Source organism: Mytilus californianus, unplaced genomic scaffold (genome assembly GCF_021869535.1).
Source record: "Mytilus californianus isolate M0D057914Y unplaced genomic scaffold, xbMytCali1.0.p SCAF_8, whole genome shotgun sequence".
Taxonomy (NCBI): Eukaryota; Metazoa; Mollusca; class Bivalvia; order Mytilida; family Mytilidae; genus Mytilus; species Mytilus californianus.
In genome coordinates, this window is record NW_026262734.1 from 30,850,652 (window position 1) to 30,922,740 (window position 72,089).

Genomic DNA, 72,089 nt, shown 5'->3' on the forward strand with positions numbered 1-72,089 from the left:
GTTAATGATGAATCAAAGTTGAAAAAACGGGTATTTTTTTTTAAATGAGCTTACCATAAAGACACAAATACTGTTACTTCTGTATCTCGGCAAGATAAAAGACAGGTATATTTGGCCCTTAGAGACTCGTTATTCTAAGCAGGAGGAATCTTATCAATTTTGCAAGAAAATAAACAACAGTTATTTCATGTGGCAAATACAACTTCTCATACTTATGCAACTAGTGTATTACAATATAATTTCATTTCAAACCTGACCATGGTAATATGATTGCATAAATTTGAATAAGAGTAAAATGTCTTTTCTAGTTGTTTTGGTTTTAAGTGAATCTCTCAATTGTGGTGGAGAAAATGTGTGCCATGCATACTTTCCATCCCGTCTCCACAAACAAATTAGCTTCGCAAGTTCTTCCTTTATCTTTTCTTTTTTCTTTACAATCTTCATTATTATATAGAAGGTAGATATAGTCCATGTTAATGTTATGCAATCTTGATCTAAGTTGTCCTTGGTAATATAAATGACTTTACATTTGACCAATAGGAGTTTATGTTAAGTGGTATCCTAGAAATTTCACTTCAACTGGAGATGTTTACGTTTGTTTCATTGTGATGATATTTTAATGCCTTCATCTTTTGATTTTTCCATTGTTTATTTGTTTTGAGTCTTTGGCCAAAGTAGACACCTTTAAAAGCTAAAGAAGATAAAGGTTTGCCACGTGAGTTACTTTTTAGGATTTATCTGATATTTGTTATTTTTTCTTTCTTCTATCTATTTCTGTTATGATCTTAAGAAAGTATCTATACGTGTGCATTTTACATAATTGCACTCACAAACTGTCAATATTTTATGATTTGCTTTTATCTGCTGCAGCATAGATGATTCTGTATATTTCTACTAGGGATGATGTTGCCTTTGGTATTCTTCATATGCTACTTGTAGCTATAGAAGAGTGTATGTAATTTCCCAAAAGCGTTATGTCCAAAGGTAGAAGCGACGTACACACTTTTTTTCTTTTTACAAATAATTACTAGTACACTGAACTGATGCAGTATTTTCTTCATCCTTTTTTTTAAGTATTTCCTTTTCTGGTTTCTAAAAGGTTCTTGAATTCCTAACTACTGGTTCTATTTTGGAAAATACCACTTAGTTGAAAATATAACATGATCAGATGAGAGTTACGAAATACCAAATAGAAAAATCATTATCTGTTAGTCAACAGCTTTTGTAAGTCGAAATAACTGATTTTTTTTTTTTTTTGGGGGGGGGGGGGGATGTAAGCATCAATTTTCACATTCGTTACTAGATAGCCATTGATATGAGAAACTGAACGACGGAAATATAAAATGAAACAGTAAAACAGATGAATTTTATGCAATGGATGCTATGCTTATATGCAAAACACGATTTCAAAGTAACAGGAAAAGGTTTGTAACTGCATATAAAAGAGAAACCGCAATATACTGATTATACATAAACACCAATACTTTGGTTAATTCAATAAACTAAGTGTACTGTAGATGGAAAGACCCAGTTTAAACATTGTGGGAAAAAATTGATCGTTTCAGTCACAGTTCAAAACGATAGGCGTGCATAGACGACATGTACTGAATGCACTTCCATTCGAATAACAATCGGTCGTAATGGTTATACAAGACAACTTATCCGTTACAAACAAATATTTTTCTTGCATTTTCACTTGATTGGGAATGGAAAATAAAGTATTTTGTGGTGGCTCCGTCTCAATTAATCTTTCATTTCGCTTATTACGTACAATGCATCAGTTAAAAGAAGCATCACTGGACCGCGAAAAGGTTGGTCGTGGATCTCTTGTTGATGGGCGCAATGCGTGATGGGAAATAAAACGTGTCACTGTTAATACTCGATAAAGTGTTGAAGTCATACGTTCACGAATACCAGATTTCTATACTATAGCAAATCACTTTTGAATTAGGGAGTGAAAGAGGGAGGAGAATCATTGTGTTTTTTCAATGAGTTTGTGGACGATCGCACAGTCGAATTGCCATGACATAGTCTATTCAAACCAGCGGGAGTCCATGATATGGAAAGGTTTAACAACCAGTGAAAAGAATACGTTTGTTTACTCATTTCGTAGCAATATGTTCCTTGGTTCATCAATTCTTATCAAAATGATCGGTCGTCATCTATTTAAAGTAAGCAAAGGTGACTAAATGAACTTTCAATTGTTGTATAATTGAGTCTAAAGGATTAGGGTTGACAACTTCGGATTACTTCTTGACGAATTAATAAAAGATACTGTAATAGGATTTTCTGTGGTGGAATTTGTTACTTAAATATTGAATCTTCAAGTAAAATTAGCACATTAATCATACAAGGAAAACAAAAATACACTGACACAAATAAAGGTTTTGCAGTATTTCCATTAATGATTTCTAATAACATACATCTTGAGTCTTTTGTAGACGAAACGCGCGTCTGGCGCTAATACAAAATTTCAACCCTGGTATCTATGATGAGTTAATACACTATTTTCGAATTCAAGCCACTAACGATTCAACGTTACCTCATCTTAGATCGTTAACTGTTGATAGAACATGAGAATGTGTTTGTATTTTTTTTTTAATTACCTATGGTAATAATCGCATGATTTCGAGCCAGTTGATACTGCCTTAAAGTGATTGAAGTTTCATCTCATGTCTTTGTGAAAATTTGTCTTACTCTCTAAATTCCACTTTGTACTTTTATTTCTAGATATATTTGCTAATTATTATGAAGGTATACAGTCAAACCTTTCAACTCATGTTTTTAAATCCATCATAAGAAATTTCAAGAACTCACAGATTAGTACTTTTCAGTGAAATGTTTAAATGACCATTTCTCATATGTTTTTATTCATAAATAATTTACTCCGTTTGTTATTTCAAACTACGCAAAACAGGAATTGTATACAAGGCCAAAGTGTTCAAAACATTAGGTTAATACCAAAAGTTGTAGAGACATCGGTTGTAAAAAGATCTGGCATTATTTTTAATATTCTTCTATTTAAATCATCTGTGATATGTTTACCACTTTTCCATAAAAAAAAATGAAAATAACACTTTATAAATTTCATGCGTCCGAATAAATTATTAAAAAAGACCAATTACGATGCAAACCGTCCGTCTCAGACACCGTGAACTTCTATATAGCAATGGTGCTGTTGGCAAATAGTTGCATTGTGTGCTTGATTGAAGGCTTTTGACAATTGTAATATTTTAATGAAAAACAACACAAAATAAATAGTAAAATCACAAAAATACTGAACTCCGACGAAAATTCAAAACGGAAAGTCCCTAATCAAATGGCAAAATCAAATATACAAATCCACAGAACAAGTAGGTTAACCATGTCTTTATTGCCAACAAACATGTATGGTTAATCTGCCAAAACGTAGATATTGCTTTCATAAAACAGTTCTTTTTTCTATATTTCAACAAGACATTTTCCATTTAAATATTTCAACAAAAAAGGTTTCTGAGATAGAATTGGAGTTATCTTCATGGATATTTGATGGTTTATATGAAGCTAACTTAATGTGATTGCCTTTGGATGTGAATTACAAAGAACAATGTACGGGAAACTCAGTGAACCAAATAATGTCCATTTGGAAAAAATCATTTTCATCGAAATAAAATATTATGTGACTCCATGAAGCCTCTACGAAGCACAACGCGTTACCCTTGCTTTAACAAAAATAAATATAGTAAATGTCATTATTTATTCGGGTACAAGTTTACTACGAAACTAAGGTGACAACTCTCTCAGGCAAAGAGGCTATTCTTTAAGATCCCTTTTGGTCTGACATTTTCTAACGTTTCTACATATTCGTATGTTCATGACTTTAAAATGTTTGGTTTTGAGTTTTCCTAATGAAGGTCAATCCAGAAGAGCGCTTTGGACACATGAAATTTTTAAAGTATATTTTGCATTTACTAGCACAGGGTAGATACCACTACTGGTGGACTGTTAGTCTTCGAGGGTATCATCAGCTCAGTACTCATTTCTGTGGTTCTGACATAATTTATATCATACTTTTCTTAAATCCCCCGTTGATTAAAGAGAGACGAACGATGCCAAAGGGACATCCAAACTCATAAGTCAAAAATAAACTGACAATGCCATGACAAAAAAAGAGAAATACCAAAAGACAAACAACAGTATACAAAACACAACATAGAAAACTAACCACTGAGCAACAAGAACCCCACCAACAAACCAGTGAAAATTATTAATTACTAAGAAACCAAGTTTCCAATTCTTTCAGGCAGAATGAAGGTAAATTCAGAAAAGCACTTCGGACACACGTGTTATTTTTATTGAACAGCGCGATATCGGTATTTTTTGGTACTTCATCTGTGATTCGAAAATTTAACATACTGCACAAGCATCTATATTAAACTTGAAGCACCTTTTTTTTATCGTATTTAACAACTTTATTGCATAACTGATATATGTTTCCTGGAAATTGATCCAAACAATAACATACGTCATTTATTAACATGTAAACAAAATTTAAAAAGATTGAAAGTCAATAGACCATGACTGAGGGAAAGGGGCAAAACAATCTACATGGAAATGAGTATATTAATACAACTGATTATCAAATATCATTGACCTACCACTAAAGGCTCCGCTCAAACTGACCTAATCACAAGTTAATACATTGTTGACGTCGCATCCGCTATATATAGAAACATTACTGCAAACTTTTTGTGGTTTCGACTTCTTGATGAGAGATCAAAAAACAACCGAGAAAATCTAGTAAAGCTTTTAAGTTATCTACATATTAAAGAGTATATTCTTAGTTTTTAAAATCAATTATTTATTTGTATATTTTTCATAATTTATTCCATGACGTTGTTATTTTTTTCTCAAATATAACAGCGTCTGATAATACCAGTACTATCTCAAATCTTTTCTTGTAAAATGTTGAATTGTCCAACTGTGTACTTTTATATCAATAGAACATTAACTCTTGCAGTGTTGAAACATTGGTAATACACTTAATAACATAACTTTGGTTGGGTCATTGATAATATCCACAAAAAATCATCGAATATACCAGGCTTGTAATTTTGTACACCAGACGGACGTTTTGTTTTCAAAAGACTCATCAGTGACAATCGAATCAAAAACATTACAAGGCCAAAAAAGTACGAAGTTTAAGAGCATTCAGGATCCAAAATTCTAAAAGGTATAGGCAAAAACTGGTAATGTATTCTATTCCTGTGGTAGAAAATCGTTAGTATTTAAGAAACGTTAGTATTGGTCTGATGTTTGTCTTTCACGTATACCGAACATATTCGTTGTTTTCACTCTTTTTTTACAAACTCTATACTTTACCTCCTGCATAAATGTCAGGTTTTTTTTGTTTATTATTGGAGAAATTACATGTCAATACATTCCGGAATTCAAAATGTCGGCTTCCTTAGTTACAGTTCTCAGGGAGATAGAGAATTTTACGCTTACTGTCATCCAATCAGAACCATTGATACAGAATAATTGCATTAGAATACAGGTTGATGTGCATCATTTTCCATTACGAGCATTTGGTTAGCATCGTATAGTAATAAATTCTAACTTACATTTACAATTACAACAGTGGCTACATATAAACTATTTCTTTTCAAATTGAAACACGTTTATTTATTATTGAATCTTAAAATGGTACGTCTAATTGCTTTAAAATAAATAAAAACATTATTTCTGGCTAAGAAGATGTTAATTTTGTTTGATTCAAAAGTTAAAGAATGCAGTATGGATAAAAATAATATAACACATGTTCAAAAATAAATCGTAAATTAAACATTCTCATTTTAAAAGCATTTAATGAATGAAACATTCGATTAGATACATGCAGTTAAGAAACAAAACGTCAAACCAAATGTGTTTCATATCTCAAAATGTCGGGATTATAGTAAAATAGAAAATTTGATTATTAAGAATGAAATTGAAAACTGCAAACTAAACAATTTTAACATAAAATGATTCCATACTTAAATATTAGTACACAAGGTATTGTTCCAAACAATACAACTATCAAATCAAGACAAAATAAGGCGAGAAAGTAAATATTCCCAAACATCTCAGCTTTACCTTGCTGCCAAGGCTCACTACGTTGTGTTAGACATAAAAAGTCCTGGTAAACCGTTTTTCAATGAAAAGACGACCAACGGCCATATTTTAGTATTAAAAAAAACGAATACCCTTGGCCCCTATGTTGAACAATGCGACCAGTTACATATTCATACCGGATGGAAACAAAATTCAATTCAAAACACAAAAGCTCAGTGTCTTTTTAACGTCCTCTCTCTGAAAGAGTAAAAATAAGTATAAATGTAAAAATAATGTTACCTAAAATGAGAGTAATGCTTTGATACAGAAATACCGCTATATACGAGTCCTATTAAATATGTAATGAAATATTACATGAAACAATATAAATGATGTACTATTAACAGTATTTAAAATGATTACACCATCTTAAAAGAGAGGCGAAAGATACCAGAGGGACATTTAAACTCACAAGTCGAAAATAAACTGACAACGCCATTGCTAAAAAAGAAAAAGACCAACAGACAAAAAATAGTACACAAAACACAACATAGAAAACTAAAGACTGAGCAACAGGAACCCCGACTAACAGGGGGTGATCTCAGGTGCTCCGGAAGGGTAAACAGATCCTGCTCCAAATGTGGCACCCGTCGTGTTGCTCACATTAGTACAAACCCGGTAATAAGTCTAATTCGGTTGGTCACATTCGTGAAAAGGGGACGGGATTGTAGTTACGACATTCCTAAGATTAAATGACATATTTTGGGACAAAATCACGTATCATATTTACATCCGAAAAGAAAAGACATGAGCATTGAAACAAACTGTAAAAATTAACGGAATAGGATTTAACTCATCAGATTGATACCTCGACAAATCCATTCTGAACAAAATGACAGTTTTGTAAACAGATCGAAGTCTACCAAACATAAAACACAGAAAACTAAGTGAGGTATATCTCTCCTGCTTTGTAATGTTTTATAAGAACGAGATGTTGAATAGACTGCAACCCAATAACAAAAGTAAACCAAAGTAGATATTAATAGACAGCAATATGGCTTTCAACAACAGACAAGCGCATATGGCAAACTCTAAACATATGTTTGTTTTATATTCCTTAACGGTAGTCATAGCACCTGTCAATACAACAGCAATGCATTGACTTGATGCTGATTTACACCAAAGTTTATACGGTTTACTCTAATTGGGAAAGCATGTACATACTGAGAACTTTATGATTTTGAGTTGCAGTGTCAAATTGCGAAGCAGCTATGAAAATATGTGCATCTACGGTCCTACTCTCTGTTGCAATTGTAAGACAAATACAAGTTCAACTATTTTGCAGTTTATATTACCTTGGTGTAGTGCTGTCTTTGGTTATTTGCTATTTAGTATTTTCAGCATGTTAAACTTATTTCAAAACTGGATAAGGATTTAAATCCAAATTGAACCATTTAATTTAATTATGAAAACATCTTGTCTTTATCTATATTTAACCCCGTGTTTTGAGACGGTTTTTGGTGGGCTCGTGGGGCTCAGTCTTTAGTTTTGTATGTTGTGTGTTATATATTGTTATTTATCTTCTGGTCGATTTTTTGGTTTTTTGTTTTTGCCATTGTGTTGTCAGTTTGTTTTGGACAGTTTCAATGTCCCTTTGGTATTTTACTGTCTCATTAAAGTTTAAGATTGGAGATATATTTACCTTTTTTCGGGAAATAGATACTAGTATACTAGTGACCTTTATGAATTGATAATATAACGGTCTTCTGTACAATATTCTAAATTTCTGTGCGTTAGAATTTGATTAAATATATATGGTCATATTGCATTCTATATAACGTTATAAGCAGATAAAATAAGGATATAATAACGAGCATTGGTTTTTTTTTTAATTTACTTTTAAATCAGATCTAAAGATAAAAAAAAGATAATTTGCTCTAGTTTCCTTCGCTGTATATGATGTGCTGCAAAATCTTTTGTCAATTGTCGCAGAGTGCGAAAATTTAAAGCCTGGTATCTTTGATGGGTTTACTTAAAAACAACAGAGTGTTGATCGAATAAAAGACTGACTAATGTATGTAAATTAAAGTATAGATAAAGAAAGGCAACAGTAGTATACCACTGTTCAATAGTCATAATTCGATTAAGCAAAAACAAATCCGGGTAACAAACTTAAACCGAGGGAAACACACCAACTATAAGAGGAAAACAACGGAACACCAGAAACACTGAACTACAACAAAAGCAAACGCCAACATACATAGAAACGGACTGTTGATAACAACTGCCATATTCCAGGCTTGGTACAGGACATTTTAAGAAAAAAATGGTTGGTTGAACCTGGTTTTATAGACCAAACAAGATTACATAGATAAACGAGACAAATCACTGAGATACGTGTAACAAACAAACAAACAAAAGCACACACACGAACAGCCAACACTCAAAATTTAAACAAGGAGTGATATAAGATAAACAGAAGGGTAAGCATATCGTGAAACTGATTCAATTGTAATGTAGTGCTGATTCTTTCTTCATCGGCACTTTATAGTAACCGTGATTATATAGTTTTTACTACGTTGTATACCATTACCAAAATAATACTTTATAAATTTTGTGTGTCCGAAGCTCTGTTTGGGATTTACCTTCCAAAGGAACTGTCAAACCAAACATTTGAAAGTCAAGGATATAAAACTACCTCAAAACGTGAGGAGCTAAATGAGCAAAAATGAACTTAAAATGTATAGTCAAATTCATCTAGGGTCAACTTTACATGAGATGGTTGGAACCTTAGTTTCTTAATACATTTTTGTAATTTGTTTATTTATCAACGAGGAATTTTCCAAATGTATGTTCTAAATCATGTCAGTATAGAAGCATGCATGTATAAACATTAGAAAAAAAGACACAAATAAATCTATCATTTTGTCAATGAAAACAAAAATTGAAGGTATGAGAAGCATTTATTGGCCCTTGAAATTGCAAAAAAGGAAAAATTATGTTAATTAAATTATTAAATGAGTAAGGTGGTAAAGTTTCATTTTGATGTTTAAAAAAATATATGGATATTGACATATTTTACTTAGAATGGCAATTTTACACATAGGTTTCGGACAAATTAAATATGACCCAAGTCCTTATCCAAAAATACACATTAACCTCCTTGAACAAGATAACCTATAGTATATGTCTTGGGTAAAGCCTTCGTTCTTATCTAGATAGTCACGACAAGATCTCAAAGTGAGACTATTTTGTATGTTGTTGTTGGTTTCCTTTTAATTTAAGAAGTATGAAGCCAAAAATTAAATATGTAAGAAAAAATTACAAAATACAAATACTGATATTCGACAATATATATGTCTTATAAACTTGTGCATGATGGCATTTCATAGATTTATTATACTTCTTGATTTTCGAATTCAAGGGGCAAAAAGACCATTACCTTACTTCTTAACTATATTTTTTTTAGAGGAAGAAACATGTCTGGAAAGTAATTACCTGTAAAATTATTCATTATGACTTTTTGACTGATGTAAATAGTACTTGTATTAAATGTTTGTCAAATAATGTCATTAATGTGATATTTTAATAACAGCCATTATGAACAAAGGGTGATAATATTTCAGGGTGAAACCTTCGATTTCCTCTATTTCACATTTAGACTCATGCTGAAGTCCTTTACATTATATTGCAGTTTAACTGTCGTTAGCCTAAGTGCAAATTCTATGACGATGGTGCCATTTCACAAGTGCATAATGATTACAATTCTGATGACAGTATTCCTGGTAAGTACCTCAAAAGACAACAGATAAGGGTGCCTTTTATTGTTACGCAATTGAATTGGCATATTATAATAACATTATGCAATAACATTAGATGCTGTTCCCTGTAAGAATCGAGCAATGTATCGAACTCTTAAAAATTACCGAATATGACTTATCATCGGTTATTACATACTTAACGCGACTGTTGTCACATACTCATTTCAAAAGTACCTGATTTTTAGTTTGGATAGTGTTGTGCAGTCTTGGCGTTCTGTATAGTGTTTTGTAGACGATTTTTTCTGCTTTCCTTTAGGCATTGAGTTGATTGTTCTTTATTGATTGATTGGTTGCCTCCATGTAACATTTTTGACGGTCGTGGTAACATCTGAAACTTTAAATCTATCATTAATAACTAATTAAGTATCAAGCACTAAGAAAATAAGGACTAAGACATGTTCACACTTCAAATTATGATCTGATATAGTTTTTAGATAAATCTAAAATTATGCCGTTTACATTATAATATTGTGGGCGCATAACATTATCTTGTTGTATGGGGAAAATAGCAAAGCACAAAAAATATCAATGAAATTTGGCGTCATAATTGCATTCCGACCGATAAAGAACCAAGGACATGAAGACGTTTATGAAAATGTTACTGACTGTTCTCAAAAGGTTTAAACAAGCAAAGAATAAAAAGTGGTTGTGCAATAATGTAAATATCAATACTGAAAACTGAAACAAATCTAAACATTCGTTATATCACAGTCTGCTTCTTAAAACGACTGTTACCTTCCTTTTTGTAAATGGAAATAACACTTTCTAAATGTTGAGCGTCCGACGCCCTTTTTTATTAACCTTCATCGAGAAGACTCAACCCCAAAATAGTCATAGCCAAGAAGGTATAAATATATGAAAACGCACATGGAATGAAAAAGAATATACAGATTCAACTTTGCTTGATAGAATTGGAAACTTAATAATTTGTTACTTTTTCAATGGGGATTTTTTTTAAAGTTGTGTTTTATTTAAGCTACTGCCAAAGCATTGACTACTGAGCTGACGATACCCTTGGAAACTTACAGTTCACCAGCAGTGGTATCGACCCAGTGCTAGTAAATGAAAATAACACTATATTATAAATTTCGTGCTGCATTCGAAGCGCTTTTTGGATTTACCTTCATCAAACTATATTATATCGGATAATTTCACTATTTAATTCATATTTTCAAAGAATAATAATTTGCATAAGAGACAATAACAACAAACTGAGCTTTCTTTAACTTAAAATCCTGGAGTTATGCCTGTGTGTTTGAGAGTGAAGTAAGAGTGTAAGGTTTTAATTTGAAGAGTAAAAACCTTAATTTAAATGTTCACTTCTTCGTTTTTCATAGATGATACAATCGTGATTAGTAGGATCAAAAATAGGAATGCATCACACGAACTATACAAGAAGGAAGACGATGTCCAGGGGGTCAAAACCCATTCATTTGTTGAAAAAAGACGACAAACGGACAAACAACTGTCGACAAAACAATACACAGAAAACTAAAGAATGTGCAACATTTCCCATAAAAGTGTGTAACCTCAGGTGATCCGGAAGTGTAAGCAGTTCTTGCTTCACTAGTTGCATCCTTTGTGCTGCTTATGGCAAGGAGAAATCCGAAGAGTCACTTTCGGTAATGCAATGTACGAAAAAAGATGGTCAGGACTGTGACCACTCCAAGTGGTAAATATCCGTGGCCATATGTGACACAGATTTCCCATAACGGTCAATTAAATTATGATGGCACCCGCACTCAAACTAAAAAAAAATAACTTCAACTTTACTAATAAGAACCTTTCGATCAATAGTTTTCATGTAAGTAGCAATTTTCTATCAAGGAAATCATGATAGTAACACAAGCCCTGCCAATCTTATCAGCAACTGAGAGATACAATTCAAACACAGGTTATTCTGGAACGTTATTATATACAAATGGAAAAATAGAGGCGAAAGATACCAAAGTCGAAAATAAACTGACAACGCCATGGCTAAACAGAAAAAAAGACAAACAGACAAACAACAGTACACAAAACACAACATAGAAAACTAAAGACTGAGCAACACGAACCCAATCAAAAACTGGATGTTCACAGAAGTTCACAATCGGAAAACTGAAATAAACTTTTGGCGATAAGTGAAGTTCCCAACCGAACCTGTCATTTTCAGGGATGTAAAGCAGACCTAACTGTCTCTGTAGTGTTTACAATGGAATATTTGCAATGAAAGTTGGCACAAAACTTTTAGTCATTCAATGTGCCGAGAATGTCATTTTTATTCTGGAACGTTAAGTACTCTTGGAAGCCCTGTATGAAGTCATCATACGTATCTCCAAATCAAACTCTACATGCCAGATATGTCGTCAAAAGGATACACGTATACGGACAGAGAACATTGACGGCATTACCTCAAAATGTACTAAAGAGGTATATAGATATCAATGGATTTAGGGTTATAACTAGAAGTCGATTACCAGGCAACATTGTATGATTAAAGGAAAAAGACCAACAGTAAGGTGCAATTCACTAAACAAAAACCTAGACATTAAGTAACACGAATTCCACTAAATAAGGGGTTTGCTAATTTTTAAATTCATGATAGTTCTATTAATGCAATTGTCATTTGCTTTTCTAATTGGTACTTTAAAGATTTGTATTGGTCAAATTGTTTTATTTTACAATTTGTCATTTGTATGTAAGTGTTTTAACAATTTGAAATTTTACAGATATGTTATACAAGTTAATGTAACGATATAAATTAAGATTAAGATCAATTTGTTTTTTTTTTTATTAAATCGGCATATGCCATCGTATAGGGAAATTGAATATAAATTTTCTGTTTCTCCTAACAGAATATTATGAAAATGTACTATAAATTAAAAATTCAGAAACAATTTTTTTTTTACTATTTTGAATTTTGAATAGTGAAATGTTCTGCACATTTGTGTTCCATATTTGAAAATAAAAACAAACATATAGATGCAATTTGTTTTTAAAGAAAATCGTTCCGTGTCTCATAATTCCATTAACGGTGCAGAATGTTGTTGTTACGATGTTCTTATATTGAAATTGAATGTGTGTATATTCTCTGTTTCTCCTGACAGATTATTAGAAAGATGTACTTTAAATTGAAAATTCAAAAACAAGTTATTTTCCATCAATTCGTGATGTATTCCTAAAGGGCACATCTGGTACCAGCTGTCAGCAGGTCAATAGTCATCTAAATACTGATATTGCAGGAGATTATCCTAATGAAGTAAGCTTCTGAAGTATGGGAAAAAACAAATTCATGATAAATGTATATTGGAATTTTTTTAATTGAAATTTATCTTAAATCAACCAATTTATTATGGTGATTCATATCTTGTTTATGATTTCATTGTTTACATTTTCTGGAGCACAGCTTTGTTAATGGAGGAATATCCTTAAAATAGTTTTTCATGTATTCGGGAAATATAATATAGCCTTTGTTTTCAAATCATTTATTTTACTTAAACGTGTCTTAAAGTCATTATTCACGAATGGTATTTAAGTTCTATCAATTGTAAGCATGTTTTTTTTTACTAAGATGGTAATGTTTTAAAAATTATTTATCAATTTATAAATTGTCATATTTTGATCATACATAAGTTTGACTTATTACACAAAATGCGATTATAGTTGCACAATCTTATCTTTTTTTCAGTCTGAGATTTGTTCCTTCATTTTCGCAATTATTACCTAACAATGAAGTAACTTGGATTGTAGGATATTTTCATATAGGAAAGAAGCGCAGGATGATTAAGTTAAAGTTCATGTACTGGTTACCTCTACTGGAGCAATACATTGTACCCTGCTCTGTCTGTTTGGTTTTTTTGTGTTTTGTTTGGAAGATCGTGGAGCGGACTGCTTTGTTTTCATCAATTTATTTATGTATTTATCTTTATAAATAGTAAAATAACAAAAATACCGAACTCCAAGGAAAAAATCAAAACGGAAAGTCTATTATCAAATGGCAAAATCAAAAGCTCGAACACATTAAACGAATGACAAACAACTGTCATATTCCTGACTTGGTACAGGCATTTTCTTATGTAGAAAATGGTGGATTAAACCTGTATATTGTTGCAAATCCAATGGTGTCCCCTAGATGTCCCCTTGGTTTGATTGTATTGGTTGGTTGCTGTGTCATTGACGTTACATCCCAACATATCTTGTAAGTGTCAGACTTATAATACTGCGTAAACTTTAGAGGGTTTATCTTCAACATAGTCTACTGTGTAAACTAATGGGGAATTGTTTGCTTTAATGGTTAAGACCACATTCATGCGATTCTTTTAGTCCTTATATACATCATGAGCCAAGTATTGATCCCTCTAATGTGCTTAGAAATGTTGTCCTTTAATATGCTGTAGAATAGTATGTACGGTAAGTGTCTTGTTTGGCCCCAAATATTAAAGCCATTATTTCAAAATTAAGAATGTTTCAAATGATGCATGCACATGTTCCAAGATTTCATAGAACAATATTTGTCAAACTTTCTTTATAGCGTTGACATTTACACCCCCAGACGTTCAAAAAAAGAGATTTTGGTGAAATATTTTGCTCATAGCTTCATAAGAGTGCAGGGTTCGACAAAGTAAATACTCAAGACAGATAAGCTTTTCATTTAAACACATATTAAAAGATCTTTTTATCGATGAATGCAACAAAATGCTATGTTTCCAATTCTAAGTTCCAGTGGTAATTACTTTATGATAATGTTGACGCCATAAAAAAAAATTTAAAGAAATAAAAAGGACCTGTTTCCTATCTAGTCTTTGTTTAAACTTTGTGACAATGGCCATTAAATCCTAATGCAAAATTTTATTTCCAAATATTGACCCCAATTATTAGTGTTTTTTTCGAATCTGCTCCTTTTGGTGGTTTTCTTTGGGTTATGGATGAACATCACTCATAACATGACTGTTTATGTTGACAGATCTTGCAGTCATGACAACAAACGGAGGAGTGAAATAAATCCCACAAGTTGGCTCGAAGGTTTACAATGAAGTAATTTACAAAGATATGAGAGAGGTCATAGTTGTATGTTTATTCTAATTTGAATAGATTTTTCTTGCATTAAATTGCAGATGGTGCCGAGTTTATATCAGAATCAAGATCTCCATTTGCCTCATCAGGAAACAGTTGTGGTTATTTACTCCTACTAATTCTTGTCATTTTTAATTTCAAATGAAAGACGAATTACAGATCAACAACATACTAAATCAATCGGTGTGTTTTGGCTTAAAGTACAACAAAATCTTTAGCATATTTGGAAGTTTTGCCTAGACTATTGTTGCCTTAAGATTTCCATTTTGTCCCTAGTTTTAATGTTAGAAAATAATGATAACCCCTTTTGAAAACACTGAAATTAGAAAGTTTTGCAAAATTTCATAGTTCAAGCCATTTTCTGTATATAAGATATCTTGGTAATTCAAAAATAAACAAAACTGCCTAAAAATAAAACCTTGAAAATGCATGTATTCAGAAGAGATAAAAGGAAAGTCTAAAAGTTTTGATTCTTATTTTTTCATAGGTATATCCATTTTCGGTACATTTGATCTGTTGAATCTGGTAGAAAAATGAAATTAAAGTTAATTTTGACATAAAAAAAAAAATAACGTAATTTTAAAGACTGAAGAATGATTCCTTATCTAGTCTTCGTTTAAACTATGATATAGACATTGTGATAACAGCCATTAAATCCTAATTTTAACTTTTAGTTTGAAATACGAGCCATATTTGGGCCATATCGAACCTACTCCTTTGAGTTATTTGAGAAAGATCCGTGGGGGATCTCAACATAGGATTTATGTACAGACGTGCAGGTGGGGGTTCAAAAACACTCCTAACTCTTATATTGAAGTCTTGTGAAAATCACAACCGATAAATACATTTCCTATTAAAATCACAGCCGATAAATGTATTTCATGGCAAAATCAATTCATATATTTCTCAGTTATCATTAATACAATGTTTGTCAAATTTAATTTGATTTAAAAGGTTAAAACAGCATAAAAAGTACAGATATATAATCAACAGATGAGAATTATTGACCACATTCACATTTAACCTTTGTCAAATTCCAACCTATTGGTATATTTAACATGTCAAAAAAGAGACCCATTCCACTGCAGTCGCACGTCTGTATATTTCTTCATATAGGAAGAGACACCTCACCAATTACGGTGTGAAGATCGCTCATACATTACATAACTGGGTAGGGTGACAAATCTTGTAGTAATTGCAACAAACGGAGGAGAGACATTAACTCCACAAGTTGGCCCAAGGTTTTAAAATGAAGTAATTTACTAAGATATATAATAATATTCAAGTAGTACTCTTTTCTAATCTAAATAGATTTTTTCTTACATAAGAGTGCAGATGAAGCTCAGTTTTTATCAGGTTCAAGGCCCTAATGTGCATCAGAAAAAAATTGTGATTATTTTACTCCTACAAGTTCTTGTCATTTTCAATTTCAGATGAAAGACGAATTACCGACCAACAACATACTAAATCAAACAGTGTGCTTTGTTCGATCTAACAGTACAACAACATATATTTGCGTAGTTGAAGATTATGCTGCAGACAGTTGTTCCCTACAAATTCTCTCTAGCTCTAACTGTTAGAAAATAATCAAAACCACTTTTAAAAACTGAAAATGAAAAAAAAAAATCATTACTGATATTATTATTATAATATCGTTGTGAATAATAAATAATTTAAACATATCTGCATGGCTTTCATTGTTGAACGTATGGGGAAATCTAATCTTATAAATATTATGAACAACCGTGTGTGTGGGGTGTATTTATTGAAGGACGGAGGAAATTTTCATTAATGCATATCTTCATCATGACAGAAATCCAATCAGAATAAGTCTAACGGGAGAATGATGTATTCTGGGAAATTAACGCAATGTGGAAGTATCTCTCTTTCACTTTTTAACATGTGGTAGCAAGAACACTTGTGCATGTTACATGTCACTTCGCACATTTTTTTCTGTAAATGTCATACTTCACATGTTTTCTACTATGTAAATGTAACATGTCATAAAGTTGTATTGACATTCCTGCAAACAAATAGCTCTTCCAAGAGAAGATAAAATAAGTATATGCAGCAGACACTAGACAATGACATGACGAATATGTTACATCTACCCTCTTTTTCAAGTCTTGAATATTTGGAGAGATGTTTCATTTTCAGAGTTTTTAAAAGTGGTTTTAATTATTTTCTAACAATTAGAAGAGAGAAGTGGAAAGTTTTAGGGAACAATAGTTTACAGCATAATCTCCAACTACGCAAAATATGATGTTGTACTTTTAGATCGAACAAAACACACTGTTTGATTTAGTATGTTTTGGTCAGTGATTCGTCAAGCATCTGAAATTTAAGATAACAAGAACTTGCAGGAGTAAAATAATATTACCCAGAATGCATTGTACTCTGAAAAGGTGCATGGATTTGTCATTTTAGTCATATATTGTGTCAAAGCGGTTATACATGTATCTGTAAGAACCAAAAGCTTGCAGAAACAATAACAAACAAAACCATATATAAATGAGTAAAAACATTATCTGGCCGACAGGGAAATTGTATTCATCTGTGTTGATATTTGTATTTAAAAAAAATCAAAGCAACAATGTGTCATGCAAATACTTAAAGTGATGGTCTCTAAGATAAGCTGAGACAATCTACTGCTTGCCAATGTATGTTATTTTTTATCAAAACATCTACCCACTCGTCCCTTTATTTTATGTTTGTTTTTAAAAAAGAATTGAGGAAGTTTGTGGACAACTAGAAATGCCGGGTTGATGATTATTAAATAGCAACCCAAATAAATACGATACCTAAAATTACATCATGTGTTATCGCTAGATAGTTTTGTTACACTTAAGTCATGTATCAATCTAATTAGGATGAGCAAATATCTCTCTCTGGCATATTTGTCGTCTAATATCATTTACCAATTTTCTCTCACCAAATTCAAAACTTGACAATTCAACCTTTTAAACTCTATTAAATGCTTTTTTGGATTATTCCCGGACTTCTTTTTTTTTTTGGCAATGCATTTATTATCGACTGTTGACTTAAGCTCAATTTTGAAATTGCTATGTTCCTTATCTCTACAACAGGTACCGTTTATAAGTATATATGTAAGCGTGAAAGGGTTTTTTGAATTAAGATTTAAACTAAATAGTAATCCTTATTTGAAATATTTCTTATCTTAATCGTCGATTTTACCATCAAAATACATTTTTTTAACCTACAATTATATTTTTTAAAATCAATTGGATGTCAAGAATGAGTTTAGAGAACACAACACTCATGAGAACACACACACACACTATTATATATATTAATTTACCGTCTGTTTTGATATGTTGATTAGTATCAATAATTATTATTGCATGTGTATAATTGATATGTGCTTATAACAAATTAATTGTCAGAAAACAATTTCCATGTGATAACAGACGTATATTTTGTAATTGGTATATTTGTAGTATTTCTTGTATGTATGTGCTTACGCATTTCTTGTTTATTGAGACAAAAGTACACTCCTGAAGTTTTATTGTATTTGTTTAATTATATGTGAACAAACTAAAACATTTATGTAAATAAAGATAAAACAATCGATCGTGTTCATCGTTTTAGATTTTATAACAACAAGAGCGAACTATAACAATGGTCTGGAATAGTTTGCTGTCACATTAATTTATGGTAGAAAAATGTCTATTGTAGTGAAATAAGAAATGTGTTAGTTTTGAAGTCTTTAGCATGACTAACGATTGTATATAACACGAATAAAGTAAAAGCAATGGAAAATGAAAATAGAGAAATGCAAATAATGTTGGTATGGGTTTACTCAATGTTGAAGGTCGTATGGTGACAATAGTTGCTTAAATCCTAGTCATGTGGACTCATGTAGAGTCATGTTGGGTTGTTGTCTCATAGCTAATCATACCACATCTCTTTATTCTATTTTGAAGACCCAGTTCGTGAGTTACTGTTTTTAAACTATGGAAAAAAGGATAACAAAAATACTGTACTCCAAGTAGAAAGACCACTTGAAAATAGCAGTAAAATTAAGCGCCAATTTCCATACTTGATACTCCAAAAAGTGCCAATTTCCATACCAGATACATCGAAGCCGTTCCGACATTTTGCAGACATGAATCGTTTTGACACAATTTCCGTTTAGAAATCTTTCCAATGCAAAATGTTAATTGCCTATTAGGAACTTGTTTTAGAAGTTCGGAACTGACGCGATAAAGTTGGATTCCGGAGGCCAAAACCATAATCGCTGCCGGTAAATTCGTTTTATTTCATCATTCCACACGATGCAGACGAACGTTGAAAAACGAGATTGGATAATGCTTATCTTCTCGATCAATTTAAGGAGATCTCGTTATCATAATTAGAAAGAGAAAATGGACGTTTAAGCTATTGAATGGTAATCAAACTCTTTCTTTGATGGTATTCTATTGATCAAAATCTCGTTGTATTATTGTACTAGAGTGGGAGTGTCGCATGTCAGCTAGAGGTTATTTTTTGTAATTATTGCTATTTCAGAGGTATAAAAAACAATAGTGAATTTCCATGAATTAATTAATAATTGATTCCTTTTGTTGACATTTATTTTTCTGTTTTCTTCTATTTGTTTAATAGGAATAAAAAAAGTGTTTCCGGTTTGGACTGATTGCCAACTGATTTGGCATAAACGTTGAGTCTTTAGTTTACATTTTTTACATTTTTTAGCTGATGAATGTTGTTCGACAAGCGCGTGTTGTGTGCGCACTGAAATCTGTACCATAACCTTTGAATCAGACTTTCCCGTGAAAACGCGCAAAATCTGTTAATTGAGGGTCTTCAGGAGTACCTGAGTTCACCCCTGGTTATTTGTTGTTGTTACTCAGTCTTTAGTTTTCTGGGTAATGTTTTTTATCGTAGTTTTAAAGAATTACCCAAGGATAAAAAATATTTCTGGCTGTTCACAAATGAGCATTTACCAACTTTTATGTGCCTAGGCAATTATATTATTAAGTGTAAGAAATAAGATCCAGGTGGATACAAAATATATAAAATAATATTTAATTATTATGAAATTATTGTTATAGTTATGTAAGACACATGATGTGTTAGGCTCTGATCCTGTCCATTATATGATAGTATTATATAAGGATCTAGTTTTTCTTTTTTCCAATCATATTGTGCTTAATATTGTTGTAAATGATGCCCTTTATGGGTTCTTGATTAGATTAATAAAATTCTTCTTCTTTTTCTTCTTATCGTTGTGTCTTATCATCGTTTTTATTTTTGCCCATGGTGTTGCCTTTTTTAATAAGACTTATGATTTTCTACTGCCCTGGGGCCTGGGCCTTGGTATCTTCTCTATCTTAAAAAAACGGTAGTTGAAGTCCATGATGTGTGAAGCAAAAACATGAGGATCTGGGTGTGAGGGGTCCTCATTTCTGTATTCTTAAATTCTTTGGATCTTTTTTTGGTTTGTTTGAACTTGTTTTATTTGTTTGCCTATTGCTCTCTGTTCTTTATATTATAGCATCCAATTATTTCCTACTCCTTATTATAGGTCCATTTCTCTATCCTCTCATGATTCCTCACTCAGACCCTCAAACAATCGAGATCGAGTAAAATCAGTCGAAATTGCATGAATTTGAAAAACATTTAAACAAGGTGCGACCACTGCTATACATGCATTCGCCATAAACGATTCCAATTTATATATCGTTGCAAGTTTAAACAACAGGAGCAAAATATGATCAAGTCAACTATGAGATGAATGGACCAAAGTAGACACGTGTTGGTCTATAACAGAGTTTAAAATGTCGCTTGTACGTTGAAAACTAAAACACTAAAAGGATTAAATCTATTTGCAATTGGACCGTATAGCTTGTGTCGAGATATTTTCATTCTCGCTTCTTAATAATTCTGTTGGAGTAGTTTTGATCTTGGAGATTATACCCATAACCAAAACAAACATTTACATTTATCAAAACATTACCTATTCTAACGTTAAGGAGATGTAATATAATTGTAAATGAGACAACTATATCCACCAAAGACTAGGGATAAGGGTGAAGACAACACGGGCCTTCAGCAATGAGCAAAACCCATACCGTATAGTTTTAAGCTATAATAGTATCAGAGGAAATAAATTTTGAAACAATTAAAAAGAGAAAACAATAGGCCTGATTTAAAATTAAACATAAAACGGTAGACCGTAATGTTAGAAAGTGAACAACGACAACCATTGGCCTACAATTAATTGCATGTTCCAGGTTTGGGACAGGCACTTATGTTAGTTAGCGTTCAACCCTCCTTCTAACCTGTTGATTGCATATATCATGTATTTTAATGAATATCTTTTTATGATTCTTGGTCGACTTACTATTCTCCCTATCAATATTGCTACAATCTTGGTCTGGATATAATACTTCTATGGTCTGGTAGAAACATGCACCAATTATATTGACATAAATCGTTTCCTACATTTTATTATTTTTATCTACGTTATAAACACGGATCTGACATTTTCATGTTGTCCAACTGTCAAATCTCCCTCTGATTTCTGTTATTAAACACTGGTTATCGACAGTTCTACAAATTATTCCTTCATTAAAGCCAATTTTGTTAGAAAATTAATCCAGTAATAAAACCCATCTGTACTATGGCTACTGGGTAGAACATGGACTTGCTTGGACATGCGTGACACGGGGAATAATGTGTATCAATGAAGCAAGTAAATAAAATTATGCTATATTTTGTGTATCGGAATTACAAGAATCTAGTTAGCGATGTGTCAGTCAAAATTTATTTGTATACAAAGCTGTCGGTTTATGGATATTGAATTCCAGTGTCATATAGATCATTGATGAAAATTTCGGTATTGTCAAATTTCATCAATATTTTATACGGTCTTTTTCTAAATTTAATTGGCTGACATTGTAATGTATTTCCTACACTAATTGCAAATTGATCACGTTACATTCAACATGTACAAAGCATGTAAAAAAAAGGTGTTTTTCGTTTTTTTAATAACTAAAAGTTAAAAATTTATTATAGAGATTTTTTTCAGAAATATATAATTATTTATTTCATTTCTTATAGTCGCTATTTTGTCGCAGGAATATCGTCACATAATAAAAATTGTTTTTGATACAAGATTCCTGATTTATTACTTAGTTTTTGTTTGTGTGTGTGTTTGTCTGTTTGGTTTTTTTTTTTGGAGTAAAATTATTAAGTACTTTTATTCTTCTATGTGAAATAAAATGCAGTTATATTGTGTTTTGTGTTTTAACTGAACAGTACTTAATAAAAGTTTTTGACTGATAAAAATCTTAATCATATAAATGCATACTTACTTTAAATGTAAATATCAAAATGAACATTTTGTAGCTTTATTTATTCCCGATATTTGCTATTTTTGTTTTGTCTTTCTCGTACAAATTGTATCTTTCAGACTTGGTTATTACCGCTAAACCATGGCGACGACAAGATTTATTTGAGCATTTATAAACAATTTAAGTAGTAGAAAAATAACATCATTAGAAATGGTACACTGAAATCGTTGAAACATCAATTCATTAACTAATGCAAAATAGTAAACGAAAATTGAGACTAGAAAAAAAAACTATGTAACTGTGAAATATATACTCATAGACCATAAAATAACATTGAATTTGTGTTGAAAAATGTACTACTTTAATAATCTTTGTCGAAGATGTAAAATAAATAATATCTTTATCCCATGATGAAATAATGATTGTAACCACCTATCATTGTGGGTTGGAATTTAGGACTTTTATATTTTATACATATTCAATAGACAAAAACGACTATACATAATATAATCTTTGATTTACAAATGAAAGTGTGATATAAGATCTTTTGCCGAAATAGATTTGGGAGAAAAAATTTCCACGATGTTTATATATTATATTATATATATTATTATATATCATATTATATTTTATTAATATTTTTGTCATAATGAACAAACTAACAAAATGCAATAAATACTATTAATATCAAAGTATAAAAAAGAACATGGTTAAAATCATAAATTGTTATCTATAAAAAAAATCTTTAAAGAACGTTAAATTAAATTGATGGAATACATCACTGTTACAAAATCATCGCAAAACTGTAATTCTTCGCGTCATTTATGTAGAATTATTGATATTCTTAGCGTTTACTGCAGTGTTCTTTAACCTTTTGAGACATAATTTCACAGAATAACTTGCTTCGTTTCCAGCACTGATCTGATTTGGACGCCAAAATGTCTGTCACTAGCTTGTTAAAATCCAAAATTGTTGACGTATTCGACCAGTCTAAGTTCCGCTTTCTAATATCTTAGTTACGTTTGATTAAGAATCCCAGAAATGATGGTAAGTTTGAACATTTCTTTACCAGATCAAAGCGTGTCTAGTAAAAACACTGCAGTTTTGGAGTATACAACATACATATTTGCAATATGTAAAACTAATGATACGGGCAATCAGAACAGCTCAGCAAGACAGTTTTTATAAAGCTAGCTCCATGCAATCATTTCCAGCAGGGTGCCATTTTACTTCAAAACATGGATTCCACTCATTAACTAGCTATGAAATAGACAATTTCACGAGTAAATTTTCACATAGAATCAAGATATTGATATACATTAAGTATTTGATTAAATGGTTTAGAGAAATTGCATCTTAATAGTTAATTAATTACAATTTATACGGATTCTGAGCAACATTACAAGCAATTAAAGAACCAACATTATATGACCTCTGACATTATGAATATGTGATATAATGATAAATCAGTTGAAACTTAACAGAAATGCAGTTTATGATTGATTCGGATTAAAATATTGTGTCACAAAGATTTCATGCGTAGATTAGATGGAAAGATAAAATAGAAAATGATTTATTCGGATGCATTCTATGAATATGAAGCAGCTCTATAGTCAATGTACACTTACAGTTGCCGATAGATACATTCTTTTATATAATTCTTTTATGTTTTGATTAAAATGAATAAATATATAAGCTCATATATTTTTTATCAAATAAAGTGACGCTCATTTTAGCTCCATGTAAAATATCATTAATAACATACTGAACAATTTTAAAATATCATTTAAGGCCTCAAATTTTACGAGCATGCACACGATTGATGGAGATTTTGAATCCACTTGGTTCGCCTTTTCCGAATAAATTTCGCAATTAATTGTCGCTTATTGAGATCATAAGAGGCAAAAAATTACAAAAAATATAAAGTTTCTTTCTAATAGTTCTAGATTTGAAATTCTGACGTTGCAATAAGGCAAATATTTCAACTTGTTACTTTTGTATATTTTTCAATTTAAGCATAAAATTAAAAGCTAAAATTAAAATAAAATCAAGTTAAAAATAACCTCATAAATTTCTGGTCCTATTTAGCGAAGTTATCTTCATAAACTGGTCAACAACCAGTAAACTCTGCATAAATAAAAAAAAACAAGTCTGCGTCAAAATTTACTGGTAGTGAATAAATTATTCTTTAAATTTAAATTGTTGTAAACCTATATATTACTTAAAAAATATTTTTTTTACGAATGTCTTTATCTTTTCACATCATTTACCCCTTTTAACAAACCCTTTCATTTTTCTGCTATATTTCTGAAAGATTTCAAGTCAAAATAACTTTCTTTGGTCAAAAATATCCTTGTTGTTAATTTCAGGGATAAATGACCTTCTTGCAATTTTTTTAAATGTATACATTATTATAACATCCACGAAAATGTCATCAAATATGAATGAAATAACAAACGATGAAAACAGATTATATTATTGCTTTCTTTTTTTAGTAACGATGGACACCTGCGCTTTATACTATTTACAGCGAAATTAATCAAAACCACTTTCCTCCTAAAACCAGGACAACAATGTGTTTCTTGCTTCATATCTCTTATCTAATTCCAACAGAAATTGATGGTAAAATATCAACTCCCAGTTGCCGTTCTAACAGTGTCCTAGCGTGCTTTTTCTCATTCATTTAATCCGTTCTTTCAACAACGACTCGTATATTTTTGTTTACTCTTTAAGGGTTAATTTCTATTCACAATTTTGCCTTGTTTAGCTCAGCTGATCTAAATAGAATTTTCCTTCCCTAGGGTTACATAGAAATGAAATTGATAAGCAGACTCAGCGAGACGCCTTTTCTTCACTTATTTCATTTTCATAATCTTCCGTTGACGATAATACATTATGCAAACTTCAGTGATACGGCTTATAAACAGGAATAAATACGCGATGTAAGATGTAGCAAATTACTCAGAATTCATCTGCACAAACAAAAGAAACCAGCAAATTAACGCTTTGTATCGTTATTATGGTTTGTATTTAGAAACCGATGATTTGACGTGTTGGAAATTGACTGTTTTCAATAACTTTCTAAAGAGTTGTTTAAAATTTTAATTCTCTTGATATTTAGAAATAAATTGGATACAGTTAATATTTTTGTCATATTGATGGTTTCGTGTTAAGGAATTCGTACATTGTAATTGAGCCTAGCTATGTTATTCGGCTTCAATACCGTTATTTTACTTTCAAGTCTTTGATACAGGAAATAACTTAACAGACAATACTAAACGAGAACCTTTAAAACTTTTAGTTTGTAGAATATAAAATACTTGAACAAATATTTCGATATGTTTTGAGGATGATAATATCTAATTTTCTGTCACTGTTTTTAGATTTATGAATTATGTATTATGCTTTTAAGACATTATATAATGAAGTTTCTTTATTTTTGATTCTCAATCTTAAAATTGGTAAACAAAAATAATTCTTAGTTCTCTCCCATAGCATTTTTCTGGAGTTTTTAGTTCCAATTAATTTTGATTTTTTAACACACATGCATATCTTATCAAATGAATCTCGAAGAAATATTATTTCTGTACTTTATAATATTAATATTCACGGCCACCCAGGATTTTATACAAATGAATTTTCTTTAAAAGTAGATTTGAATGCTTTGAAATTAAATCCTCGCACACCAATTTTAAGCAAAAAGGTTAGATATTTTATACAATACTAAAACACTTGACCAACAGGGTGCCTTAAATCACTTTTTCTGGTAACCTGAAATTTAACAGCATGAACAGTTAACCAGTCAAATAAATCAGAATAAGTATTAGTCCAATGTCGTCTCGCCCTGTTTGCACAAATCTCACTATTTTATCGCTTTAAAATGATCGGCTTATTATGGATATTTTAACAATGGAGGGTTCATATTTTTATAGCAAAGGATTGAACACCAAATCAAGTGTCCTTTGAACAATTACATTTGGTGATCATTTTATTCTGAGATGATTAACCTAGAAAACTTTTATAAAATGGAGAGAAAAAAAAACGTGGGGTATATACAGGTCAAAGAGACAGTGAAAAAGCAACAACGCGCTTCCTTATATAAATCTATATAGTGGTCACCATACACCATACGTATATTGTATGACAAGCTCTTTAACGCCTCAACTGCAGACAAGTTGAAAAATCAGAGAAATATCTTATTTTAAAACAATTAAACTGGCAGGACTCGAAATATCAAAATAAATATGTGGCGACCTGAGAAGGTTGACAGTTTGATTCAGGAGGCCTTTGCTATACGCTTTTGTTGTATTCAAACATGCATTTATATACTTATCTTTCAGTTTTCAATGGAGGTTTGTCCTCCCATTAGCTTTAAATTTCAGTATCGTCTTTTCTTATTTGTCCGTTTATCTATCTCAATTCCTTTTAATTTTGTCTCGTCATTGGACTGTCCACTATATGTCTACTTTTATTCTTCTTTGAAAACGCACTGTATTTTTTTTGTCCCAGATCATATTCGTAGAACACATTCACTTAAAAATTAAATAGAACGACAAAAAATCATACTCTGCATGGCTTGTTGTAAGTATGATGCCAACTTTAGTCTACTTACTTTATTTATCTCAAATATGACCACTTAGCAAAAAAGAGGCGAAAGATACCAAAGGGAAATCAAAATTCATAAGTCGAGGAAAAAACAACAAATCCACGGCAAAAAATCTACAAAACACCACATAGAAAACTAAAGGCTAAGCAATACGAACCCCAACAAAAACCTGGAGTTATCTCAGCTGCTCTTGATATAATATATATAGCAAATTTTAATATTGATTCAAAGACTTTTGATAACGGCCCTGTACTACCTTTGAACTCGTCTGGTTGAATTTAAAACCTCCTGTTTCGACAACTAAAGAAATGTATTAATTCTCTTATATCATATTATGATTGTCACCATAACAGATATGTATGATATCAACCCGTTACTCTACAGTTACCAACAATTGCAACTATTTGATCGAATAGAGATCATGCATTAATAAGCTTAAACAATCTTCTATTGACACTCGAATTAAAACTAGATATTGATTGATTGGTCTTTGATTAACACCCAGTGAGAAATATTTCAAGCCCCATATATTTTTTGACCAAAACTTGGTGTATAAACGGGATCATTTAGACTTATATGCCCTGCAGCCCCATTTATAAATAATAATGACAAATCCAATATGTATGTTGGGCAAATAATACAAGAGAGAGTACACGTTAAACTCCTACTCAAATAGCGGTGAAATTAAAATTATATTCAGTTTAATGAAACGTATTTCAGATCATACGTACTTGATTAAATACTTTAGTATAGATATATATAGTCATTTTAGATGTCACCAGATGCTGGCTTCTTTATTAAACGACAGTCGATCAAAAGATCAGTATGAAAATGGAGCAACATCTTGCAAATAATATGCGATATAGTGTTCATGTTATGTTTTTATTGGTAAACATTCAGGTGAAAATTTCTCTCCTCCCACTACAAAATTTAATTTGTTATCTTTTTGAGTTGCTTAATGCTCTGCCAATAAAATTTAATCAAGGTGGAAAATTAATCAACTGCCTGTTTGATGTTTTTCTCTGAACACACGTTGAGGTGCTTCATCTTTCAATGAATGGAGTTTATAAATTTATAAATATCACTGTAATTGTCTTCAATAGAAAAGTAACAATTTTTAAACATTTCTATATGCACAGCATGTTTCCGGAACAGTTGGAAGATGGATAAAAAGTTTTCTTATGGTTATTGTTGAATACCTAATACACTCTTTTCTTTGTGTCGTCTAATATATGATATAGCAAATCTAGACATTTGTTAAACTTTTTATCTGTAACATTTACAAGTCAAACATTAAAAAGAACATTTTATTTATATACGTATAATCTTACGTCAAAGTATCATATATATATTTGATTGGACTTTTATATTTAAAAAAGACCTATCCTTTGCTTTTTGTGTTTTTTGTGTTTTTTGTGGGTTTTATTTGTTGTTTTTTTTTTTTGCTGTTCATGTACTGACTTTATGTCATGGATGGATACCCCATACCCTTTGTTTTTCCATTCTATGAAAATGAGTAATGCGAGATCGATGTATCTTCTGGAGCACTAGAGAATCAGTACTTTATTTGTTACTATTAGGCGGCTTTTTTTTTTATAATAGTGAAGTTCAAAGTCTCCTGTCAATTAGTCGACCTGGAGATTGTGTTGTTCTGTTTTAGTGCATAAATGTCATACGCAGGTTTTCAATTCAATTTATTTTATTTAAAAAATGTGATTTTACCAATAAAACCTGTTTATAATTTGTATAGGATGGAATTATTCACTTTTCCTTTGATTATTTTAATATAATAAAGTGATCCTAAGGGAAAACTAGGGTATTGAAATATGATCATATTGACTTCTCTCATCCGACATTACATCATACTAGTAAGAGGGTTTGGTTGTGCGGAATGTATAAATACGCAGCCACGTCCGGTGTGAACTGGGATATTCAAACTGGAAGAACTTTTCGAGGGACACGCGTTAACACTGTTATTTATAACATTTTAGATATATGCAGACATGCATTTTGTCTTGCAACTGGCCACTTATGGACCCCTTATTTCAAGATGCATACAACGAGGTACTTGCCCACCACAGGCATCGGATTTCACGTCTTAATTATTAGACCAGACGTGGATGCGTATTTACACATGCCGATCAGCAAAACGGACTCGTAATACGGATGAATTTTAACCCTCGGAGGGAGAGAAAATTCGACCAATTTATATACATAGGAGGTAAACGATACCAAATGTGTAAGTAAACTACTTTTATACTCGATATTCTTTTTCAATTCGGACGAAAATGTTCTATCACGCAAGCCTTCAAAGGCGAATTTTTATACTGTTACACACTTATGAATTATTTTCTCTTTTCAATCAGTCCGGTTGCAATTTTTTGTAGATTAGGACAATACGACACATTCTTTCACTCTGTTTTCACATTCAACCTAGATAACATTTATAGAAACTAAAAATTTCATTTGATTTACAGATAAATTTGGTGTATAGGTAAGATATTTCAATCATGCACTCTCTCTGTTATTTTGAATTACTTCCGGTCATATTTACCCTCCATCGTTGGTTTGCTGGCATTTGGTCAAACGATCCCGATTATAACCAAATCGATTTGAATGTATGAATTAAACCAAATGAATTTTTAATACATGTTGTTTTGGTTGTTGTATCTCACAAATCTGTATAGATTGTATCAAAATTTCTAATTGTGTAACTTTGTATGCATTAAGTGAAACAAATAAAATGTTGAAGTTGTTTGAATTGATTCTATGTTATCCTAGAATATGGTTTACAGACTTTTTTGGGCCTCAGGAGAAAATGAAAAAGTAATCCTGTTTTACAGTCTTCCAGCTTTAGCATACTATATTGATGAGAAGGAATGGTGGTATAAACCATTGCAAGGACATTAAAGCAGAAATGTACACATGTACAGTCTAAAATGCAATGTACATATATTCAACCTATAGTGTTGTGCCATAAGTAGTTCCTCTAAAAACAGAACTATTAACCTAATACTTCTAAGGTCTAAACACCATACAATTCTGATCATTTGAATTTAAACACGTGTATAAATCTAAACATCTGACATCTAAAAACATGCACAAATATAAACACTTTTTGAAATATAATAAAATTGAGAATGGAAATTGGGAATGTGTCAAAGAGACAACAACCCGACCATAGAGCAGACAACAGCCGAAGGCCACCAATGGGTCTTCAATGCAGCGATTAACTCCCGCACCCGGAGGCGCCCCTCAGCTGGCCCCCAAACAAACATGTACACTAGTTCAGTGACAATGGACGTCATACTAAACTCCAAATTATACACAAGAAACTAAAATTAAAAATGATACAAGAGTAACAAAGGCCAGAGGCTCCTGACTTGGGACAGGCGCAAACATGTTTCAAACTAGTCAAAACATTTACTAAATTTTATCATCGGTATAAGGACATCATTCGTAAATATAACTCAACATGCAGACATCTTATACGTTCGGGTATTTCACATCCAATCTTTTATGGCAATATTCTTTATGTCAGTATTCACTTCAAAAGCTAACAAAACCTTTAAACAAACTTATTAAGAAGGGATATAGTTACGATACTGTTGTCAGGTCATTAAAGATTGCATATTTTGGCTTTAATATTGATTCACTTATAGGGTCTTTGCATCGGAATTAAACATATTTATTCTAAAACCAGTTGTTGGCATGACACGGGTTATGTTCTTCTCATATATTTTATGATGGTATAATACTAAACCCCTAACAGGAGGGATTGTGCCTGATATTCATATGATGAAGACATAATCTTTCAATCAGTTTAATTGAGGTCTGGAGCTGGCATGTCAGTAACTGCTAGTAGTCTGTTGTTTTTATGTATTATTGTCATTTTGTTTATTTTCTTTTGTTTCCTATTCTGACATCGGACTCGGACTTCTCTTAAACTGAGTTTTACTGTGCGTACTGTTGTACGTTTGTTTTTTCTACATTGGCTAGAGGTATAGGGGGAGAGTTGAGATCTCAAAAAACATGTTTAACCCCGCCGCATTTTTGCGCCTGTCCCAAGTCAGGAGCCTCTGGCCTTTGTTAGTCTTGTATCATTTTTAATTTTAGTTTCTTGTGTATAATTTGGAGTTTAGTATGACGTCCATTATCACTGAACTAGTATACATATTTGTTTAGGGGCCAGCTGAAGGACGCCTCCGGGTGCGGGAGTTTCTCGCTGCATTGAAGACCCATTGGTAGCCTTCGGCTGTTGTCTGCTCTATGGTCGGGTTGTTGTCTCTTTGACACATTCCCCATTTCCATTCTCAATTTTATTCAAAACGAATACAAAGTCTGTTCAAGTTGTGAATACAATTAACAAAAATATTCAAAGATCTGCCATCAACACCCAGTACTCCAAATGATGAGCGGAAAACAGGAAGATGTGATACTGTGTGCAGGCATCTGAATGTAAAGAGGGATTTGGAGTATAAATACATGACACAAAATCTTCCATCCACTTAAACAAAACAAATTTCAAATGAATATTGATAAAACAATAATAAAAAGGAACATCCCATGTATTGCTATTCATCATCGTGCGGCGTTGAACATAGAAGAAAAATTCACAACTCACTACAATTTTCATCAGTGGATATTTACACTTTAGGCAAAGTTGACCATAGATGAATTTGGCTATTATTTGTAGGTCTTTTTTGGTCACTTAACTCTTCAACTGTTTCAGTTTTCATACATCTTTGGCTTTTAAATATTCGGCATTGAGCGTTCCCAATGAAAGTAAATCCAGAAAAGCGCTTCGGGCACATGAAATTTGTAATCTTTTCATTTCTTTTTTTACATCAGCAGAATTCCGTCTTCACAAATGGGTTTTTTGTGGGTCATTTACGGCTTTTTTTTTCATTGCTTGAAAATCAGTTAATCATTTTTCATTATAATTATCATTTTCATTATCATTATTAAAAACTTATGATACAAGGCAATGTAAACAATCTTACAAATGAGGGTCTAGCTGGGGTAGACTAAATAGAGAATATTGAGTAAAAAGTACAGAATAAAGGGCTTTTTTTAAAAACATAATTAGCAGAGAGAATAAGGGTAAAAATAAATAAACAATTGACAATAATAATCCAAAATGTTAAAGAATAAAAAAAATGAAGGACCCAATCCAGACCTCCATAAAAGAACAGCACTGCAAAAAAAAGGCATTCAGATATTTTCCCCGTTATAATCGATACCTTTATAGTAAACAAAGGATTTAGTAGGAATTTTCTGACGACTAGAAGTCCCGTCTCTGAAGGAACTACCTTATCATTTATCCATTTGTATTTTAACACCCCATAACTTTGATTGTTTATCGGTAAGTAACGATGACACGGGCGGTTTATGTTTTTAACTTTTCTAAACATCAGACAAAATATTAACAATTTTCCCGTGCTTTTATTGTCTGGAACACAGCTGGACATTTCAGCTAGATCATGGACATAAAATGCCCAACTTAAATTCCTTCAGAACATTTGAAGAACATTTAGTATATAAATTGCCCATGATATGATACGGTAGCTTTGAGAATGACAAGAAAATGAGAATTTATTACCAAAGAAAATGCAATTGAAGAGGGTCGAAATGATTTAGGAAAAAGAGATTTTCATAGCCATATAATGTATCTATGTAGACATAAAATCGTATATTGAAGTACTTAGGGTAATACCTTCCGTTATTGTCAGATAAAACCCTTTAAATTGAAAGATTTTTTATCATAAATATTGTTTTCTTCTTTGAACAGCAATAAAAATAGAAACTACTCAAAATCGATTTAAAAGTATACTTCTGTAGATACCATTTCAAAGGACGTTATAATTTATTTTTTTTTTTGTAGTTTTTGTTGTTTCATGAAATGATGCTTGCATTCGTGTGGTTTTATTTTTACTTTAAAGAGGTGTGTTTTAACATTTTTTCCGTTTCATTTTCACTGACTATTTTGTTTTTTGTGTTTTATCTTTATGTTTGCATGTTCTAATTTGTATCTTTGATTTTAATCCTTTCTCTTTTTCCTTTCGTTGTGTTTCCTTTGGTTTTCCTTTTTAACATCATGGTCGTGTTATATGTTTTGTCTGTGCTATGCGACTGGATTTTTGTTTTCGTATAAAAATGTTCTACCAATGTATAATAAATCTTTATGTCTTTTTGTTTATCCGTTGTAATATTTTTATAAATAAAGTTGTTTTCGATGTTCGCCTATCGACAAAATCATTTTTCGGGCACATTAATACAATCCACTACTATTACTGCTTCTTGTGGTTAGCTAGCCAAATGACCAGCATGACTTACTAGCAACTGACGTCTGTTCATTTGTCTTCCCTTTTTGTTTTGCAAAAATCTTCTATAACATAAAATGGTCAGTATAGCTACCAAACTTTACCATTATAAGTATTTATTTTTTATATTTAGTTCCAAAACAGTATTACCCTGGTGATGATGGTTATCACATTGAGAAATCTGTAAGGATAAGGACTTTTAGCTAAACTTTTCCAAATAGTGTATTGCTGACCCCTTTAGAATTATTTTTGGTGATCCCTAGCTATCGTCATAAAGATACGATCCCACTATTAAACTTAAAATAGAATTTAAAAAAAAAAAAATGAAAAACTTATAAAACCTGTAAATGATCAGTTGCTTTTAAATTTTTAGCAATATTTTACATTTGTGATATCGTTGATGACCACAATTAACTGATATCAAAAAACGACTGAGAGGCGGAACAGATCATATGGAGAAATCGAATATGGCCGAACGTCGAATGGCATGACCATAAATAAGGACAAAACACCATATTCAGACATTAATGAACCATTTCAAAACCATGACTTTTGAAAATATTTTCTAAACTTTTTGAAATGGAAAATTTCAATCGTTTAAAACATAAAATTACGTAAATTGGTACAAACGTTGAGTGAAAGTTTGTTATAAAAAGCAATTTTGTATTATTAAAATAGCTTCCGTCAGTTGTAGGTTTCCTTTGTAAACATATAATAATGCAGCAATGTTTAAGTCATTACGAGTAGAAGAAAATATCATTGACGAGGAACATGGCGCCAATAAACCGATCGTGTCATTGCAGACGTTTCGGCAAATGTATCAGGGAGGGAGAAAAATACATGTTTCACTGTTTTAGACGCGACATCAAACTGCTAAGAAAATTGCTACAATTTCAAGAATGACACGCATCGTTTCTCACCAAAGAAAGTTACGGTCAATGAACAGAGCCGAGGTTGAAAAATATGCTTTGCATAAGCATTGTTTATGAGCGCTTTTGTTTTCGTAGAAAGAATGCATAAACATCCGTCTTCAGTATATATGTGCATCCGAAATTAGAATAAAAACTGAAGGATAGATGTAATATAATTGATGTCGTTGATATTTACTAAATTGTCCATCGAATTTTGTTCCAACTTAACTTTTCATGAAAGAGATCTGTGTGACAGCCTAGCATGTCTGAAACAAAAAACAACAAAAAACTTATAGAATCTTTGAAAAGTTTTCACCACCTGTACTCTAATATAAAGCCTTTCAATCTTCAGCTGTTTACACTTCCGGTCTCTTGAACTACTTGTAAGGTCGTAAAGGTAGCAAAGATTTTTATACCTTAATGTTCCTTTAATTATCTTCCTATTGGTTTCCCAGGTAGACACGCTGATGAAAACATATATACAACTTTAGAGGTTACCGGGGTCAAAATCATATTTTCTGAGTATTTGCATATTGTTGTTTTGTTTATATGTATAAGATAAATTTTCATTTTTGAACATATGAAAGCAGCTAATGCTGATGATGCGCTTTCCTTTAAGATTAAGGAAAGTCCTGAAGAAAGTCGGACTCAGATGTATTGAATAGTTAATAGAATTCCCCAAAATCTTAATTTTTCTTGCAATAAAAGTTTATCTAATTTAAGAATCCTTGTGTTTTTTTCTTGCAAAACAAACTTCACAATATCCAAAATTAATATCTACTGTATAGTACAATTTGGCAAATTTTTGCAATAAAAATAATGAATAATTGTTTATTTTTGTATGATTTGTTCTAGGTGTAAATTGGTAGTTTGGTTAATGGGGACAAATGGGAAATCTGTACATATCTCCTGATGTATTTACTGTTATATTGCCTGTGTTACATATTTCACATGGCCTAGAAATATATCTGCTACTGCGTTATGTTAGAGGTTTATAGATCGTTTGTTAATCTCTGACACTGTTAAGACAAATTGTATACATACAAAGTCCACAAAATCGTCATTATTCATCTTAGAAACAACCGCTGCTTCTGTCTGTAAACTATGAATTGGTATTATGAGTTTTTAAAGAGGTTCTGACATCGTAACTGACATCGCGCACGTGCCATTTGGCGCCATTTCGTCACATTTTTTATTGGACTGTTTTCACAATTTGCAACCCTCTGCCAAAAATGAACTATGATATTTACACTTTAGTAATTTTTACAATATTTTGAAGTTTTTTTCCTATCTTTTTTTCTCAAAAATATAAATTAACGTATTTTGCAAGGTATTACTCATTAACCATGTTCATTCATGGTTTTTCAAGGTTTCTCATTTTCCGAATGAATTATGTTTGCATGGTTTTTACAGATCATATAATGTCTTAAGAATATATTTTTTTAGATTATTTCTATACGGATAGGAATTTAAACGAAGGAGGCATTTCAAAGATTTGTTTCTGTATTTTTTTCGACGGTTTGATAGCTTGATAACTGTTGTTTGTATATGTATATATGTCATGTGGTGTTCTTTGAAATGAATTGAGTTTTTTATGCGTACGTCGGTTATGATTATTGACATTTAGTGCTAAATTACCTAATCTGTCGTCATAGAAATATGAAATAAAACAAACATATGAAATACATAAAATATCTGATTAACTATAATTTTCAAATCTTGCACTGAAATTTTTAAAATCCATTTATTTTTTTTAGCGGACGACCTTTAAATATTGTTCAGATTATTGTTTCTTGCGATATGATATATAACACCGAATAAAAGCCATAAGAAATTATTTTATGAGATCACAAATATTCTACTATGATTTAGTTTGTATTGTCTTGCGCTAAAACGTTGTTTAGCAGTATTTCATACTTCAAACATTTCATCATTAAAGTTTTTAGGAGGGAAACTTAACAACCGATGATATCACAAATGTTATTAAAAACAAAAAACTCTTCCAACAACTAGTTGGTGAACAACTCCAAAATTCCAAAACAATAAGTCACGGAAAATCTTACCGATTTGATATATAAATGGAACTGATCAAAAATGATACATGTGAAAATATAAAGTATGCATATATAGCAAGAACAAAGAATCTCCATATACATATACAATAACAATAGCAAAACTACAGGTTATCGCAACCAATCATTACTCAAAAACTCACAGAGAACGAAGTAGCAAAGCACGCGAATAACATTAACACTACCAATTTTACTGAAAAATCGACCTTAATATATATTTTCATATATACTCAAAAATACATTTACTATTTTGAATCATTAGACGGTCAGTATCCTAGTTGGCATATTTGTAGATACGGACAAGAAAAGAGAATGTGAGGGCGGACAGACTGAGTAGATTTTCATTGTCTACCGTCTCAATACTATAATTTTAATGCGTAAAGAAGCCTTTCCCTGCTAGACATTCCCTCCAAAGAAAAGAAAGTATGTAAGAATGGAAAGCAGGCGGATAATAATAGAAATAAAAAATACCTACATCAATGTACTACGAAAAACGTAATAATTAATTTGTTTTCATAGGGCGTCACAAATATAACTTACCAATAAAAATCATTTCGAATTGTTTATATTTGATAAGAACGGAATCTTTCACTCAGTATTTCCAATATTATTACAGAAGGCGGAAATTCGTAAAATGAGAGACTCGCATACTTCCAAGTCGTCAACCGCCGGCTTTGTTTCACAATGTCGGTCACAATTAATCAAAATGGCAAACAACAGGTTCTTATCAAAGGGATTTTCTCATTGGACGGTAACAGTATGAAAGCAATGTATAATTGGTACAACATAGTGAACATAAATTCCCTCATAAATACACAAATATTTAGTTAATTGGGGTACTTTTGTCTATTAATATTTGCATCAAAACTGAACCTTAAAAACTGACCAGTAACGAACTATTCGAAAATTCTTATTATGTAATACAATGGTTTTGGCAATTTTGTATGAAATTGCTAGCCAACGTTTATATATCCAACGTTATATAAAACATACTAATTGTTTTTATTCGCGAATTCTTATTATGTAATACTTTGGTTTTCGCAATTTTGTATGAAATTGCTAGCCAACTGTATACATCCAACGTTATATAAAACATACTAATTGTTAGTATTCGCGAATTCTTATAATATAATACTTTGGTTTTGGCAATTTTGTATGAAATTGCTAGCCAACAGTATATATCCAACGTTATAAAAACATACTCATTGTAAGTTAATGGTTTGTCATAGAGGTACCACTGATTTGACATATTCTGCTCGTATTTGTTAAAATTATGCCTTGACGTCTCAATACAAAATACATTGTATTCACAAAACAAAAGATGGAACTATAAAAAAGACGAAATTCAGAAAGTCCAACATTAAATGAAATGGAACAATCAAACCATATGTTAGAGACAAAACAGGCAGCACCATTTAGAAAAAGATAAGAGATAGACAACAGACCAGAAAACTAGAGATTGCACACCATGAACCCAAAAACCGAGGATGAACTAAGGTGAGATATACGGGATGCACTTTTCACGATACTTTGATCAATCCCTTCATAAAAGAGAGGCGTAAGATACCAAAGGGACATTCAAACTCATAAGTCGAAAATAAACAGACGACGCCATGGCAAAAAAACAAAAAAGAAAAGACTAAAAGACAAACAACAGTGTACAAAACAGAACATAGAAAACTAAAGACTGAACAATACGACCCCCGTAAATGTTTTAAAATGTAATATCAATTAAAATATATTAACCTTAAGAGAAATATTGACAAAGATTGAGTGGATTCCTTGATATCAGCAAACATGCTGTTAGCTTGTTTCATGGTCATGTTGTTGCGAGGTTGTCTGATTTGCCTTTCGTGAACTGAAAGGATATTGACACCAAATAGAAAACCCAAAGCTAATTTTCGCCTTAAAGTGTCAATGAGACTTAAACTTAACACAAAGCAAAACCTCACACAGCACTGCAAGTTCAAGACGTCCTCTAGCACCGGTTTTAGCGGAATTCTTTGCTTTATGTTGATCACGCTACATTTTTGCGTTGAAGAACACAGATTTGGGATAATATCAACAAATAACAGACTAAATCTGACAAGGAAATCTTAAAAGTACTTTCATAATTTGCCAAACAATATCTTTATAAGATACAGAAAAAATACGAACAATCACGAAAGACATTTCGAAAAGTGTTAAATATCTTGAAAGATAAGTATAAATAGAGAATATATTTCGGATGGCCTGCATAGCAATTTTTTAAGCTTCTGGATGACAAAAAGACAAGAACGAAGTATAAGTCTTGAGAACGAAGCGGAATAAACAAGAAAACACACTACAAGTCATTAGAATATATTATGATAATATAAATAAAATTATTATTCAAGCCATCGGTCTACTTATTTCTCTTTTATAATATTCAAGCTTTGCCAAACTAGAATTAGTGAAAGTTTGAAGATAAGGGAGAACTCTGAATGACAGATTTCATTTATACCGTCTTGTTGAGATCAAGAGAATGTATCAGCAGTTAAGAAAACTACGCCAAAATTATGATAAGAACTTTATGCTGAAGGTTCGATAATTGAAATGATATGAATGGTATTAGAACAGATGTTCCATCGAGTGTGGTATGGAAATCTGTTGAGTGTGCATCATGTCTTTAGCAATACGTGGTACATCACATCTTTCAACGCTCTCCACCTGCGCAGTGCGAACCTTGAGCACATCCGGTTTTGTTCATATAAAACATGGTGTTTTCACACCTTTATATAAACAGGATCTTTTGCAAATGGTTTATGAGCTACAAAGTCTTTAGTAGATGATAAATACTTTGAGATGTCATGACTGATGAAGTGTTTATAGGCGTCCATTCTGGTATATCTCCGTGTTGTATACAACTTGTACAATGGTTGTGGTTCCACAACCCCTATATCACTAAATATATTATATAATATGAAGGTGTATAAAAATTCCAACTCTAATATTCTAACCATTACTAGTACCTGAGATCACCCTCGGTTTTTGGTGGGGTTCGTGTTGCTCAGTCTTTAGTTTTCTATGTTGTGTTTTGTGTACTGTTGTTGTATTTTGTCGTTTCACGTTTTTTGCCATGGCGTTGAATATCCTTTTTAGTATTTTTTGCCTCTTTTTCACTGGTAAAAATTGGTATAAAAATCCAGGAATGTGCACTTTGTACGAAATAATTTGTGAAAATGTGATTTTTTTTATAATAATATCTATTTTCTATTAGCTATGCTTTAAACCTCGATTGCAAACCTAAAAAAAAATCGAAGTATTAAAGTCAACTTCAAAACATTTGTCTAACCAAGATGCAATATTTGACATTTCTTCATGAATAAATTATAAACCATAAATATTTAACGTCATATTTCAAAACAGTGTTAAATCCGTTGAAACGTAAAGCTTCGAGACAATCTCGAGATCATAATAGTTTCTGAAATTATTACCCAAGGGGATACCTTGATGCTCTATCACAATCCCCCTTATGATTTACAAACCACATTACTGTTTTTTAATAATAAAAACGTAATCAGCTTATCTGTTCTGCTCTTTGATATGGATGTTAAAGACGACAAAGTACGGTCAGAAGGGAATAAATTAAAAGTGACAAAGTCATTTTATATGTACAGCGTAAATAGTTTAATTAAAATGCATTTGTAAAGAACAATGCACCAATAGATGTCTTTAATTAGAATGTTGTCATTAATTTACGGTGCATAATTCTCCCAATATCCATTATGCATTCTTATGTAACTTAAAAGTGAAATACGCAAATAAATGATTTTTGTTTCCTTTAGTGACGAACTATAGTCATTTGAAAGATGTAAGTATAAAAAGTTGTGCGTTTTGCATGTTACATTGTATCCCTGTATGTGAGTGTTTGTGTATAACTGTCCTTTCTATCAAATTATTATATCTAAGACTTGTTTGTATGTTTTGAGTTTCATGGACACCAATCTGGATGTGGCGGAGTTAAATTAGATTTTTTGAGATCCTGTTCTTCCCCTTCTAATCTCGATAAGCTGACTAACAAAAGGTACATCAACAAACAAACAATAAAGATGAGTTCAGGAAAGGCACTTGACTATTAAATAAAGATGTAATAGACCCCAAAAACACACTTGCATACCAAAAAATTAAAAAAACAATAGTATACCGTATAAAAAGTCCCGTTCTCATTATCAAAGTTGTCTTTGCCAAAGAAAACTAGGACAACAAATTGACGGAAAAAATATAATGAGTTCCAGTAAAAGTAAATTACAATTAATTTATTGAATTTATTTCTATCAGTGGTTCAACTAACCAAAGAAGCAATTTGAATGTCGTTTTGTCAATTCTGAAATAACATCCTGAATTCGACCGGGTCCTCTCTGCGATGTTCTTGAATGAGATTGTTGAAAGTACTTTTCTACTTAGCAACCAGTTTCTTGTCCCCATTCTAATCTCTCTTGTACGATTTATTATTGTCCGTCTCAAAATGGGTATACTCAGAATACACAGTGAAACTGCAATGCAGTAAATCTGTGAGAAGTTTATTGCTGCCATGCATTTTTCTTTTTCAAACATTGAGCTCCAGCCTTTTGTTTAGCCAAGTTTTTGATGAAAACTATTATAGTTACAACAGATAACTTTGACAGTTTCCTTATTCTAAGTTATATTTTACAAAGATTTTGATGGAAAACTTTGATAGTGCTAACATGACTAATTAATGCCTGTAGTTACTGACAGAAAGTTAAGAGTAAACTATACTAAACCTTTTGACAACCATTCCGTCTTACACTCATTAAAGATTGCTGTAATGAATAGAAGATTTCATACAACAATGCATTATCATTACATTAAAATACAACGCCCCCACACCCCCCCCCCCCTCTTTCCCAAACAAAAAAAAAATGTACAAAACTGCAATGCATGGTATATGTATTTCTCAGAATATATATATTATGCATTATTTTACAATAAAAAATGAAAGAACGCAAATGAATCATATTTTATTACTTTTATTACTACTTATCCAGTACCAAACTAGTCATGTTAAAGATTTAACTCCTGTAATTGGTGCGTTATTGTATGTTGCATTTTTTCTGTGTGTGACTGTTTATTTTATTAGATTAGGATGTGTGTTTGCGCTATTTTCATTTCATATCATACATATTCTACAATGATCAATAATACATTCACTCAGAGAAAGTAAAAATGGAGCACAAATTACACTGATAACAATTACACAGTTATTTTGCAAGGTACGGTTACATTACCAAACCAATTTCACAAACAATATACCTTGACATACGCATGGAGCGTTCTGGGACTAGAGGGGAGTGTTATAAACGTAAGAATCAAAAAGCTCTAGAGTATTCCAGTGATTCAAATCAATATAGAGTTATAGTTTTTAGAAGTGTTACTACAGGGAGATAACTCTGTAAAAATCAGCTGAACGTTTCAATCACGTTCTATTGTTAAGGAAATATTTAGCTTCTCAATGATCAAAATTAGTGTTGGTCAAACTGCTATATATCCAATGAAATTTTTCCGATAAAGTGTGTGATTCAAGTTTTTTGAATTTTCATATTTTTGCCAAAGGGTAAAAGTAAATATTTTGTCAAAATTTTATGAAAATTAAACGAGCCAAATTAATTTTAGTCAAGGTGTTTGGTACCACCTTAGCAACAGAATAATTGTTTTTTGTCTGTGACGTCAAACTTTTTCTGTTGTGACGCTGATAATTCGGGAACACATCTAATTTCTTCAAAGCCAAAGGCATACAAAGTCGTAATTATCCAAGAGTAATTCTCAAATAAGATGCTTGCATAATCCAGATATTATTACCATAGAATGATAGTAAATTAGAAAATACTTACATCTCCCCTTATTTTTGTATTTATAGTGAATTCCAGACACTGTACTTATATATCAACTTACCCAAAACCTATAGTCTTGTGTAAAAGGGGTTCATTTTGCTCTTGCTTTAGTGTTAAGTGTTGGTCTGTGTGCTTATTACTTTTTTCAATGTCTTGTGTTGTATATACCGGTAACAATCTCGTCTATCCTTTGTCATGAAAAACGTGCATGTTTCTATTTCAAATTTTCAAAGTTCGTCAAGTTTTAGGATTAGAACATTGGCAACATTTACTTTACCGATGGTTTATTAATTTGGTGGTGTCTTAAGGTTAAATAAGAGTCAATTACCAATCAGCTATTTTGTTATGCCATATCACTTGACAAAACGTATCAACGTATCTCATAGGAGGGACACGATGGGTGTCGCATGTGGGATCTGCTTACCCTTCCAGAGAACCTGAGATCACAACCGGTTTAAAGGTGAGGTTCATGTTGCTTAGTCTTTAGTTTTCTATGTTGTGTTTTTTGTCTTTTTAGTCTTTTTCTTCTTTATTGCTATAACGTTGTCAGTTTATTTTCGATTTATGAGTTTGATTGTCCATTTGGTATCTTTCGCCTCTCTTTTGCATAGTTTTCTTCTTCTTTTTATCGTCATATTTTATGGCAGTCTGATTATTTGCAATACTTGGAGGATTTTTTAGGGTGTTTTGTTCTTCCATTGTGTTTCAATTTGTCGCATTTAGCTTATTACTTACTTTTCTCGATGTTTCTTTTTTTTTCATTTAAGGAATAAGATACTGAACCAGTTGTGTTAAAGAGGGAAATAAAACAAAGTCCTCAAAGATACCAGGCTTATAATGTAATACGCCAGACGCGCGTTCCGTCTACACGACTCATCAGTGGAACTCAAATCAAAACAAAAGTTTTGTGTTCAAACTTACAAAATCTGTTTCCAATTAATGAATTGATTAAACTGTCCAGTCTGCATTACATTGCAAACTCATTTATTGATGCTGTATCTATTAATATAAGAATAACAACGATTATATAACAAAAATATTTGATAATTGATAGTATTGCATGACGGGTATAATATTGTGCAAAAACTGATAATTGGTGTTTAGAAAACATTATTATGATATAATTACGGGTTATGAAAATGAACATATCAAATATTTATGTATTTATGCATCTACTGAACATTTTGATAGGATTCGGTGCTAATTGAAAACATTACAGATTAATTAAAGCGACAAATGAGGATGTTATACACTTTGATCCATCGCCTATGTCCTTTATCTAATGACATTGTACTTATAACACAGGAGTAATTATTTATACATGCACTATAATTCTAGTTAAATACACAACAAATAAAACAGTCTGCATAGTTTAATGAGGATGCGCGTTCTTTCACCCTTTCTCACAAAGCTTCATCTTTTATTTTTGTTTTGGCGACCACAAACTGGTTGCTTGTGAAGTAAGAATTAACAGAAAGATATGTCATAATACAACAAATGATGAGGTCCCTGACTTTGGACAGGCACATGAACGTATATGGTGGTTTGCAATTAGTTTTTTTTCTAAATCACTTAAATCTGAAATAACGTTATAGTAGATACAAAAAAAAACAACAGCTATACTACAAATTCAAAATAAGAAATAACTCTATGCCATTTAAAATAATGTTTGCAGTTACTGAAAGTACATACAAAGCACTTAACCTGTTGATAAAGAAACTGTGCTGCTCTACACTCTGATATCGGTTGGATGTTTTTTAATAGCAGATTTCACATAGCAGCTTAATAAACAGTATTAATTAATAAACTCATCATAGATACCTTGATTAAACTTTTGTACATCAGACGCGCGTTTCGTCTACAAAAGACTCATCAATGACGCTCGAATCAAAGTTTTCGAAATCTTTTTTTCCGTGGTGGTCATTGAAGAAAATCTGCTGGTCCTCACTATTATTTCTGTTGCAAAATATAAAAATTGTGTCTCAGTGTTCTTTTCAAAATTTTGGTGGTCAAAACTTTCGAACCACCACTTTTCGAGAACTTTGGAAGTATTGTCAAATGTCATGACAAACTGTACAGAATGCAAATGCAGAAAACATAAGAAATATTTTAGTATTGCTTGAAACTAATGAGAGTGAATTAATGTTTGTCCCAACAAATACCAGACGCCGCGATTGAAAAGCAACTATATAATTATGACCTTAATCAATATGTGTATCAAGCCAAGGAGAAAGATCTAAAGGACAACTCTTAAGCTTATTAGCTTTACTAATAGTATTTCCGTAAAAAGTTGAATACAAAATACCCATTTTTATTCAGTTTGTGAAAGAGAATCAAACTTCTACAATAAGTTTCTACTTTATTTGTGATTAAGTATAAAAGCAATGACCAATCTATATTACCTTTATCCTGCTGTAAACTTCTTTTTTTTCCTTAATGAAAATATATCATTCGTTGGAATCCGAGACGTCATAGCAAACACACTCGTATTGAACCAACTGAGATATGTTTACACTCTACCAGAACATTCTCAAAGAAAGAGCCAATGACACATCACCATCAAGGAAACAAAATGTAGCAATATTAAAAGAAAAACAAGAATGTGTCCATAGTACACGGATGCCCCACTCGCACTATCATTTTCTATGTTCAGTTGACCGTGAAAAATTGGGGTCAAAACTCTAATTTGGCATTAACATTATAAAGATCATATCATAAGTAACATGTGTACTAAGTTTCAAGTTGATTGGACTTCAACTTCATCAAAAACTACCTTGACCAAAAACTTTAACATGAAGCGGGACAGACGCATTTTCTATGTTCACTGGACTGTGAAATTGGGGGTCAAAACTCTAATTTGGCATTAAAATTAGAAAGATCATATCATAGGGAACATGTTTCAAGTTGATTGGACTTCAACTTCATCAAAAACTACCTTGACCAAAAACTTTAACCTGAAGCGGGACAGACGGACGGACGGACGAACGAACGAACGAACGGACGCACAGACCGAAAAACATAATGGCCCTAGGTGGGGCATAATAGGTGGGGCATGATTAGCCCCGTTTGTTATGAATTTTGGTAATGTAATAAGATATGATATGGCAAACGTCAAAATATAAAACAAGTTGCTTTCTTTAAAAAGAAAAGCAATACGTGAACCCGAGACCGCTGACTGTCACCAAATAATTGCTGATTTTTTGTTTGCTTTTGGTTTGAAATAATTGATTGTGAATAGAATAAGATATTGATGATGTTAAAACACTTTTATTGAAAATATGTAATTGTTTGATAGTTGTGAATAGAAAAGTGTATATATGCTGCTACTATTTGAATTTACATTTTAAGACTTGACTATTTCATTTATTACTTGTGGGTGTGCATTATTTTTTCAAAATCCTATTGCAAATCCCAGTTTCTGCAAACCGGATGTCTAATGCAAATTGAACAAACCAATCGCAGTATAAATTTAAGCACTCGTTTTGCTTTATAATCTGAATGCATTTATTTTATCTATCATATCTTCATATTTTGTTTCCTGGATGCCTTCAATTATTCTAATACTCGTTATTGAAGCTGTCAGATCTCACTGATGTTACTTAAATCAATCTTTTGTGAGATGTAAGGATTTTTAAAAGATCCTTGTGGATTGAAACCATGCAAGTATTTTTTTCATTCACTACCATTTAAAATTTAGATACTAACTTATGTATACGCGTCCCTGCTCATTGGTGCTCATATGTTGCATATAATTTTAATAAATGTATTCACTGTTCAAACCTGTGGGACGTAATACACGTATATATATATATAACATTTTAAACTATATTCTATCAAGAAATATAAGTATACAATTCCTTGATTCTATTAAGGATAAGTTGAGTCTCAGTTTAAACTTAATAATTTTAATGAATATTCTCTTGGTCTGGTTGTATCTATTAATGAAGTTAGATGTTTTTGACAGAAAAATCCTTTTGTTTAATTATCTTTCTGCTTTCCGACCACTGTGTTTCCGACCTAAGATAAATATTTATAACAGAGATATCGTTTTGTTAATTTTCTTCGTGCTTTCCGACATTTCCCCATGCTATGATTGAAATACAAAATATCACGTGATAAACGTTCAGAAATAATCAGTTAATTCTCTGGGACATTATATATTAATAAACTATTCCCATGTTTATTGTTACAATGCCCAACAGCACGCTGTATCAAAACTACACACACAACAAGTACAGGGACCGTCAAAAGGCTAATAGGTTCTAACATATAAATGATTTTTTAACTGCAACCCAGTCTTTATTTCTTTACTATCCGATCTACAAATGAATATTTTGTTTGTTGAAATATAAAATGTCACGTGGTAACCTATCCATAGAGGGGCCGTATCAAAGACAGATAACTACCTGAATAAATATCGAACAATTTCGAGAAGTTCCGAGAATCTTGTTTCCGGAAATATCCGAATGGTCCATAGAAGTTTCCAAAACTCACCAATATATAGGCGTGAACCCCACGCAAAAAGCAATTTTCAAAAGGATGGAAAATTCATAAGGTTTTATATAGTATACACTTTTTTTTTATATAGAACATTTGAATGCAAAAAACATGGGGATACACAGAATAATATCAGTGTCAGCACTATCAACACCCTACGGAAGCCGATAAGGGCCATTCAAAAAAAAAAAATTATGTCGTAATTACGACATAGCATGTCGTAATTTCGACATAACATGTCGTTATAACGACATCGCTATATCGTAATTTCGACATAACATGTCGTTATAACGACATCGCTATGTAGTAATTTCGACATAACATGTCGTTATTACGACATCACTATGTCGTAATAACGACATAGCTATGTCGTAATAACGACATCGCTATATATATATAAAAGAATATGTATTATGATTGCCAAGAGACTTAATGACACAGAAATTAACAACTATAGGTCATCATAATGGCCTCAATAATGAGAAAAGCCCCCGCATAGTCAGCTATAAAAGAGGGACAAAAGATACCAGAGGGAGAGTCCCCGACATGACAGCTGTTTAATAATTTAATTCAAACGAATGAAAATAACGGTTTTAATAATGTACAAACAAAGACCGAAAAACGAATATGTAACACAGCAAACAAATGACAACCACTGAATTACAGACTCCTGACCGCTATGTGATAATAACGGCAACCTTATAGTTTAACTTTTCACTTTTTGATGCGATAGGCATTTCAAAATGGTTGTCAGTAAAGGCAAAGTTTGTAGCGGAAACAAATTCATCTTTTTTTTTTAGAATAATGAACACTATATGCAATCAAGCTTAATTAAAGTTATTCACTTGCACCTCAGACTTGCACATACTAGAACTTTATTTATAATCAAGTCAAATGAGACCCAGTTGAATAGGGGAGCAATTCAAGCTCCTTGGAGCCTCTAATTATGTTTGGCATGTACAGATTTGTGTAAATTATGAAGTCCTGCATTTCCATTGCAGGTTCTGAATAAGATGAATTTTAAGCTTTTCCCAATAAAGACTATGTTAAACTTTGGACTCATAGTGCTCAGACCCACGGATCTCTGTACCTTCATTTGTACACACTTGAATCTTAATGTACAGTAACTACTGAGGCTTGATGCAAATTATTACTGCATTGCTATTGTTGGTTCTTAATGAGATTCTTCAAGCGTCCTCCCCATTGAAGCCCTATTAAAACTTTGTACCCCAAGTTCTTTTAACCACTGTTCCCCAGGGCAACTATTCCTACAAACTTAAGGGGAGGGTTAGGATTCCGCTAACATGTTTAACCCCGCCACATTCTTTATGTATGTGTATGTCCCAAGTCTTTAATTTACATATTTGGTTTTCGTTTATTTTTGTACATAAAATAGGCCGCTAGTTTTTCTCGTTTGAATTGTATTACATTTGTCATTTCGGGGCCTTTTATGGCTGACTATGCGGTATGGGCTGTGATCATTGTTGAAGGCCGTACGGGACTTTAATTGTAAATTTCTGTGTCATTTGGTTTCTTGTTGAGAGTTGCGTTTTTGAACAAACCAGCGTATCCCAAGGCCTTGATAACCTCTGTAGGCCCCAAATAAGACGGAAAAAAACATCAAAATTGGAGAGAAAACTGAAAAAAATTGTTTCTAACCTCAGGGATATTAACCCTTGGCTATCTTAGATTTAATGCAATCAGTATGCATCAGCATCAGGGTACAGCTCATTTGCATATCATTTGCATATTTTTACAAATACTCGAAATTTAGACAATTTATGATAACAATTCAGCATGCCAAGGGTTAATATCCCTGAGGTTAGAAACCATTTATTTTCTGTTTTCTCTCCAATTTTGATGTTTTTTCGTCTTATTTGGGGCCTACAGAGGTTATCAAGGCTTTGGGATACGCTGGTTTGTTCAAAAACGCAACTCTCAACAAGAAACCAAATGACACAGAAATTAACAATTATAGGTCACCGTACGGCCTTCAACAATGATCACAGCCCATACCGCATAGTCAGCTATAAAAGGCCCCGAAATGACAAATGTAATACAATTCAAATGAGAAAAACTAGCGGCCTATTCTATGTACAAAAATAAACGAAAAACAAATATGTAAATTAAAGACTTGGGACAGACACATACATTAAGAATGTGGCGGGGTTAAACATGTTAGCGGGATCCCAAACCTCCCTCTAAGTTTGTAGGAATAGTTGTCCTGGGGAACAGTGGTTAAAAGAACTTGGGGTACAAAGTTTTAATAGGGCTTCAATGGGGAGGACGCTTGAAGAATCTCATTAAGAACCAACAATAGCAATACAGTTATAATTTGCTTCAAGCCTCAGTAGTTCATTAAGATTCAAGTGTGTACAAATGAAGGTACAGAGATCCGTGGGTCTGAGCACTATGAGTCCAAAGTTTAACATAGTCTTTATTGGGAAAAGCTTAAAATTCATCTTATTCAGAACCTGCAATGCCAAACATAATTAGAGGATCCAGGGAGCTTGAATTGCTCCCCTATTCAACTGGGTCTCATTTGACATGATTATAAATAAAGTTCTAGTATGTGCAAGTCTGAGGTGCAAGTGAATAACTTTAATTAAGCTTGATTGCATAAAGTGTTCAATATTCTAAAAAAAAAAAAAGATGAATTTGTTTACAATACAAACTTTGCCTTTACTGGCGACCATTTTGAAATTCCTATCGCTTCAAAAAGTGAAAAGTTAAACTATAAGGTTGTCGTTATTATCAGATAGCGGTCAGGAGTCTGTAATTCAGTGGTTGTCATTTGTTGCTGTGTTACATATTCGTGTTTCGGTCTTTGTTTGTACATTATTAAAACCGTTATTTTCACTCGTTTGAATTAAATTGTTAAACAGCTGTCATTTCGGGGACTCTCCCTCTGGTATCTTTCGTCCCTCTTTCATAGCTGACTATGCGGGGGCTTTTCTCATTATTGAGGGCATTATGATGACCTATAGTTGCTTATTTCTGTGTCATTTAGTCTCTTGGCAATCATAATACATATTCTTTTATATATATAGCGATGTCGTTTTTACGACATAGCTATGTCGTAATTACGACATAGCTATAGTGATGTCGTAATTACGACTTGTTATGTCGAAATTACGACATAGCGATGTCGTTATAACGACATGTTATGTCGAAATTACGACATAGCGATGTCGTTATAACGACATGCTATGTCGAAATTACGACATAGCTATAGTGATGTCGTAATTACGACTTGTTATGTCGAAATTACGACATATCGATGTCGTTATAACGACATGTTATGTCGAAATTACGACATAGCGATGTCGTTATAACGACATGTTATGTCGAAATTACGACATAGCGATGTCGTTTAAACGACATGTTATGTCGTTTTAACGACATGTTATGTCGAAATTACGACATAGTGATGTCGTTTAAACGACATGTTATGTCGTAATTACGACATAAAAATTTTTTTTTGAATGGCCCTTATCGGCTTCCGTAACACCCCTTTTTCGAAAAGTGAGGAGAAAAAAACTACCCTTTTACACTCTCATATATATTGACTGAAAAAAATTTGAACTGTCTACAAGATCAAAATAAATTTTCTACATTGAAAAAGACATTGGTTCTTCAAATTGTCAAACTATATTTGTTGATAGGAAATAAATTAAGACCAAAAAGGGGAGCATTTCTTCGTCCTGTATTTAAGAAAACACTTACTCATGACAAATTTTTACTAATTGCAAGTAAATAGTCTGCGATGTCATAAATGAGGCATTAGGGGGACATGATTGTGGCTACGACAAGTTGAACATATTCGTGGTTGGTCACTTATACATGAAATAGATATTTCATAACGGTCAACCAAAATCATGACGGGCGTTCTTCAAACTTTCGAATGGATGACTTCAACGTTACCATTTTGAACTCCCTGGTTCCGTAATATTCCTTGTAAGCCAAATCCCTTTTTCAAGGTAATCGTATAAAGAAATGCAAGCAATTAAATATCGTATCAACTCGGAGATTTATACTCCAAACGCAGACGATGCTGGAATATTGCTACGCAAAAATAAAAGTTCATAATGAGATTGCAATGGTTTGTACCTGACCCTCATTGTCAAATTTATATATATATATAATAGATATAAGAAGATTTGGTATGAGTGCCAATGAGACAACTCTCCATCCAAGTCAAAATTTATGAAAGTAAACCATTATAGGTCAAAATACGGTCTTCAACACGAAGCCTTGGCTCACACCGAACAGCAAGCTATAAAGGGCCCCAAAAATTACTAGTGTAAAACCATTCAAACGGGAAAACCAACGGTCTAATCTTTATAAAAAACGAGAAACGAGAAACACTTATGAACCACATCAACAAACGACAACTACTGAACATCAGATTCCTGACTTAGGACAGGTGCAAACAATTGCAGCGGGTTTAAACGTTTTAATGGTACCAAACCTTTACCCTTTTTCTGAAACAATAGTGTAACATCACAACAGAGAAAGACACACTATAAAATATCAACTGAAATGGCTTAACTCAATCAAAGGACATATTAACACCAGTGAGCATACACTGAACAAATAAATTTGATCTATGATACAATGTAAATACAAAATAAATAAACTAAGGGAAGAATAATAAAAGTAACATGTTATACCGCTATGAAATGTTAAACAATTTGAGAAAAACAATATGCTCGAACAAAAATATCAGCCATTAGCAATTACTTTAATCACAGGTTAACGAAAATAATTTTATTGTTAGGTATACGTGTACTGTTCAAATAGAGAAAGGAAATATTTTTACAAAATAAATAATTTTGATGTTCATAGTACGAAGTGAAAATTTATAGTAATACCAAAACACTTATCAAAGCTGGTATATAGACCAGATATAACACGGAATAACATTAAATAACAAAAAAGCATTACAATTAGTATCAACAGGTCAAATAAACAAGAAAGTACGATTTGAGAGTACTCGCAGTTACTGACAGCTAGTTAAAAGCCAAAAACAATTAATAATAAAAAATCATGCATCAGAGACTAAAATCAACTAAAACACATCCCAGGGATTTAGTATTTTAACGTCATGGACAGTCAAAGAAGACATGACTTGTGTGCCAAAAATGAATGTATCGACAGGCAGTAGGATAGTTAGGAGTTTAACCTCTTTATAGATCAAATTGAACGTTGGTGTGTCTTTATACATCCCGCCGGTTCGAAAAGAATACAAATTTAGTTATGTTTTAATTTGCTGATGATAAAATCGATATTAGTGCCAATGTAAACTATATTCAAAGATCTTATTACAACATTGGTAAGATAACCTTTACTAATAAGTTTGTTTAAAGGTTCGATGAGTTTACACGGAGCACATAGTGATTTCCGCGCTTTAAGTACAATATTACCGTAAAATTTAGGATGTGAAATACCGTTTTTAATCAGTTTTCTACAGGTACAGCCAAATTTACTAATCAAATCTTTGTATCTATGAAAGAATTTAGTAAAAGTTTTACGTAATTTATGGTAACGAAATCCCTGACTTAATAAATTACCAGTGATGCATTGATTACGTTCGTTAAAATCTATGACATCACTACACACACGGGCATAACGAACGAGTTGGGATATATAAACACCGTCTGATGGAGCCAAAGGAACATCGCCGTCTAAAAAAGGAAAATTAACAATAGGGAATGAAAAGTCGTCTCTTTTGTCAGGATATATGAAGCAGATTTACTAGTAACTGTATCCATTATTTCAAATTCAACGGGATAGATCCGATCACCATAGTCAGCAAACCTTGAATTATTCAGATCAGTAAAAGGACATGAACTATATATATGGTGAAACGTGAAGATAAATGTTAACGCCAGTTTGATTTGTTTAACTATGAAGAAGCTGCGTACAGTTGGTTCCCATATGAAGGCCGATTGTCTTTTGGTATAAACTCGTCTTCAAAACGTAAATATATGTTGACAATGAAAAAAATCAAGTATCTTCATGATGTCCGTTTCAGAGAACTTTTTATTGGAACTAATTACTGGTTTTACAAGGTATGATTTGTCCCTTCCTAAAACAAGATATTTTTTACTGCGTTGTCCAATTTTTTGTAATGAAACAAAGTTGGACTAATATTTTCAATTTGTCTTTATAAAGTTTAGAATGATGAATCATTGTTTAAAGGGAAGAGACGTCAAATGTTTTGTAACAGTGGGAAATCTAGTGACAAAATATTACCTCCCCTGTAAACACTGAAAACTAGATCTTCTCAATGCTTGTCCCATTTTAGCAAGGACGCTATCAATTATGGATTCACGGGAAAACGTTCTGGAAAATAGTAAAAATAGAAATAAGCTGAAATAAAAACAAAACTTCCATTTAATGTTATGATTTCCCTCCTTATGTAGAAAAACGACGAGTACAGCAGGCTATAGAAGCTTGATGTAAAATTGGTTTAAAATGTTGCTATACGAATAAATTCCTGGAGTACCAACTTCAATTTATTTTTCTACTGACTGTATACCTCTCTGGAACAAGCTAATTATCCGTATATATATACAGCTAGATCAGAGAAAGTCATGAAAAAAATTCCAAAGGAATCAATTGATATGCAGCAAAGATTGGCACTTTTGAAATTAAGTTACTAAGCAAATTCAAAATGACCTTATCTCGATGTAAACATTGAATGTGAATAGATCGAGAAGACCGCAAATACTTGTACAAAAATCGAGACGACCTTTTCTTAAAATTGTATTAAAAATAGTAGAAAGATACCCACTTTATAAGAATAATTATCTTTAATTTCGTAACCTGCACAGACAGACTTAATTTTTATATTCACGAAAAGACAATATTTCTCTATTGAATGTACATGTGACAAGAGCAGACCGGTGTGCTCGATAACTTAGGTTTGAAAAAAATAGTATACTTTGGTAAAATTTTAACATGCTAAGGACTTTGTGGAACACTCCGAAAATTGGTGACCTGAAAGATCTTTAGATTTTGTATGTACATGATTTTTTCCAATTTTTTTATCAGTATGCAGCAAAGATTGGCACTTTTAAAATTGCAATTTTACAAGCTTCTAATGCAATTATCTCGATAAATACTAAACAAAAAACATCGTGTATTTGCATGTATATTTCTAATAACACAGTTAAACCCATAATTTCTTTAAAATGTACAATTATTATTTAGAAATAACTTTTGGTCAGTATCGTCACATCATTGTTTTATTATTGACTTTCTCGACTGTAGCATAAGAAGAGTGAATTTTCTTTTGTTTTCGTTCTCTAGATTTCCACCTGGTAAGCTATTGCAGGAGATGAGGAACTTAAACTTTATGTAGTCTAACAGATGTTTGGAATTTTTTTCATTTCATTGACATTAGTAATCACGTTGATTTATTATAGTATGAGAATTTTAACTTTGTGTTGCTATTTTCCTATGCATTATTAACTGTAAAAATTATTAAAATATTAAACTCGAGTCGCTAAAAATAATGAACAAAAATGACAAATGAAGATGAAATCAAGATACGAAATAATATAAAGCAAATAATAATCAATGTGTTTTCACGTACATTTTCCCTTGATGATCATATATCTTATATTCCATTTATTTCGATTAAAAATCATATTTTATTTATTTAACAAAATCAACATTAGAATTAATGGTTCAACAACACATGCACAATATGACCAACCATTATTGCCATATGTCTATAGAAAACGAAGACCCGAATGCGCCATATAAGAAATAAGAAATCATGATATATAATACATTGTAGCTAAAAATTATTTTTATATAGTATCATAAATTTCCTTTGTTAAACAATTAGGTCAGTTAGGGTCATTTACAAAAAAAAACTATGCTGTTTTTGACAAAAATATACTAGTCAACAAAAGTAACGATACACAAGTTAGAACTCCAATTTATCATAAAGTATGATAAATAGGAAAAAATGTTAAATTATCCGATGAAAAACATTCATTTGCAAAGCAAATACATATAATTAAAAGAATCTTACCAAATTGAAAAGTGAGAAAATACCGTGTTATTGAACACATGGGTCAAATTTATTTTGCGGAAAATGATGACAAAAGTCGGCACTTAATTTCGAAGGTGAGTATTCAAATATCTGCAAAGACATTCAAAATTTTAAGCAGAACATGTTTAAGTTTAAAGTTTTAAGTTCGAATATCGATTTTTGAATTTTTTGGTGAAAATACGATTTTTGAAATAACAAAAATTACCAAAAAAAAAAAATTCGCGTATTTGCCTTAAATCAATGGTTTTGATAAGAAAATAACTCTGTAAATATTAGACCAATTGGGCAATTATTTACCTTGGTACAGTGTATCCAATTTGATTATATATGGAAAATACATTGCCTTGTATCGTTTCTTTTGTTGACTAGTATATCTATTTATGTCAAATAACGATATATTTTTTGAAGTAGCGCCCGCTGTTGACTTCTTAAGAAAGTTGAAAATAATGTTTAGCATATCATAATAGTATAGGATTTTCAAATAGCAATACAATTTGAACGAACATCAAAAGTCGATCTGGTTGGAAAGAAACAATTTTTATACGACGAAGAGATGAAAATATTTATTCTTAAATATATTTGTGAAAACCTCGCATCCATGTTTTTTCTTCAATTGTTTATGGTATCTTTTCTTTGCGTGTAAAAGATTGTAATTTTTAAAAATTTAGGAATAAAAAGGCGGGAAAACAAATGTACTGTTAAAATTAAGTTTGCAACATACTCTGTCCTTATAAGTCGTCTGCTCCTCATTACCTTTGAAGCCCTCATAGTTTTGGTCTCGTGCATACCTCGTGAAGGTTTTTCCACAAGCACGTTTTACGTGCAATCATACGTTTGTTTAGACTTGAGATTGCGTTACATTTATTTAATTTCGTATTCATTATTAACTAATATTTATGATTTTGTACTTTTATTGGTATTTGCGGACAAAATATAATGCAATAAATTAAAATAATTTAAATTCAAGTTGAATTATATTATTAGGCAAATAGATAAATGGTCCTTTTCTACATTTTCAGGTTTTCCCTTGTGACCAAACATTTCTTTTGATCAACCTCAAAATTATATTTTATTTATAAAACATAAAGTTATTTAAAGATGATTTGTAGCACCAAATGGATGGTTATTGTTCATAAACTTTTGGTTTTTCTTCAAGCCTCGCTGATGAAGGTGAATTTTAATTGTCCATTTATCAGTTGGTATCATAAGAGATATTACGAGATATTAATGACAAAGCTTAAGTGTTACACGGTGTGGAAGTGGAACTAAAATTGTAAATGGTTAAACGAGAGAGAAAAAAAAACGTATGATGACACATTCTTCCCATGATGCTAGCAATATAAAGATATAATGTTTGTATCAAATTAGGGTGGTAAAGGGTTATTTTTATGCAACGTGTTTGGAATTTTTATTTAACGTGTTTTCAAGTTTGCAGTTCATTATTGGTGTCAAAGCAATTAACGTGCAAGCTATTTTTTAATGTTTTTCTCATCGTTAAATTACCTTTTTATTCCTCTTAGTCCGTGCACATACCCCCACCCCCTCCTTTTTCAACCCTCTTAAATATAAAAATAATGAAAGGAGCATATATTTATTCAAGAACGATGACATAGTAATCATGTAATTTGGCATTTTCATTGAAGAGAATACTAGAACATTACTAGAACATTAAAATTATGAGAAAAATGGTATCATATCAGTGGTTTTGTTTAAATACAGTCTTTCCGAAAATTCACAATGCCAAGAAGTATATGCCTTACTAGGAAAGAACCGAACATAGATATAATAAAAGATTAAAATGAAATTCAAAATATTTCACAAGATATAAAAAAGGGGAAGGGGGGGGGGGGGGGGGTAAGGACTCATTTGGTCACAAGAAATGCTGAGAAAAGTATTTGAGTGTTAATAGATATAAGAAGATGTGATGTGAGTGCCAATGAGACAACTTTACATTAGAAAATGTCATGTAAAATGTGAAAATCGAACATCATCAATAACGGTTGACACATGCTTATCATGAGATGCTTACCCTGTGGAAGGACTTTTTCTCTATCATTTAAGGGGTGCTGTTAGTGCCAGGATTTATGATTTAAGTTTTATGCCGTTTACTAACTCCATATATATTCCACTAAGGTTGAATGCTGCAATGTTCAATTATAATATATGTGTACTGTAATTTTATTCTACAACGCGTGCCATGCGTACTGTAATATTATTCCAGAACACTTGTCATGCGTACTGTAAGGATATTCCAATACATGTGTTATGTGTACTGCACTGTTATTCCAGAACATATGTCTTGCGCTGTTATGTTATTCCAGAAAACATGTCTTGCGCATTGTTATTTTATTCCAGATCCCGTGTCATGCGAACAGTAACCGTTTGAGAACAAGGGTCATGCGTACTGCAGTTTTATTCTAGAACACGTCATATGTACTTTCATGTTATTCTAGAACATGTGTCATGCGTACTGTCATGTTATTCAAGAACACGTCATCCGTTCTGTAACTTGATTCCAGAACACGTGTTATGTGTACTGTATTGTTATTCCAGAACATGTGTTATATGTACTGAATTCCTGAACACATGTCTTCAGCACTGTTATGATATTCCAGAATACGTGTCTTGTGCACTGCTTTGTCATTTCAAAACACGTGTCATGCTGATGTAATATTGTTTACAGAACACGTGTTGTGCGTACTGTAATTTTATTCAAGTACATTTGGCATGCGTACTGTAATGTTATTCCAGAACACGTGTCATGCGTATTGTTATGTTATTCCAAAAAAAGTGTCTTGCGCACTGTTATGTTGTTCTAGAACACCAGCCAATCGTACTGAAATGTATTTCCAGTACACTTTTAATAAGAACTGTACTGTTATTCCAAACCACGTGTCATGCACACTGTTATATTATTTCAGAACACTTGTCATGCGTATTGTTATGTTGTTCCAAAACACGTGTCATGCATACTGTTATGTTATTCCAGAACACTTGTCGTGCGTACTGTAAGGATATTCCAGTAAACGTTATATTTATGGCGTTTTTGTTCCAGAACATGTGTTCTGTGAATTGAATTGTTATTCCAGAACATATGTCATGCGTACTGATATGTTATTCCAGAACACGTGTCATCCGTTCTGTCACTTTATTCCAGAACACGTGTTATGTGTACTGTATTGTTATTCCAGAACATGTGTTATATGTACTGAATTCCAGAACACATGTCTTGAGCACTGTTCTGATATTCCAGAATAAGTGTCTTGTGCACTGTTATAATATTTTAAAACACGTGTCATGATAATGTATTATGTTTTACAGAACACGTGTCGTGCGTACTGTATTTTTATTCCAGTATACATTTGGCATGCGTACTGTAATGTTATTCCAGAACACGTGTCATGCGTACTGTGTTGTTATTTCAGAATATGTGTCATTATCACTGTAATATTATTCAAGAATACGTGTCATGCGTACTGTAATGTAATTCCATAACACGTGTCATACGTACTGTTGTTTTTAGAGCAGGTGTCCTGCGTACTGTAGGCTGTAGCAGATGTCTGTATTACTTCTACAAGTTCGGGTACTCTAATGGTTGACTATCAGTCCCTGAGGATAACATTCACTCATTACCTTTATTTTTTGGTACTTTCATGTTTCAAAAATCAAAGAGGATACCAAGATGAAAGGGCAATTAAAACATAATACAAAAAAATAACCAACAACATGGCTCAAGAGAAAACGATGAAAAGTCAATAAACAATAAAAAAAAAAATGATTGAACAACATGAACCCTATCTTGTAGTCAATTCAGGTACAATGAGAAGATAAGCAGCTCCTTTTCTACCCGTGACAACCTTCATGGTGCTCATGGAAAGTATAAATTCAGTGATATGTCGCATTAGGTGATGTCATCAATTGTGTAAAGTAATCTGGATGGTGGCTTTGACACGAATATTAAGAAACGGTAAAAATAATCATGCATAATGGCGTCCGTAACACTTTTGAGGAAATATTTCAACTTTACCATTACGACCATACAATGACATTAACTTATACATTTTAATTATTTAATTTCTGTTTCTATTTCTAGCTGTTCTAAAACTAAGGCTACAACATTTTCAGACAAAGTTGATATTATGAGTATTTGTAAAAATAAACCTATTCAGATCAACCATAAATAGAAACGGTAATCAATTGAAGGAAGATAATAATATTCAATTTTGGTTTAATCCTTGGAATAAAAACATTAGCACTTACACATTTAAAATAACTATGCATGGGAAACAAACTAGACACATTTACTCATTACTAACAAGTAAATTAAAATAATTTGGAGATGAAGAATATCTTTTTCTTTTGACTATTGAAGCTGTAAGGTCATCGGTTGATAAAAATGTGTGATATTATATGAATCAAGATAAACACATACGATTTTGCCGTTTTGTTTTAGAAAAGCGCGACCTTTTCGATTGCAAAGTTATATGCGCGCTTATTACAAAGAATTGACCTATCGAATTTATTATTTCACAAGTCTACGTAAATATCAGACAAAGAATGAACAAAACTCTTCTAGAATTAACCGGTTTCAGTCAGTTTTCAGTGTATAGGGCTTGCCAGACAGTGTACTATTTATTTCACTTTTGGAAATTAATTTATGACTACAAATGCATTTTGGTTTAAGTTTAAACAGGAAAGTTCTACTTTTTATCCAGATTTCAACAGTTTTAGCCCTTGAATTATTGTTTTATGTGTTTTTGTACATTTCACAAACAAGGTTTTCACTTGAAAGTTATTGCAGATAATTCAATTTTAATTACCATTAGAGTTCTATGTAATAATTTCTGCAAGGCAATCATTCTTGCGCGGTTTTAATTAATATTTTGAAAAGTTTGAGAAACCGTACTAAGGGAAATAATTCAATGAAATTTACGGTGCAAAACATTTTTTTGTAGCTTTTAAAATCGCAACGATTTTAATTCATTTAAAAAAAACAACATCATTGTATGGTGTAAGAAAATTTATTGCACGGAGTTGCCTTGCGTCGTATCGACATCAAAGCTATTTCAAACCGTGCCGGAGTAGGTAAAGCATGGTGGTAATATCAGATAAAATTATATCGGGCTTAAAAAGTCTTTCATGCTAAGTCAAAATCCACATGAAAATACATATTTCAGTCATAAACTTGTCGGTAAAATATCAATCAAATTTAGAACAGACTTAAAGAGTCCATAAGATAAATCTTTGCAGACTGTTTCGTATCCTATTGGCTCCGCTGATATCCCAAAGAGAAAAGATTCGAATGATTAGGTAACAGTAAATCAGTTAAATAGCTCGTCAGTTAATGTTTTACACGTGAAATTTATTTAACTTTATTGCATAGATTACATTAATATGAACACAAAACAATGTAAAAGCTCTGTTATGTGTTCTCTAGCACCTAAGTCGGCCCGAGAAGTGCGTGCCTTCCAGATGCATGTATAGATTAGCAATTTATGTAATGTTCAGACACCCACGCCTCTTATGAATTTAATTTCTTTAAATTTTACTTAATGTTGATACACCCAGTGCACACAAATCTTAATTACCATTTGTTTTCATTAATGTGTTGAATTATGTATAATTTAAGTAAATAGTCTTAGGTTCCGTAACTTACAAAAAATTTGGAAAAATAGCATCAACGGAAAGGGGGAATATAGAGCAAACTGAACTCCGGCATTTGAAAACACTTAGGTAGGTAGGTAGGTAGGTAGGAAGAAAGAAAGAAAACGTTAATGTTTTATGGATAGTAAGAAAAGTATATCTGTTAAATGAAATCAATAAGGACAAAAAAAATATGAGAAAAATTTAGAATTTTAGTGCAAAGAAAGAAACCTTTAATATTTTAAAGTTGACAACACATATTTTTGATATACAAGATAAAGTGTAGACGTCCTTCAAAAACCAAAAACAAACTTTGAAATTGACGAAATTTCAAATAAAAACGGCAAAACACAGCAGAGTAAAACTTTACTACTGGATAGGCAGAGGAATTCATAAGAAGTACTGAAAGGCATCTCCTGTTATGAAAGTATCACAAAGTATGTAATGGAATTTAGTGAAAACCAGAGGTAGCGCAATAAGGATATATAAAACTCGAAGCTTTGTTCCTTTATTTCAACCGCGAAAAAAATGAATAACCTTATTCCGAGATTAGTTTTGAGGGCCATCAGATTGCAATCTAAAAAGGTCATCTTCCTTACCATTTTTATTGTATTTTATCATGTAAATAAAGAAAGGAGATACCAAATTGGAAATTCAACTGATCAATGAATCATAAGTCGTCGAAGGCGAACAACATCACGGCCAAAAGAATATTTTTTTTAGAGTTTAGACTAATCTCGAAACGCCAAGGTATTCATTGCAGAAAAGAAATTCAAATCTTCCTCGTTACTCTTTTTATTCCGAGTTGATGGATTGTAACCGAATTTGAAAAACAAAGGATATAGAGGATCTCAAACGTTTGTTGATTGTTGAAGATTGAAGAACAAGCAATCAAAATATCATATTTGTATCTAAAAATAATGTTCTTTGAACAAAAACTTTGGTTGTTAATTGTAGATCTTTCCAAATCATCTTTTCAATAAATGGCCCGTATATGAAATATGAAACTGCCAACTATAAGCATTTATAATTCTATCTATGTTCCGAAGAAATTTAGCGGAATGTTGTAAAAACCTTAATGTATACAAAAGAATTTCTTAATATAGGAGAATAAAGTAAGAATTATGATCAGTTAACTCACTCCTAGATAGAAGAACCAACTCCAGATAGCAGGGCCCGGTTGTTCAAAAGTGTCGTTAGGCTAACGACTTATTAAGCCTGACAACTTGTTAAAGTTTAACATTGTTGTTAGCTAATCACTGCGTTAAATTATGTTGTTCAAAAAAAATTAACGACTGAGTTAACTAACAAATTGTTTAAAAATTTAACAACTCCTAATCTTAATATTTTCCCATAGTTCCCTGTTGAAAATTAAATTTTACCCACAATCCCTCCACTTCCTGTTTATGGACGCGAATTTATTCGTTGTTCTCCTTATTTCGGCATTTTGTTTTAGCCGTCTTTTTTAATATAATAACAAGACAAAATATATGTTCTTGATTTCATATCATTTTAGGCACATGCGCGACATCAGTGCTGCTTTTTATCTTAAATAACACGAAAGGGAATTCGAAGCCGTGTTTCGTGATTTAAAGTTCCTTTTTTCATACAAAGTGAAAATTGTCTGTGTGAAAAAAAACTTTTGGAACTCACCATAAAGATTCAGATGTTCATTAAAAAATATTAATTTTACATTTCGATGACTTTTAAATTAGTTCCGCCCGAAGAACTGCAGGTCACAATTCAGAATGACCCAGGACACAATCCGTGTGTAGATAGAAACAGGAAGCTGTGACACTGTCTCTTTTAAGTATAACTAAGTTTTGTTATGGCATCGAGTGTGTGTGTCTTGTTGTTTCATTCAAAATATAAAATTTGACAGTAATTTGAATATGGAAAAGCGTCGTGTTTTCATATCGTTATTTCTACATTTTTAAACAGTTGTTTTGCATTTTTTAAGAGAGTTAATATATTTCCCCTCATAATGATAGTGATACTTCTACTTAACACATCGATGTCGTCGGCGTCGGCAAAATTTAGGTTCATTCTGGGTTAACGTGTATTAAAAAACTTTTCCTTGATCTCGTGAAAGACAGAATCAGAAAAAATTGAAAACATTTATTTTCATTTCCCCTATTTTTACTGATAAATGGACTTGATTTTTGGCAGTTTACATTTATAGAAACCGTCTAGGATTAAAGTTTTTCATTCATCAAAAGACAATATCCAGAACAAACTGGTGAATTTTTCATTTTCTTTTTTCAGTATATTACTGATAAATGAACTTTTAACAGTCAGCATTACACAATTACACTGACAGCAGCACAGGCGAGACACTGAGGATTCCGCGGAACCTTTTGCATTTTCTCCCAAAGAGATAGGTACAAAAAATGGGTCAAAATTCTGAAAATAAATCCCTCCATTGCTATGAATTTAATCATACATTATTAAGCACAATTACTATGTAATAACGACAAAAGCTCGACAATACACTGGTATCCGAGAAGAGATTAGATTTAATCATGTTTTTTATTAATCACTCTGTATTATAAATATAAAAAAAAACTTCCTCTGTTAAACTTTGACTAAAACATTTCGGATTCCCATAATAATTGCACTATTTGAACTACATGGGTAGCCATTTGGGTAGAGCATTTCTGTTAACGCTTCAGATTAAGTAGAAACTAATCATAAGCTATAGGCATTACAGTATTTAACATTCAACGTAATTATATAGTATACTGTCAAATGTCAGAAAGTCCATCCATCATATGAAATTTATTCCAAGTAAATACTCCAAGTACATATGTGTAACAGGTTTTATAGGATGTATCTATTGTGTTAATGTTCAGGTCAATGTTGCTTTAAGTATTCCGTCATTTACCACCACATGAGAAGCCACATAACGCTGTCAACAATGGAATCGTGCAGGGAAAAACACTAAAAGTGCCAAAAAAACACTTTTTGACAGCAAATATTCACATACAATTGTATCGATAATGAAGTTGATCGTATATTGGTTTTATGTTGCCTACACGTGTATTTGAAAGCCTCGTGCACGTAAACATGTTCAGATGTCGACCTTTAATTTTTTTCCAGGAACCACGTTCTTAGGTTTACAAAATACGGGTCATCTTCCAATTCAAATGCATCGTGTAGAGTGTCCTCTAGTTACTGCTGAAGTAGTATGCAACACTAGCGTTGGTATTGCTACGAGGCCATGTACTATTCTATACACATCACCATTCAGTCTATAGATTACTAGTATGTAAGATAATAAAACCGACGTTGGCATTCCCACAAAGTTAACTTTCACAATGTGTATGGCTATGTTATTTATGTCCTTATTTGTTAAGTGTTGATGCTCTCAAATGTTCAATTTGTTTTGACGACGGCATTTCTAATTGAGAATTTGAGATCGATGTCATTCCTTTACAAAGGTTGGTTCACTCCGCAAAATATTCAGTGTTCATGCTCTCAAATGTTCAATTTGTTTTGACGCCGGCATTTCTAATTGAGAATTTGAGATCGATGTCATTCCTTTACAAAGGTTGGTTCACTCCGCAAAATATTTAGTGTTCATGCTCTCAAATGTTCAATTTGTTTTGACGACGGCATTTCTAATTGAGAATTTGAGATCGATGTCATTCCTTTACAAAGGTTGGTTCACTCCGCAAAATATTCAGTGTTCATGCTCTCAAATGTTCAATTTGTTTTGACGACAGCATTTCTAATTGAGAATTTGAGATCGATGTCATTCCTTTACAAAGGTTGGTTCATTCCGCAAAATATTCAGTGTTCATGCTCTCAAATGTTCAATTTGTTTTGACGACAGCATTTCTAATTGAGAATTTGAGATCGATGTCATTCCTTTACAAAGGTTGGTTCACTCCGCAAAATATTCAGTGTTCATGCTCTCAAATGTTCAATTTGTTTTGACGACAGCATTTCTAATTGAGAATTTGAGATCGATGTCATTCCTTTACAAAGGTTGGTTCACTCCTCAAAATATTCAGTGTTCATGCTCTCAAATGTTCAATTTGTTTTGACGACGGCATTTCTAATTGAGAATTTGAGATCGATGTCATTCCTTTACAAAGGTTGGTTCACTCCGCAAAATATTCAGTGTTCATGCTCTCAAATGTTCAGTTGGTTTTGACGACGGCATTTCTAATTGAGAATTTGAGATCGATGTCATTCCTTTACAAAGGTTGGTTCACTCCGCAAAATATTCAGTGTTCATGCTCTCAAATGTTCAATTTGTTTTGACGACAGCATTTCTAATTGAGAATTTGAGATCGATGTCATTCCTTTACAAAGGTTGGTTCACTCCGCAAAATATTCAGTGTTCATGCTCTCAAATGTTCAATTTGTTTTGACGACGGCATTTCTAATTGAGAATTTGAGATCGATGTCATTCCTTTACAAAGGTTGGTTCACTCCGCAAAATATTCAGTGTTCATGCTCTCAAATGTTCAGTTGGTTTTGACGACGGCATTTCTAATTGAGAATTTGAGATCGATGTCATTCCTTTACAAAGGTTGGTTCACTCCGCAAAATATTCAGTGTTCATGCTCTCAAATGTTCAATTTGTTTTGACGACAGCATTTCTAATTGAGAATTTGAGATCGATGTCATTCCTTTACAAAGGTTGGTTCACTCCGCAAAATATTCAGTGTTCATGCTCTCAAATGTTCAATTTGTTTTGACGACAGCATTTCTAATTGAGAATTTGAGATCGATGTCATTCCTTTACAAAGGTTGGTTCACTCCGCAAAATATTCAGTGTTCATGCATGCTCTCAAATGTTCAATTTGTTTTGACGACAGCATTTCTAATTGAGAATTTGAGATCGATGTCATTCCTTTACAAAGGTTGGTTCACTCCGCAAAATATTCAGTGTTCATGCTCTCAAATGTTCAATTTGTTTTGACGCCGGCATTTCTAATTGAGAATTTGAGATCGATGTCATTCCTTTACAAAGGTTGGTTCACTCCTCAAAATATTCAGTGTTCATGCTCTCAAATGATCAATTTGTTTTGACGACGGCATTTCTAATTGAGAATTTGAGATCGATGTCATTCCTTTACAAAGGTTGGTTCACTCCGCAAAATATTCAGTGTTCATGCTCTCAAATGTTCAATTTGTTTTGACGACGGCATTTCTAATTGAGAACTTGAGATCGATGTCATTCCTTTACAAAGGTTGGTTCACTCCGCAAAATATTCAGTGTTCATGCTCTCAAATGTTCAATTTGTTTTGACGACGGCATTTCTAATTGAGATCGATGTCATATCTTTACATAGGTTGGTTCACTACGTAAAATACTCATTATGAGGTCCTGATTTACAAACTTGTTTAAACAAACGGCCGGTTACCATTGTAACCTTTACATTACTCCGAAATCAACACAAACGAAAACTGCCGAGTAGTAACAATTATATTAGTACGTTATTCAGTTTACATTTTTTGTGTAAATGATGCATTTTTAATGGAAAAAGGTAAAGATAAAAATAAGTGTACTAAGAGTAAGGTTTCAGTTCCTGCGACAACCAGCCAAATTACTTAAAAAAACATTTACATTAGATATGAGCTACAACAACGGACAACAACCACTGAGGGATTTCCTGACTTCGGAAAGCACATGAATATGTGACGTGGTTTATCTAGTTGTTTGATACCCCAACTCTCTACTTACCAATCTTTCATTATTTTTTAAGGAAGCAGTGATAAATAGAGAGAGAAAGATAGGACAATATTAAGTAAATAAAAATAGAAGCAACACAATACAACACAGTAATGAAAATCATATCTAATCAACTAAAATTAAACTAAAATACCAGGATCACTCAGAAGAACAGGATGTTAGAACAAAAAATAACAGTATTATGTGTTGTGTGGACAATTGTTTGTCTTTTCGTGATTTTCCATTTTCCATGGTGATTTCTGTGTTTCTTTTCCTTAATCTAGGTATCTTGTCTATTTCATAAAGCCAGAATCGAGGAAGCCATAATTAGCTTCGATGTTATTTCTGGGTTCCCTGCAGGATTTTGGTTGTACTTTGAATTGATTCGATGTTACCGTCAGGGTTCCTTGCAGGATTTTGGTTGTTCTTTATATTGCTTCGATGTTACCCTCAGTGTTCCCTGCAGGATTTTGGTTGTACTTTAAATTGCTTCGATGTTACCCTCAGGGTTACCTGCAGGATTTTGGTTGTACTTTAAATTGCTTCGATGTTACCCTCAGGGTTCCCTGCAGGATTTTGGTTGTACTTTAAATTGCTTCGATGGTACCCACAGTGTTCCCTTCAGGATTTTGGTTGTACTTTCAATTGCTTCGATGTTACCCTCAGGGTTCCCTGCAGGATTTTGGTTGTACTTTCAATTGCTTCGACCTACAGGATTTTGGTTGTACTTTAAATTGCTTCGACCTAGAGGATTTTGGTTGTACTTTATATTGCTTCGACGTTACCCTCAGGGTTCCCTGCAGGATTTTGGTTGTACTTTATATTACTTCGATATTACCCTCAGGGTTCCCTGCAGAATTTTGGTGGTATTTTAAATTGCTTCGACCTGCAGGATTTTGGTTGTACTTTATATTGCTTCGATGTTACCCTCAGTATAAAAATAAGGAGATGTGGTTTGATTGCCAATGAGACAAATTTCCACCAAAGTTCAAATAAAGTGGATGTAAGCAATTATAGGCAACCGTACAGCCTTCAACAATGAGAAAAAAAAACCATACCGTATAGTCGGCTATAAAAGGTCCCGACATGAAAAATATGAAACAATTCAATTGAGAAAAATAACGGCCTAATTTATAACAAAACAATTTACGAAAAACAAATATGACAGACGTCAACCAACGACAACCACTGAACTATACAGGCTCTTGACTTGGGACAGGCACATAAAGAATGTGGCGGGGTTAAACATGTGTTCCCTGCAGGATGTTGGTTATACTTTATTCCAATAACAGTATCTTCTCAATTTAAGGTAACGACATAACTATATGTACAAATAAAAGGGTTGTATACTAAGTATACGTCAATGAGACAGTATAACCTAACACACAAACAAAACCAAAGACAACTAGAAATCAACGTTCAGTCTTAAACAACAGACCTGTGTCAATATGAGGCTCCAAATCGCCCGAGTCTAAACATGTCATGAATAAACTAAACAGAACTATAAGATATCTGCAATCAGCAACCAATTCCCTAGATAACAGGAAAATCCCATTACAATATGACTAACGACAACAACTGACGATGTTCCTGGCTTTTGGCAAACACATGACGATATGGCGGGTTTAAATCGTTTTTGTTTTGTTTTGATTTTAAATAAAATGTTTTTCATGTATTTTGAAGTACATGTATTGCATAGAAGTTAGAGCAATTTCATCAAAATTGGTCCGAGTAGTCTTTTAAACTTATAGTAATCGCCATTTATTTGGTCTGACCCGTGTTTCAAACTTGTCCGAACTGTCTTTGAATCAAGTTGTCCTCCTTCCAGTGCAACAGATTTAGCATGCAGAAGTTCATATGAACTAAGATGTTATATGCTTATATAAAAGTATTTCGTAATCATAATAGATTTCAGAATTGACGACAGGATCAAGTACATTAAGAAACGTACTTCAACATTGCAATATGTTTTAAAGTATTATGTGATAGATAGATAAGAGCAATAATTTATCTGTGTTGGAGGTAGGTACTTAGAAATCGACATTTTAATTATCAATTCCATTAGAAATCATCTTATAACAAGTACAAGTCCTTACAGTTGTCAGCAAATCATAATATGTATTAACATATTTCAATGTTTTGTAAGGGTTATGGCATGGAATTTTGGACGTCGTTGACATTAGTGTTATTGTATTGTGAAATATGTTTATACTTGTCTATTATTATGTCTCTCCTTTTTCCTTGTTTTTATTTTCTTCTTGTAATTGTTGACTTTTTGACATAATTATAATTGTATATTATAATGATGTCTCATATTTTTCCTCGCTTATATTTTCCACGTGTTATTCTGATCTTTTAATTATTTTCTTATTATTGTAGTATATTATCAAATATGTTTATACTTATCTAGTTGTAAGTTTCTTCTTTTTCCTTTTTTATATTTTTCTTCTGGTAATAGTCGACATTTTGACATAATCATATATTTTTATTATGTCACATATTTTCCCTTGGTTATATTTTCTACGTGTAATTCTGATCTTTTAATTATTTTCTTATTATTGTATACTAACAAATATGTTTCTACTTATCCATACATATGTCCTTTTTACATTTTCTTAATTCTCTATTTTTTTTTCGATTTTTTTCTGTATTTATCTGTTTATCCATTACTTCCCCACCCGTTTGTCTATTTATTTCCAAAATAACTCTGTTCACATTATCGCAAGACTAACAAGACATTAAAATTAGTGAAGGAGCGATCCTGATATATCACATATCAAACTTCTTGCATTAAAAAAACAACTACTAGTAGGTGGAAATCCCTTTTAAAAATAAAATTTACCCAAAAAGATATTTTGCCACAAGATGACTTTTACAAAAAAAGCTAATGTCGGTTAAAGACATATGGGATATTTCGCCGGAAATCCTATATAATTAGAAGGAAAGATCACCTTAAATAACGTATGTATTATATAATAATAAAAATGATTTGCATTTATCATCTTGTTCGGAAATGGCTAAATGAAATGTTGCTTTGACGTAATAACCTTTATCATTCAATAAATACATGGACGGATGGGATTTATCTTGACTCAGGGAGCGGTGGATGTGCGGCAATTCAATTCTTTTGTGGTAAGAATGAGCAGCTGAGATATCCAGTATCTCGATCGCCATTCTCATATATTTTGAGTTTCCAAAATACATACCCTATCATACATTTTTTGTCAAAAAGTTGTACCTATAGCTATCATGATTACGCTAAATCGTGAAGAAATAAATATATTTGACAAATATCTAATGCATTAACGACTGTGAAAAATATCGAACTATGATTTAGTTTCAGATACTGGAATTAATCAGCAACCTTAACATATATTTCATCCTAATTACTGGACCTTATTATATATTATCAAGCTTGAAATGGTTACAGGTCTATTCCAGCGACACATCCCTACCACTCACTACATTGTAAGTGCCCCCTACCCCGACCCACCCCAGATCTTAACGGTTCGAATTGCTTGTCCTTTTGAGTAAAATGACAAGCGAAACTATTTTTTTAGTTATATTTTTACGTAAATTCCGACCGTATCTGATGTTAAGGGAGATAATTGGTAGATTTCACTTATTTTCTTCTACGAAGTCACTATTTATTATTCATTTTTAAAGACTTAAAAAAATTTAAACATTTTTCTCATGATTATGAAACGGGTAAAATTCTATATTAAATGTATGAAATAATTAACGAGCAATATTTAGAGAAGCCGACACCCGTTTTGATTGAATAACTGCAGGCTTTAAATAATCAGATGGAGTATATAACAAGTACAACAATTTCAAAATATCTTTTTAAATATCTCGAGAAAACATTGCATTGAACAACTACAATGCAAAAACAACAATAAATAAATTAGTGTATAAAAATGTTTAAGAGATACAATGTGGACGGATTCCTCCCTTGTGTTACCGTCTGGTTCACTGTAGTAAAAAAAAAAAACATTTCAAATTGTGTACAAAAAAAAAATTAGATATATTGCATGCATTTCATATATCCGTAATCCGTAACGGCAGATTTGTCGAGGGGCCTCGGTGGCCGAGTGGTCTTAGTAGTTACTACTGTAATCACTAACCAGTCAACACTGAGGTTATGAGTTCGAACCCCGCTCGTGCGGGTGCACTCGACTCCAATCTTAATTGACTAGGATTGTCAGTTTTCCTATCGAAGGTCGGTGGTTTTCTCCGGGCACTCCGGCTTCCTCCACCAATAAAAACTGGCCGCCACGAAATAGCCCAAAAGCGGTGCTTAAAAGTGGCGTTAAAACACCAAAAAAAAAAATAAAAATCAGATTTGTCGACCCTAAATGTGACTGATACATGTGTATTGTTGCATATGACTGTAACACTTACGGAGACCTTAATAGTTACACATTTGTCTTTTTGTCTTTAAATAGATAGTTATCTCATTGGAAACACACCACATCTGGCTTTAACAAAGAGGCTACATTATAAGAAAATATCATATCTTAAAATATTCGTCACCAAAATTTGTCGAAACTCTTATTTATATGAAATAGTCAATACAGAGACATATGTCTCTGGTCAATCCTTAAAGTACAACAAAATTTCTGTCTTTTTTTAGGTAAACCCTTAGAAGAAAAAAATGTATATGGATTATTCATAAGAAATCCATGGAAAAAGATCCATTTTTAAAATCTGTTATAGAAAAAACAAGAATTTCAAAACATTTTAATGAAAGTGTATTTGAAATGTTTATATCTTTTCCTTTTTACATTTTTTACATTATTTTGTGTGTATTTTTCTGTTTTCTGTATTTATCTGTTTATCAGTCAATTCGCTATTTTTGTCTCTAGACTTCGAAATTAACAGCGTATTATAATTCATGTAAATCTATCTTGCTGTATTATAAGATAATATCATATCTTAAAATATTCGGCAACAAAATTTGTCGAAACCCTATATATATAAAATCTTCAATCCTAAAAGTACAACAAAAGTTCTGTTTTTTTTTAGGTAAACCCATTAATAGAACGAAATTGTCTGTCGGGAAAAAAGATGTCTATTGATCATTTATGATAAATCCATGGGAAAAAATGATACTTTGAATAGATATAAGAAGATGTGGTATGAGTGCCAATGAGACAACTCTCCATCCAAGTCAAAATTTATAAAAGTAAACCATTATAGGTCAAAGTACGCCTTCAACACGGAGCCTTGGCTCACACCGAACAGCAAGCAATAAAGGGCCCCAAAAATTACTAGTGTAAAACCATTCAAACGGGAAAACCAACGGTTTAATCTATATAAAAAACGAGAAACGAGAAACACTTATGAACCACGCCAACAAACGACAACTTTTGAACATCAGATTCCTAAATCTGTTATAGAAAAAAACGAAGAATTTCAAAATATTTTATCGAATAAGTCTTTCAGATGTTCTCGATAACATAAGTTTGTCAGAAATCGAGCATGATATAACTTACTCCCTCTTACGAATATACAATATTTAGTCTTTAAATGTCGTGCTTTTAAGGTAAAACTTTGAAAAATCTTCCTAATTTATTAGATCTTCATATTAAAATTTACCCTCAAAACATGTTTTGCTTCAAGATGGCCTTTACCGAGACGCTGATGTGAGTCATATTATAAGCAATATTTCCCAGGATATTACTAATAATTGTTTGTTAGAAAGATTTCCTTGAAAAAAACGTAATGTTGGTTTGCATTAAGTTATTCATGATCACTGTTACGTTCCAAAATGATTTTTCTTGTGTGATGGGTTGTCGTTTGTTGATGTGGTTCATAATTGTTTCTCGTTTCTCGTTTTTTATATAGATTATACCGTTGGTTTTCCTGTTTGAATTGATTTACACTAGTCATTTTGGAACCCTTTATAGCTTGCTGTTCGGTGTGAGCCAATGCTCCATTGAAGGCCGTACTTTGACCTATAATTGTTTACTTTTTGCACATTGTGACTTGGATGGAGAGTTGTCTCATTGGCACTCATACCACATCTTCTTATTCATATAAAAATTGTAACTCTTTCAGCAAAGAAATGAATCGAAGTAATTAAAACCTGCCGTTTCGAAATTTGTATCCTTTTGTTGTTTGTATTCCATTCACTTATAGAT